Genomic DNA, 72,089 nt, shown 5'->3' on the forward strand with positions numbered 1-72,089 from the left:
CCATTCCATAAGGGAGGTAATTTGGCCCTTTGATTTGGCTTAAGAATTAAGGGATAGAAATCTGAAAATCTTTGACAACTTTTTATTTGTTGGCAGTGAGTGGATGGCCTGTCACATTCACGGGAGTCAACTCTCCACCAGAGGTATATTCAGTTTGGGAGAGATTTTAGTGTACATAGCTAGAGAGGTTGGAGGTGGCCTCTTTAAAAATATGAAGTAAAGTAGATACTTCGTGTCTTACAATTGTTCAATTTACAGTTTTTTTGATACTACAATACAACAAAGCCAACATGTACTGCATGAAACATCTTCTCTGGCTTCTAAGTTGTCTTTTTTTCACCCTAGAGCTGTCTATTGGTGCTCTGGCTGGCTAGGACTAAGCAGTGTGCATCAGCTGCCAGCCATTCTCCTGAATACAGGGTAGATAACTGACCTGTAGCAGTGAGCTGTGCTGCTGTGATGCCTGGGAGACTAGGTATAGTAAACTGTAACTTACTGTGTTTTCAGTTTGTGATGAATTTATCAGTCTATTCTTTCCGTATATTTTGTTCCTAAAGGGTTTAGAGAAATATTTTGGGGTCTTATACCTATTCTTCAAAATTTCTACACCTCTTGTGTCTTTAAGTTGTTTGTGCAAATAAGAAGAAGAAGCAGAAGAAGAAGAAGGAAAACTAAATCTTTGTGGAGGTTTTAGTAAGATAGTTGCCCAGCACTGGAGTATACCCTAAGTTAGTAGAGACTAACTCTATGACTAAGTATATGAAGTCTCTTAAGTTCTTTTAAATTTATTATTATTATTATTATTATTATTATTGTTGTTGTTGTTGTTGTTGTTGTTGTTGTTGTTATGTGTTCATATGGGTGTGTGTGTGTGTGTGTGTGTGTGTGTGTAGATGCACACAATTGCCAAGATGTATGTGGGGAGGTCAGAGGACATCTTTTAGTAGTTAGTTCTCTTCTTCCAGTTCTGCATGGGTCCTGGGTATGGAGCTCAGGCACATGGCCACTCAGTACATGCATTACCTGTTAAGCCACCTCACTAGCCTCCTCTTAAATATTTAATCCATTGACAATGACAAGACATGGGGCTAAGGCTAACATGAACTGGGAGTGCTTGTCTCATAAAGGAAGGAAATAAGGAGAGAGAGAGAGAGAGAGAGAGAGAGAGAGAAAAGAAGAAGAAGAAAAAGAAGAAGAAGAAGAAGGAGGAGGAGGAGGAGGAGAGAGGAGAGATGAAAAGAAATAAAGAAAAAAAAAGGAAGAGACAAAGAAAAAGCTTACTCTTACCTAACCTTCATAGTACCACCCACTATGCACCTCATCTTGCCTGCTCATCAGAACATCTGAACAGGCAACCCAAAGTATTGCTTGTCTCTGCAGGTATCAACCTTCTAAATCACACTGGCTTGTATGTGCCTTGGTATCACTCCCTCTCCATTTTCTAAGCTATTTAAGAAGCAAAGGCAGAGCTTGTACACTCTGTGATCCCAAACAATGCTTCATAGTTTACTATTTCTCCTCTAGCCAAACAATCTAGTCAGCCTAAACAGTTTTGAGCTACTCATCATGTTATCTGCATCTTATTTCATGCTGAGTGTGTTATATCTTAGTCTTGAGCTAAAAGTCTGACATGTACTTGACATATATTACCTTCACTTTAATCCTTACAATTGCCTTAGGCAGCAGGTACTGTTAATTCTTCATGTTGTTTGATGGAAAAAATTAAGATTAGAGATAATATATTCCTTAAAGCCATAGTAATAATTTGTGGGAGAGAGCCAATCAGGTTTGTTTGATTCGAGAATTCTCTGTGCTTGAAATTTGTGTCCTATGTTGCTTTTCTTGTTGCCTTTTATTTTTTCTTTTTGTACACAGAATAAGTGGCTGTTAAGAGATACACTTGATAATAATAAGTGCATTTACCAGTTGGTTGGTCAAACTTTTTGCTTTAATATGGTTGAAGAACTACTAGTGTAACCACTTTTTCTTTGTAATAATTTAGATAGTGTTTTATATTAAATAGTCCATATCAAAAATTTGTGACAAGAGTTTTTCTAAAAAGTAAATTTGCTTGAGGATGATCAACAGTTCATTCATATGTACTAACCATATGTAGTAAAGTTTTTCACTCTTTCATGCTGGCATTAGAAAAAATACATACGATTAAATTAATACTGAGTAATTTAATTTTTTTTTTTTTTACTGAAATCTGCTTTGACTGTTTTAGTTTTCCAATAAAAGATAGCTGGGAAAACGGTGGATAAAATGCTATACAGATCACAGAAGGAAAGGAGCCTTATTTTGGTTTCAATTCTTTATTTCAAGTGAGTACAAAGACACTCTTTACAGGGAGAATAGTCCCTTGGTGAACGTTTGTAAGAGCACAGAGAGAATTATTAAATGCTTTCTGATTTTCCTCAGACTTAAATTACTAGCTAAATTCATTAGGGAATACAATGATTCAAAATGTAATTTTGATCTCCATGATAGAGGGCAGCCACAGGATAGTCTGGAGGAGTCCCAGTCAGGATTCAGTGTTGATGGTTTAACAGAAGCCAGAGACCTCAAACCAGACAAATGACCGGAGCAATGAACATTTGCAAGTAAAGATGTTTGGACAAAAGGATAGACTGTGGGACACACGGTCACACCACAGCTTCCACAATGAGAGTTTTGTTTGTTTGTTATTTGCTTGTGATGGGGGAGGTTGCAAGGGCAGAATGCAGATGAGAAGGGAAGTTGAAATGAATGGGATAGGGATGCATGGTGGGAAATTCACAAAGAATCAATGAAAAGTTTAGAAACATGATTTTGTATCTGCACTGTGTATTTAGCTTAGTGTGGGTCTATAAGGTGTTACTAAATTTACAGCACTTTGAAAAACTGATGCCTATAGCTCACTTGTCTACTAGCCAGCCTGGATGTTTAATGATTTGTCCTAGCTCAAATATTTTCTAGCCTACCTATCTAATATTAAATCTGTTTAAAAATGGGGTGTCACTGTGCTGGGGCAGGATTACATGTCACTGCTATCAGTAAGTCATCCACTTCATATGGATCATATCCTTCTGTATAAATGATGTCTCAGCGGAAAACTTCTTCAGTGGGCTGCTGTTCCCCAAATGTAACATGACAGCTGAAGCACCCAAGTGTTTATCATGTCAAGTCATAAGGTCACTGTTTGAACATACTTTTAGGGTTTTTTTTTTTTTTGAAGTTGAATTTGTTGTTACAATTCATCATGATTAGTATTTATTCTGGCAACTAAATGTCTTAATAGCAGAATAGTTTTAATTCCTCAAGTACCTTCAAGTTGAGTACAAGTATCCCAGATTAAAGATATAGGATTAAATTGTGTTTTGTTTAGTTTAAGGAGGGGTGTTAATGTGTAGTCCAGGATTGTTTTAAATTTCTGATGATCCTCCTACCTTGGCCTTCTGAGTGTTGGGGTAAAATCCTTTGGAAGTAACAGGTGATAAGCTTGATGTGGACACATGCATGTAATGTAATGCGCAGGGAATTCTAGACCAACTTGGGCTATGGAGGGAGACCATGTCTCAAAAGAGAAAAGAAAAGAAAAAGAAAGAAGGAAAGAGAAAATGAAAGTAAAAAAGAAAGAAAAAAGAGGTGTAGGGAATAAAAGAGAAAAACTTACTGGGTTTTTATTAACCTCAACGTTAGCTAAAAGGTAAAGAACTTGTGCTTACTTCACAGTGGGAGTAAAGACAAGCAGTATGACCAAGTCATATGTGGAATCCAAGGAACGTCTTCCTGAGAGGGTTGATTGGTGGTGATGTGTTTTGTTTTTTACTGCAGTGTCAGGGATCAACAGAATTTACCAGAAGGGGTGGGTAGACTAGAAGGTTAAATTTCTCTGTAGGTACAGACAAAAGAGCCTGGCAATGATGCAGCACTAAGGAGAACATGGGAGGTGATGCCTATGGCATACCTGTACCCTTGGAGAGTGAAGTGTCACAGTGGAGCATGTGCTCTGGCCTCACCTCCCTCCTCTTTTGCTGCTCCTTCACCTAACTTCTCTGGTACTCACCATCTTCAGGAGACTTAACTGCTCCCACCGCTTACTCAGACCTACTTTACATTCATGTGCTGGCTGTGGATGTATTTTCTGTTAAAATCGATCATGAGTTCTACACAGTAAATTCTGGCATCACCTCCCTCTATGCTGACTTCTTCCCATAGCAGCAGGCCTAATCACATACCCTAATTTAGTCTCATCCAAGTGGAGACAAGAACTTCTGTTTACTGGAGAAATTTACACTTTATCCCTCTAGGTTGGAGTGAGGAAACATAGAGCACTGTGGATGCTAGCTATGGGAACCACAGTCAGAAAACAAAGGCAAACTGGGGAGGTGGGCAGGGCTGAAGTGAAGAGCCTGGAAACACTGAAGTTGGATTGGTCCATGCCTAAACCCTCACCAATTCAAGATCTTGACAGTTAGTTGAGCCAACACCATCCCTTTTGGATGAACCATTCTGAGCGTTACTGTCTGCCCCATGCATAAAAAGCACCTCAGCAGATACATGGTTCTATGTGTGGTTATATGTAATTAATTAATAAACAAATTACAACCAAGGTCCAATACAATATTTTGTCATAAATTTGTTTTTTTCTTTAAGTAAGAAGTGAATAGTGTTTGACCCTTTAGGTTGGGATTTACAGACATGGATATCATGTCCATGTCTCCTATCCAGCTTTAAGATGTCTAGTAGGATGTGCCTTCTTTTGTACAATTGTTTCTGCTAGCTTTTTACTTTTCTTTTTTTAAATTAATTTATTCATATTACATCTCGATTGTTAGCCCTTCCCCTGTTTCCTCCCATTCTTCCCTCCCTCCCATTTCTCCCCTTCTCCCCTCCCCTATGTCTGTGACTGAGGGAGATCTTTTCCCCCCTATATATGCTCTCAGAATATCAAGTCTCTTCTTGGTAACTGGCTATCTTTCCTCTGAGTGCCACCAGGTCTCCCCATCCAGGGGACATGGTCAGAAAAGGGGCACCAGAGTTCGTGTGAGAGTCAGATCTCACTCTCCACTCAACGGTGGAGAGTATCATGTTCGTCGGCTAGGTCTTGGTAGGGGTTCGAAGCTTACTGCCTATATTCTCCTTGGCTGGTGCCTTAGTTTGAGGAAGACCCCAGGATCCAGATCTGCCTGTCATAAAGCTCTTCTTGTAGGTTTCCAGGACCCTGTGCGTCCTACTATTTCCTCTTTCTTCCATGCTACTCTTGCCTAAAGTCTCAATCGGATATCCTCTCCTCTGACCCACTTTCTTGGTAAGTAAAGATTTTCATGGTACGTATCCCTTGGACTAGTGTTTTGATATAAGTGAGTATATACTGTTTGTCTCTTTTTGCTTCTGGGTGAACTCACTCTTCTTACTTTTCTAGTCAACCTTAATTACCCTGTTGGTTGCAACTTTCCTTCCACGTATTGCATTTACCTCATTAATCCTCACCCCCACCCTTTCTCTGAGGACTCAATCAATAACTTAAGCTTATCCTTTAGATCGAGAGGGTCTTCAATGTCACGTTCTTAAAACCTCAAATACTTATTAAACTGATGCAAGTGAGTAATCTAATATTAGGCTATGTGCTTACACAGTTACCACATTAATTTTTAATAATGATTAATATCTTTCTGGCTTAAAGATTACCCTTGGGGCATGATTCATTTGGACAAAAGACTAAGTGACTTGGGGGCAGTTTTTAACAAGACACACAAATCACCTTGTAGAAGCCAACGTGACCAGGCTGGGATATAAAATGCAGAATGGAAATGAAAGCCCTCCATTTTGAAGGGAATTTGTACATCAGTGTTTGGAGGTTGGAGAACGCACAGAGACTCTATTTGTAAACTGAGCAGGGGAAGGCAAAAGAACGCTTACAAGCGAAGAGCACAAACCACAGGAGAAAGCACAAGTATGAAGAAGTGAAGAATCAGTAGCCGTGACCTTGGAAAATAGGCAAACTTACCCCCACAGTTAAAACAGTTACTCCTAAACACATATAGTCATGTATATAAGCATGGCACAGAGAGCCAGAATGAACGACCTATAAGCAGTGCACATAAACCCATCAGCGGGTAGGTCAGACCAAATGCAAGCATTGAGAGGAAGGGTGACAAAACAATCTAGGGCAGAGATTCTCAGTCTTCCTAATGCTGCAAGCCTTTAACACATTTCCTCATGTTGTGGTGACCCCAACCATAAAACTCTTTGATTGCTACTTCACAACTCTGATATGCATTGTATATCTGATGTGTGACCCCCAAAGGGGTCAGAACCTACAAGTTAAGAACCATCCGTCTAGCGCAAGTATGTCAGGAAAAATTTTGCACTTGAATTTCTTCATCCTTTGCTCTTTCTTTGCAGAGTTACATCTAGAGTGGGGCAGTTTTATCTTTACATTTTTTTTTACAATGATTTTAAAAACTGTTTAGATCTCATGCCATAGAAAGGCTCCATCCTTGAGAACACCTGCCCTTGCTGTTAACCGATTATTATTAAGCAAGAGCAAATGTCATGAAGTCAGTTACAATAAAGTGTAAATAAAAAAGTTTATGGCAGGGTGTGTAAAGAAAAAAAAAAAAAAAGAAAGAAAGAAAATTGAAATTAATCACCCAGGCAAAGCAATGGCAGATCCAAAGGTCGCTGTTTTATTCACTCAAATACTCTATTAGATGCCTTGATCAAAAGCTGTTTTCATGTTTCAAGATCTTTAGCTTCTTGGTATCACCTTTCACTGGGTTTTGTGAAGTGAGTACACATTACCTAGAATGTGTTTGCTAATATAATGGACTTTTCTCCATGAAGAATCTGAGCAGCAACTGGCACTATACTAAGGTGTTGGACCTCTTTGGCAGTTGGACATTATTCAGTTCATTCAGGGACATGAAGTTTTCTACACGCACCTCAAATGATACACTTATTTAACTGAGAATCTAGGTTACTCTGAACATTTACTGAAAAGGGGCATTTGTCCCCTTTCTTTCCATGTCTGTACTCTGTCTTACATGGCATTATTTTCTCTGAGAACTGGAAAGACGTTACAGTAGAAGGAAGGCTAGAATTCAGTGAACTTGAAACAACTGTTTATAAGGCATTCACTACAAGCCAGTGTGCTAAGGACTGAATGACAGCAAACATGCATTTCTTGTCGTCGGCCATGTCCACGGGTGGCTCTGGAGAAGGCAACTAGACCCTCCATCACCTATCCTATTCACTACTATCCACACCAAATAGGCATATAAGTTAAGTGAAAGCGTTGTACCTAATTTTGACAAGCACCTATCAGGAACACTCTACCCCTACCTACCTCATGCCTTTAATTGTATAGTTATGTCTTAGCTTTCTGTTCTTCAGGTTTGTATTGGAAAAATACAGTCTAATGAAAGAGGAAAATGCAGCGCGCACACACACACACACACACACACACACACACACACATATATACACACACTTCACCAACACATACACACACCACACAATACACACCATATGCATACACCACACATATACACATATGCAAAGCCACCCGTGCCATATATACACTTTCATTACTTTTAAATAAAGGACTATGCAACCATAAAGAAAGGTCTTTTTCATTTTTTCAATGGTTTTTATTTCACTATCCGGTGTCTTTCTTTAGAATCTCCTCTTTGTTCATCATATCCTTTAATCATGAGCTTCTGGACAAAAATCTATTTCCTTGGAACGTGGATGTTAAAAGGCATGAGTTCTGCATGGTTTGTTAAAACTAAGGCTCTTTAGTTATATGCTAAAATTGCCAAATCTCATTTCAAGATGGAAAGGCATGCTTTCCCACACTCTTAATGGCAGCATGGGTTTGCCTGGGATCCAGTGCAGGAGAGAAGATAAAAATGATATGCACGTAATATGAATAAATTAATAAAATATTAAAAACATGATATGCACAAAGCAAGCGGTTTCTTCTCTTTCTGACCTATGAGACTCTGCTTTCTCATAAGTCCTTTAGAAAGGAGGGCTCCTCCTGGCATGTTTTGGACTTGTACGTCAGGAATTAGAGTCCTGTTGATTCTCTGCTAGATGATACAGGAGAGAGGAAAATTCACCATTATTTTTGGCACAATGTACAATAATGGCTTCTTCAGCATTTCGGCTTAAAGTTATAGTCAGCATCTTTCTATAGATGTTTCAGTATTTATACTTTTATTCACCAAGGAGACATTATTTAAGGTGCTTGCTTCACCTGTAAAACGCCAAACTTCTTCAACCACTGTCTTTAAAATTTTTGCATTCTATATATTCAGTGTACATGACGCTGCATTGTATAAGAACACTTATCTACATGTAAATATTGCATGTTAAACTCAATTCCTCTATGCTTCCATATCCTCCTCTTTCTTAATCCTCCCTCTCAAAATATACCTCTTTTGTACTGGGCAATTTAACCTCTACTTTTAGGTCATATATACATGTATACATATGTACTGTGTTTTCTTATGGAACCCTGGTTGGCTCAATAGTGTAACTATGTAAACAGTGTTGCAATAAACATTGATGTGTAAGTATATTTGCTATGCTTATGTGTAGCATTTTGCATAAATACTCAACAATGGTATATCCAGGTCATATTATAGAGGTATTTTTCAGTTTTTATTGTTTTGCATGCATACACACACACACACACACACACACACACACACACACACACGACACACACACAGATGAAGGTTAGAAGACAACTTGCTGTAGTCAGGTTTCTCCTTGTAAATCCTGGAGATTGACTCAAGTCACCAGGCTTGTAACAAGCATCCATGCACGTGCATGCATGTGTGTGTGCACATGTGTGTGTGTGTGTGAGTGTGTGTGTGTTCTCACCACAAGTGTTATACGTTTTCATTTTTCTCACCAGAATTTATTTTTTCTTTTTTCCATTTTTTCTGTTTTATTAATTAATTCATATTACATCTCAATTGTTATCTCATTCCCTTGTGTCCTCTCATTTTTCCCTCTCTCCAACTTTCCCCCTACTCCCCTACTCTATTACAGTGAATGAGTGGGACCTCCTCCCTTGTATATACTCAGAGGGTATCAAGTCTCTTCTTGGTAGCTTGCTTTCCTTCCTCTGAGTGCCAGCAGGTCTCCCCATCAAGGGGACATGGTCAAACATGGGGCACCAGAGTTCTTGTGAAAGTCAGTCCCCACTTTCCACTCAACGGTGGTAATGTCCTGTCCATTGGCTAGATCTGGGCTGGGGTTCGATGTTTACTGCATGTAGAATCCTTGGCTGGTGTAATAGTTTGAGCTGGACCCCTGGGCCCAAATCTGCCTGTCAGATTGTTCTTCTTATAGGTTTCTATGATCCTCTGGATCCTTCTATTTCCCCATTCTCCCATGATTCTCTCACCTAAAGTCCCAATAGGATGTCCTCCTCTCTGTCTGATTTTCCTGATAAATGAAGACTTTCATGGGACATGCCTCTTGGGCTAGTGCCCATGTATAAGTGAGTATATACAATTTGAGTCTTTCTGCTTCTGGGTTAATTCACTCATTATAATCATTTCTAGTTCAATCCATTTGTCCACAAATTTCAGAAATTCCTTGTTTTTAATAGCTGAGTAGTATTCCATAGTGTAAATGTACTACAGTTTATTTATCCATTCTTCTACTGAGGGACACTTAGGCTGTTTCCATGATCTGGCTATTATGAATAAGGCTGCTATGAACACAAGCTGTACTATAGAGCAATAGTAGTTAAAACAGCATGGTCCTGGCACAGCAATAGGCTGGTTGATCAATGGAATCGAATCGAAGACTCTGACATGAATCCACACACATATAGTCATTGATTTTTGACAAAGAAGCCAAATCTATTCAATGGAAAAATGATAGCATCTTCAACAAATGGTGCTGGTCCAACTGAATATCTACAAGTAGAAAAATGCAATTAGACCCCTATTTGTCACTATGCACAAAACTCAAGTCCAAGTGGATTATAGACCTCAACATAAAACCAGAAACACTAAATCTGTTAGAAGAAAAAGTGGGGGTTAGATCCTGGAACACATAGGCACAGGAGACAGCTTCCTGAATAGAACACCAACAGCCCAGGCCTTAAGGTCAACAATTAATAAATGGGACCTCATGAGGCTGAGAAGCTTCTGTAAGGCAAGAGACACTGTCAACAGAACAAAGCGACAGCCTACAGACTGGGAAAAGATCTTCACCAACCCTACATCTGACAAAGGTCTAATATCCAAAATATATAAAGAACTCAAGAAATTAAACACCACCAAACCAAATAACCCAATTGAGAAATGGGGCTCAGAACTAAACAGACAATTCTCAACAGAGGAATATCAAATGGCAGAGAAACACTTAAAGAAATGCTCAATGTCTTTAGTCATCAGAGAAATGCAAATCAAAACGACACTGAGATTCCATCTTACACCCATCAGAATGGCTAAGATAAAAAATTCAAGTGACACCAGATGCTGGCGAGGATGTGGAGAAAGAGGAACACTCCTTCATTGCTGGTGGGAATGCAAACTGGTACAACCACTTTGGAAATCTATCTGGCGCTATCTCAGAAAACGGAGAATAGGGCTTCCTCAAGACCCAGCTATTCCATTCCTTGGAATATACCCAAGGATACCCAAAGATGCTCCAGCACACAACAAGGACATATGCTCAACCATGTTCATAGCGGCCTTATTCATGTTTTTTCTTAATGACTAGAGTGAGATATAGTTTGAATGGGCTTTAAAATTGCATTCCTGTGATGAATATTGAGGTTGAACACATTGTCACATATTTATTAGATACTTGTATTTAATTTTTAAAAGAATTTGTTCATGTTGTTGCCCCATTTACTGATTGGATTGTTTGGTGTTTCCAGCACCATATCTTAAGGATAAGATAGTGTGGCATAAAAATCAAATGGCTGTAGCTTTTCAAGTTTATGTCTGAGGTGTCTGTTTTATTCTCTTGATCTGGGTGTCAGTCCCATGATGGTTTTGTTACTTTGACCTACAATATAATTTGAAAGCAGATATGTCAATACATTAGCATCCTTTATGCAATTTGGCCCATAATTTTCTTTTTGTGTTATATTTTTACTTAGTTTTAGCATTAGGTCACCTTCACAAAGGTGTTTGGCAATGGTCTATCCCTTTGTGTGTTAAGGAAAAGTTTGAGAAGCATTTGGTGTCAGACCTTCTTTAAAGGCCCGAAACACACTGTACTTGAACATTTACATGTTTAACTTATTTATATCATCTCTTGGGCTATTGTAAGGTTTTTTTTTTGTCTAGAAATTTATCCAATCTTTTAGACTTTACAATTTAATGAATCTTTAAACTGTGTTCTGATGATATTCTGTCTACACCAGCATCTTTCCTAATGTCTCCCTTTCTTATTTCTATATTAACTTTTTATTTAATACAGTATTTAATTTGTTGGTAAAGGGACTTGCCTGTGGCATGGTGCACTTCTGGGGGACAGAGGAAGAATTTATGAGAGTCACTTCTCTCCTTCTACTCTGTAGACCTCAAGAATCAAACTCAGGTCATCAGGTTTAGCAGCAAGCACCTTGACCTGACGAGCTATCTCTCTGGCCCTTCTGATTAATTTGGATAGCCTCTCTCTCTTTGTTTTACTTAGCTTGACTGTAAGTTTTAAACTTCTATTCATCTTTTCAAAGGACCAACTCAGTGTGTGTGTGTGTGTGTGTGTGTGTGTGTGTGTGTGTATGTGCTACCATTTGCTTTATCAATGCCCTAATCTTAATTATTTTTTTGTCTGTCAATTTGGGCTTTGATTTATTCTTTATACCCTAAGCTCCATTGCTTTGTTATTTTTTAGTGTAGGCACTTGTAGCTACAAACTTCATTTTTATGACTACCTTTTATCCAACTGTATAGCTTTCAAAAGATTCTTGGATTTTAAAATCATTTTTTTTTTTTTGCAAAGACTCACTCATCATTTAGTAGTCTTTTGTTTAGTCCCCATGAATTTCTGTGTGCTTTATAGTTCATCTTGCTGTATTTGTCAGATGTATTCTACTATAATCAGCTAGAACACAAGAAATTATCTTATCTTCATATATTTAAGATTTGTGTTCTAAGTGAGCTAGAAACCTAGGACAATGGAAACTTTCATGAATATATGAGGATGACCCTAGCTAAGATTCTTAGCAATGGGAGATATGGTTCCTGAACTGGCCATCTCCTGTAACCACGCAAGATTTCCGGTGGAGGGATTGGGACACCAATGCACCCAGCAATTGATGAAAACAAAATGCAGAGACCCACTGCCAAACATTAGGCTGAGCTTGGAGAATCCTGCAGAAGATGGGGAAGGGGATTGTAGGAGCCAATAGGGTCAAGGACCACACAAGAAAACCTGCAGAATCAACTGACGTGGGCCCATAGGGGCTCAGAGAGCTGAACTACCAACCTGGACCCTGGCACAGGCCCTCTGTACATGTGTTACTTGGTCTTGGTCTTCATGTGAGATTCCTAGTGGGGGAAACAGGGTCTGTCTCTGACTGTTGCCTGCCTTTGGGACTCTTTCCTCTTAGTGGGCTGCCTCTTCTAGGCTCAATAGGAGAAGATGTGCCTACACATCTAACAGTAACTTGAAATGCCTGGAGGCTTGATGTGTGTAAGAGGCCTTGCCCTCTCTGAAGAGAAGCAGAGAAGCAGGGGATTGGTGAGGGGAGGCTGAATAGAGAGAAGAGAGATGGTCAGATAGAAAAGTAAGTAAGTAAGTAAGTAAGTACATTAATTCACTAATTACAAAGGAAGATTTGTGTCCTAATAGTGATCTATTTTAAAGAAGGTTTCATAGGCTACTGGAAAGAATGCATATTTTTCAGTGTTTGGATAAAATGCCTTGCAGGTGTCTATTAAACTATGTGATCTGCAATGTCACTTAATTCAGATATTTTTGCTTGTCTGTTCATTGGTTGATTGATTGATTGATTGATTGATTGATTGGACAGAATAACCTGCCATTTGGTGATAATCAGGTGCTGAAACTTTTACTGTTTTAATGTTAATCTGTGAAAATATATATCATAGCATTTGTTTTATGAAATTTGATGTACTTGGGCTTGGTGAATATGTTTAGAATTATAATGCCATCTTATGCACTATTACCTGTCCCTGTTTATTTGATTGAGGATGAGTCTTAACTATGAAGAACACAGTGCCCATTCATGATCTCCCTGCTTTCCACACATCTCCTTCACCCACAAATCTTGCAGCACCCAAAGGGACAAAATCAGCCCTGTTCCAAGAAGCAATTGTTTGAAAAATCGAATTAGCAATGTGGTGGATCTCAAGGCTTTGGTGACTAGTGAACTTTAATTATTGTGTATTTTATGTGTTTATGCTGGCAGTAAAAGTCAAGCACTCATTATAGAAATGGCAGACGTGATCTTTCCTAAAATGAGTGCTGGGTAGAGAATGAATAAATAATCAGGATAATGAAAACTAAAGAGCTGAGAAGCAGAGACTGTCCTTGGATCCATGGGGCCCACACCAGCAGAAAAGGCCTTCAATGAGAGGAAAGCATCAAAAGCTCAGTCTTCCTTTCTCTCTCTCTCTCTCTCTCTCTCTCTCTCTCTCTCTCTCTCTCTCTCTCCTCTCTCTCTCTCTCTCTCTCTCTCTCTCTCTCTCTCTCTCTCTCTCTCTCTCATGCTAGTCATTGTGAACAGAGTAAGGTGGAACTTCCATGATGGGTATGGGTGTAAAACAGTCTCTCAAATATTTATTGGTCATTTGTATTTACTCTTTTGAGAACTGTCTATTCAATTTATTAGTCCATTTATTGATTGTATGATTTGAGGTAGCATTTAATTAGGGTTTCTTTATAGACTAGATATTCCACCCGACAGATTCCCAGTTTGCATCAGGTTTTCTCTCATTTGTAGGCTGTCTGTTCACTATGAGGATTGTTTCTTTTACCATAGACAATGTTTGTAATTTCATGTTCCCATTTGTCAATTCTTGGTGTTATTTCCTTCAGTACTAGGGTCCTTTTCATTAATTCTTCATCTTTTGCCTATAACATTTTTCTAACAGTTTCAGGGTTTTAGGCTTTAAATTTGGGGTTCTTGTCTCTTTTTGAAGTGATGTTTATGCATGATGAGCGCTATGGATCTAATTTATTTTTACAAATGTGGCCATTTGTGTTCTCAGCACCCTTTGTTCAAGAGGCTGTCTTTTCTACAATGTATCTTTTGTTTGCTTGCTTTGTGTGAGCAGAAACGAACATTGCTGAATTCCCAAGCAAGGCCAGAGGTTGGTGTTGAGTGTCTCTATCAATCAGTTCCTTCGCCTTAATGTTTTGAGACAGTGTTTCTCACTAAACTTGGAATTTACTAATTGGCTGCAGCGGCTTTCAATCTTTCTATCTTCACTTTATCAGCTCTGGGATTACCTTTGCATGCCACTCTGCCTGGCTTTTTACATGAGTGTTTGGGATTTAAGTCCATATCTTCGTGTTTTCATGGAAAAGGCTTTACAACGTAAGCCGTATTTTCAGTAACCAATTTATCTTGGTTGAAAGTTACATGGCTGTAGGTGTGTGGCCCTGATTCTAAATCCTCTGTATCTTTCATACCAATACAATACAATTTTTGCTACTATGGTTACAGCATAATTTGAGGTTCTTCAGAATTGCTTTCTCTTAGGTTACTTTGAGTCACCAGGCTTTCTGTGTGGATTTGAAGTTGCTTAGAATTTTTTTTATAGTGCACTGGAGAATTTAGTCAAAAATTTTAATGTGGATTATATTGAATTTGTAGGTGACTTTGGATAATATAGCAAATTCCACCCCCTCATTGTCTGTGTGAGGAGCATATATCATGAACTTGCTTGCCACTTCTCCATGGATAGGGAGCCCAGATGCCCCTTGTTAACTTTACACACCCCCACTACCTACCTGAGGACAATGTGTTCCACACCTACCAGCTTCTCTCTTCTCAGCCCCCCAATCCCATTGCCAATTCTTCCCACTCCTGTTTCCTGTGTGATGACTGTCCTGTGCATGCCTCCATCCTCTTTTGCCATTCCTCTCCAACACTCCTACTCCAGCTCCCCTACTCCCCACTGGCTGCCAAGGATCACATGCTCTACCTGCCTGCCAGTCTCTCCTCTTTAGATAAAACCCCAGAGTCCTTTCATCACCCATCCACTCCTGCTGCCTATGAGTGCATCCTGCCTGCTTCCCCCAGACTTCTGAGTATTGACTACGAGAGTCTTCTTACTCAACTGAAGGTCTGCTTCTGAGATCAACAGCTTCAACCAGCTCTAACTGAATTGGGGCCACTACTGATGTCCCCTTCAAACATCTACAGATCCGATACAATTCACTTTGAGAGGCCAAAGACTGAAATTGAAATCCCACTCATCTGGCCTACAATTTGTCTAGTTAGAGTAACAGAAGACAGAGATCCAAACACCTATTCAACACAAGAGAGATCAGATATCTATACCAAGAAAGGTTATTCACATGCAACTCCACATACCTATTTTCCATTTCAAAAATACATGAATAATTCTTTTCCAAAAATTAATAGTCCTGTGGTAGTGTTCTCTAAAAGAAGCTACTAAGATAATATACAAGGCAATTATTTCAAAGGATCAATAATAAATACATCCAAGAAACTCACAGTGGATATGAATAAATGCCTGCAAGTCATATATATGCAGAATGAAGACTACAAAAATATTTTAAAAACTGAACAAAATAATGAAAACAATGTAGGATATAAAAATAGAATTTTATGAAGAGCTAGAATCTCTGATAAAAAGCCAAATTGCATTAAAAAGGAAAAGAAAAAGGTCAGGAAGCCAAATATAAAGTTCAGACCAAAGCCTTACCAATGGGTCACACCAAGTGCAAGAGAAAACAATAAGTTTTTTTTAATAACTCTTTAAAATTTTTTTATTAATTTATTCTTGTTACATCTCAATGGTTATCTCATCCCTTGTATCCTCCCATTCTTCACTCCCTCCCATTTTCCCCTTATTCCCCTCCCCTATGACTGTTCCTGAGGGGGATTACCTCCCCCTGTATCTGCTCATAGGGTATCAAGTCTTTTCTTGGTAACCTGCTGTCCTTCCTCTGAGTGCCACCAGGTCTCCCCCTCCAGGGGACATGGTCAAATGTGAGGCACCAGAGTATGTGAGAAAGTCATATCCCACTCTCCACTCAACTATGGAGAATGTTCTGACCATTGGCTAGATCTGGGTAGGGGTTTAAAGTTTACCGCCTGTATTGTCCTTGGCTGGTGCCTTAGTTTGAGCGTGACCCCTGGGCCCAAATCTGCCTATCATAATGTTCTACTTGTAGGTTTCTAGGACCCCCTGGATCCTTCTACTTTGCTATTCTCCCATGCTTCTCTCATTTAGAGTCCCAATAGGATGTCCTCACCTTTGTCCCAGTTTCATGGTAAGTGAAGGCTTTTGTGGGACATGCCTCTTGGGCTAGTATGCAGATATAAGTGAGTATATACCATTTGAGTCTTTCTGCTTCTGGGTTAACTCACTCATTATGATCATTTCTAGCTCAACCCATTTATCCACAAATTTCAGGAATTCCTTGTTTTTAATAGCTGAGTAGTATTCAATAGTGTATATGTACCACAGTTTCTTTTATCACTCCTTGGAATATACCCAGAAGATGCTCCAGCACACAACAAGAAAATTTGCTCAACCATGTTCATAGCAGCCTTATTCATAATAGCCAGAACATGGAAACAGCCTAAGTGTCCATCAGGAGGAGAACAATAAGTCTTAAAGACAAAGCAGAGGAATTATGCCATGAACATAACAATAGAAACCCTGGAAAACTATAAAAATACCAAACCACAAATCATACGTATAGAAAAAAGAGAAGCCCTGGTCAAAAGCACAGAAATTTTTTCAACAAAGTCATGGATTTTATTGTGAGAGAGAAAGAGAGAGAGAGAGAAAGAGGGAGAGGGAGAGAGAGAGAGAGAGAGAGAGAGAGAGAGAGAGAGAGAGAGAGAGAGAGAGAGACCTATCAAGGGCCAAAATATGTATATAGCACCAAATAGATAGACAGGACCATGAAAGAAACTCCTTCCCACATCATATAGATCATAAAAACTCCTCTCCATAGTCAAAACTTTAAGTGTATAAAATAAAGAAATGATATTGAAAACTAATAGAAAGAAAAGAACGAGTCACATATCAATGCCGGTCAATGGGAGTAACACCGACTGGTTTTCTTTATTCAACTTTATCTTAAATTTATATGTATGTGTGTGCTTGCTTGTCTGTATATGGGCCACATGTATGAAGTGCTTGAAAAAGCCAGAAGAGGGGATTCACTGTAACTTGAGTTACAGATGGTTGTCAGCCATTATGTGGGTTCTGGGAACTAAATTCAGGTCCTCTGAAAAAAAAAAGCAAGAGTTCTTAACTTCTGAGCCATCGCTTTAGCTACAACAGATGATTTTTCAAGGGAAACTTTGAAGACCAGAAGGGTTTGGACTTAGGTTCTACAAGTTATAAAAACTCTAGATATCAGCCATGGCTACAATACTAAGCAAAGTGTTAGTAACCACCATAGGAGAACTATTGTGTGATAATAGTAGATTTAAGAAATGCTTGTGCAATAAAACATCTCTACAGAGGCTGCCGGAAGAACTATTTAGGCCCGAAGAGAACATTGTTAAACCAACACAAGAGGATACAGAAAAAATAAAAAAATTCAGGAAAATTTGTAAGAAGAGGTCAAGAAATTACCACAAAATAACCCAGACATAGAAAAATATAACATGTTTCCCTTAATTTATAGTTGGTAGCTTTCAATGGTCAGGTCCATTTGTTTTACATGAAATGCAGATAGACATCAGGAATTTGGTTATGTACCAAGGCATGGGTTGGGGGTGTGGATAAGATAGAATACCATGGAATAAAGGGTTAAGAGAAATCTCCCAGCTTTCTTACGAGAACCTTCTTTTTTGCAGTAGATGATTAACAGATTTTTGGGAGGACAAAACCATGCAATTGCAGACATGAACGAATGCACAGTGGATGGAACAGCACGTACAAGACCTGCACAAGCTCAAGGCAGACAACTCAAACATGGGAGGCGTACACATGAAATTCTGCCCCTAGCTGAGGATCTATTGGTGACCATAGCCAGAAATCAGTCTTCCACTGGTCCAACTACACCATTCTTGGGAACACACCCAAAGGACTCTATTCCTATTGTACAAACATTGGACCATCCTTGTTCATTGCTGCTCTATCCTTAATAACTCGACATCAACCAATGAATGGATAATGAAAATATGGCACTTTTTTTGCAGTAAAATATTATTCATCTGTTGGAAAGTCCACACTGTGGTTCACAATTGTAACTTTAATTCCAGGAGATCTGAGACCCTCTTCTGCCCTCTACGAGCATCAGGCATACATGTGGTACATGTAAATACACTAATACACATAAAATAATTCTTTTCTTGAGATATTTCGCAACTGTGTCCATGAGGGAAATTGGCCCATAAGGTTTTTTTTTTTTTTTTAATTTGTTGTGTACTTTTCCAGTGCTGGTATCAGAGTGATGCTGGCTTCATAGCATGAGTTGTGGCAGTGTCTCCCTCCCTTTATTTTTGATGGAACAGTCTGAAGAGCACTGTCTGCCTTCCTTAAAAGGTGTGGTAGGATTTAGCTATGGCCCTTTATGGTCCTGTTTTTTCACTTAGTGGAGGTCTTTTTATTACAGTTTCAGTCCTTTCATAGCTCCTTAATTTAATTTTAGTAGGTCATATATGTCTAAAAATTCTTCCATTTCTTTTAGATTTTTCCAAGTTCTTGGAAAATAAAATTTTAAATATTCCCTAATGATCCTCTGGATTTCACTGTGATACATAGGAGTGTGTCCCATTTCATCTCTAATTTCATTAACTCTCTCTCTCTCTCTCTCTCTCTCTCTCTCTCTCTCTCTCTCTCTCTCTCTCTCTCAGTTTAGCTAAACCTTTGTCAATCTTGTGTGGGTTTTGCTAAAAGCAAATCTTTGGTTGTTTGTCTTTTGTTCTTTTAGTTTTTCATTTCAGGAACTTCTGCTCTGATGGTTATGAATTGTCATCACCTGCTACTTCTGTATTCGTCTTGTTCTTGTCTTCTTGCTAAGCTCCTGACTTGTCATCTCTCTGAGTTTCTAGTGTAAGTGCTGAAAGCCATGCCTTCTTGGAACTGCCTTTTGGAACTCAGAAGAAAATTTTTTCAAGCTAGAAGAGGATCACATACCATACCAGAGCTGGTTGCCTTTGATGGATGCAAGAATCATACAACACATGGAAATTAATAAATGTCCTGTCCCAAGGGTTGTTGTCAGCTGCGCTTTTATTTGAGTCACTCAGAAAACGTTTGCTATTTAGTATTTATGCAGTACTGCTTAATCTGGCTGAGTATTTCTGAGTAGCTGAAAGAAAAGCTGAATGTGGCGATATTTGTCTGGTTTCTCTGAGCTCAGACGCAGAGGCAGGAGGGTTTTTAGGCCAGTGTGGTTATATCCTAGGACTATCTCAATAAATAAACAAAAACTTTGAAAATTTGTTAAATGAATTGAGAAATAATGGAATAAACATCATATATGTTTAAAAATTATTTTTTCTTCATGGAAAAATAGTCTTTCCTAGCAATGTGAAATAAGAGTGCTAGTTATTACATTTGTTTGTTAATACCATTGTCCAAATAGCCACCTTGGTGTAGCATTAACCAAAGCAGGTAAATGTAACAAAACATTCCTTTTACCAAACTGATACAATAATAGAGAAAATCATATAACTCAAACGATATATGTACTAACAAGCTATATATTCTAATTCTGAACTGTATTTTATTCTTAGAACACAATTTGAGATTCTCATACTTTTAGCCATCGATTGAATTATAGTAAATCTCTTCCACTTCTGTGGTGATCAGGACACCATTAAATCTATGTGTTAGAGACTCAGATCAGGATGGCTTACAGACATTGAATGAGACTGGAGATAGGCCTGTAATGGGGTGTTTGGCTAGCTTATGCAGAAGCTTGTTTTCAGTCTACGTCGTCATCAGATAAGGTAATAAACAATATGAAGAACCTCAAATACAGATGCAATTTTATTAGTATAAACAGAAATAGTTACAAAACAAAGTTAAAACTATTTTAGAGATGGAAGTGATGGAAGTCATTCCAGCCCTTGGGTCTATAGCAGGACTGCTACACAGTTGAGCCAAGCCTGGAATATGTATGGATTTGGGACTAGTTAAGGCTTCGGAGTGAGAGCCACTCTGTCTCAAAACAAGCAAATAAGAAACACAAAAATAAGGACAGAAAATAAATGAAAGGTACATAATAACACACACACAAAAAAAATAAGAAGCCGAAGGATGTAACTCATTCTCTGAATGTTGAATACAGAGAGTATAAAATACATGATCTAATGGGAAGAATTGGAATACACACACACACACACACACACACACACACACACACACTTCTCTCTTTTCTGCCTCTTGCTGTGTTCCTTATCTTAGGCAAGTTCTCTGCATGTAGGTGATAGAGACAACCCTCATTTCCAGGCTACTTCTCTCAGCTGATGGGAAGTAATGGCCTTTCCCCTGTATCTTTCATCAAAGTCTTGGATGCCTTGCAACTGACTCATCTTGGAGATGACGGGTTTATCTGTTAGTGGTAAGCACAACACACATCTGCCGCTGGCTTTGCCCCTTAATAGCATAGAAATACAAACTTGCTGTGCATTAAGATCCATTTATTGCTAACTGTTGTTGCTTCAGTCATGTTTTATAGAAAATAGTTCAGCATTTCTTGTGAAAACGAGGACCTGGACTGAACAAGTGAAGTGCTGAGCTTCATCTTAGAAATTTCTGGAAGAATGCTTTTTTGCTTTTCTAAGGAATCATACCCAGAGCCTTTAGTTTAAAAACTGTAAAGCAAGTTTATTTCTTAAAGTTAAATCACAAAGGGAGAGGATGATTTTTGGCTTCAACAGTGTCAACCTAAATTTCCTGTACATTTTTGATGAATTCTACTTTATTCTATTTTGTTGTTAACCCTCCCCCAATTGTTATGGTCATTAATGTTATATATAGTCCTATTTTTAATATTGTTGTTATGGGGGATTGTTCTAGTCCCTTTGTATTGGAATAGGGCCTGGTGAGTAGTTTTTGTCACTATTGTGAGCAAAAGTGATATGCTTTAACTCTAAGAAATTAAGTTTTTTCCTTTCATTTTGCATTGGAAGAGGTAATTTGACTGCTACGTCATTCCAAATCTGTATGTGATTACAGGTAAGTTCCAGTTGAAAAAAGGAACAAACCTTTGTTTCTTGGATTACTGAGATTTTGCTCTTGTTTGTTATTAGAGAAAAAAACTAGTTTAATCTGACTGATACACAAATGCTGACATAATTTTTAAGTGTTACGGTGTACATGACCTTCAGAATAGCCTTATGAGGTAGGAGCTCAGGTTTAAGTATGTCTTTTTCTTTTATAGATAATTAAAGAAGCTCACAGGAGCTAAAAATCTTCACTCTATAAACACAGTGAGAAAACTGGAAATGAAATTCAGAACTGATGTCTTGTTATCTTCTCTTCTAATTGATTGACTGATTCATTGATCAATTCATTGATTGACTATACTTGAGACTTGAACCTAGAGCTCCACACTTGATAGATACCATTCTTTTGTCTCTGTGGTTTTCATAAAAGAATATTACTATCAACTGTTATGGTGGCTTTTCCTCCCGGTTCCAAGCTCCTGGAAGAAAGATTTATGAGTCTCAAAATATATTTACAAGTATCTAGAATATAGAGATAGGCTCTTCTCGGACTACCTCATAAATTAAAATAACCTGTTTATTCTAATCTACATTCTGCCACATGGCTGGTTACCTCTGCTCAGGTACAATGCAGCTGTCCTCCTCACATCTTCCTAGATGAATCTCGACAGTGCTTTGCTCTATCCCAGAATCCTTTCTGCCTGACAGATGCCCTTCCTACCTTCTATTCTACCCTTTCCTACAGGCCATAGGTTTTTTTAATTGACAGGCCATACATCCATACAATACACAAGATATTCTCTCTACAATGAACTCAGAAAATATCTCTAAATCTTGAAAGATGAGCTGTTAATGTAAAAAAATTTCAAGGATGAGTTCTATGCACCATAATTTATGTTTAAAAGCACTTGTTTATAGTACTATGAATTTCCCACTTCTGTGGTTTTCTGTGTCATTTATTTGACCAGAGCAGCCACTAGCTAAAGAGTACCCAGAAGGAAATTGACCTCTTTTCGAAGTGCATCCAGGAGCTGGAGAGATGGCTTAGTTGTAAAGTTCTTGCCATGCAAGTATGAGAAGCCACGTCATCAGACTCAGGTTTTAAAAAGGCTAGCACTTGATAAGGAAGGCAGGCCTATCCCCTCAGCTCATTGGCCGGGCAGCCTAGCCTAACTGTTGATCCCCAGGTTAGTGGGATACCTTATCCCAAAAAGTAAGATGGTTGATGCCTGAGAAATGACACCCAAGGTTGACCTCTGGCCTCTTCAAGCACAGACACACACATGCACACTCACCTGTGGGTGCATGAACAAATACACACAAAGAACATAATACTTTGATTTGATTACTATGCTTTGTTTATGTAAACTGTAAAAAGTGAATTCACCAATAGTATCTGACAGTTTTATGCCTTAAGTACCAATTCTCTTGAATGCTAAGACTACATTCCAATTCTTTCATGTTTTTCAGGCAAATTTCCTTCAGAGATTTCTAATACTGAGGATTTTCAGGTGTCCTAGTTTCATCCAGTCTACACCCTGTGAAACTATTCTAGAGAAATTATTAACCACACAATGAGTCTGAAAGACAGCAGATGCTAGGCTGTGCTTCCCTCCCTTCTTACCTCCTCCACCAAATATATTTGTACAGTACATATTTATCTACTTAAAATAAAAAAGAGAGGGAAAAAAAACCCTGTCACCTCCCTTGTAAGAGGAAGTATGCAGGGCTTTGCCTTAGGCTATAAAAATATTGACAGTAGATAATGGGTCTCCATGAGATACTAGTGGGAAGTGAGTTAATCATCACAGGATCAAACTGCATGCATCGTCAGATGCTGCCTAAGATCAGAGCCAGCATGAATGCAGTTTTTGTTAATAACTGGCTGGTGGCAGAAAACTCTTTCAATTCTGCTTCCGTGTATCTGGAAAAGGCAATGCTAGACCCATACAGTCTTAGGACACGTGCATCCTTATGTATGCCCATGGATTATTTTTCTACAAATATAAGGAAAAAATAAGCACCCCATGGGTTATTAATAGCTCAACAAAGTGAGTAGTAGTAAGTAGAAATACTGGGAAAGAAAACCCTTGTTTGAAAAACATTGCAAGGAAGAAGGCACTCATTTATCCAAATGTTACCTAATTTAGTAAGAAACTGCCCCTTTAAAAAAATATTACTATACTCTAATATTCTTATAAGCCTAGGATGTTACGACTTTTGTTTTACTTCTTTGAGACATCTTGCTATGTAGCTAAGGCTGCCTGAAACTGGAGATCTCCTGTCTCAGTCTCCCTCATGTTGAGATTATAGATGGTGGATGCCACACTTGGCTTGATATTAGTCTATTTTAGAAGCCTAAGAAGTTTCCATGTAGGTCTTCATGATGAAAACAAAATTCCCAAAGTCAGCTCTTCTGGAGCAGGAGGTAAGGATGCTTTATGCTGTATCTACCCTGCCACAGAAATTTATCAATGGAGCCAGCCACACTCTGAAAAATAACTGTCCTAGCCCCTCCTGAAGCATAAATCTTTATTGTCTTTCAGTATAAACCAAACTGAAAAGATAGGACACACTATTTTCTGTAATGATTAACCCCCTACTTGCCAGCTGTCCTGGTGAATACCTCTAGACTTGAACATACATTGGGAGGCCAGGAGATTGCTCAGGGGCAGCTTCTCTCCTCTGCAAATGTTCCAGTAGCAATTGTTCCCTTCTCCAGACTTTAGCTGAATTCTTTACTCAACCATGGTCTAACTTTCAGAGCAAGGGATGAGACCAATGGGAGCCTCTACTGTGTGAGAGGCAGAAAACAGCGATGACCCTGGCAGGTAGGGATAGACTATTGACTGCTGAAAAATTCAGGAGAGCCCCAGCCTAGGGATCAGTTTCCTGGGCAGACTCCAGGGCACAGCTCCTTTATTTCATTTTCACTATTGTTCTTTGTAAATCCCCGTCCCCGGAAAATCTTGTTTACAAGTATGTTGGGCCAACATTTTTATTGGTATAGCATCTTTGGGGGCAACCTACTTGTTCTTTAAATGAGGAAGGAAAGGGGGCTGTTGAAAGAGTATGTGAAGAAAGAGACAGGAAACACGGAGGACTGACTCAGAGGGACATCCTGGGGAACCTTCGTGGCCAGCGGCGGAGCAGCAGCATGTTCTTTGGGCTGCAGTCAAGGTGAACACGGAAGAGGTATTCCGACGGGCTGGCTCTGGAATTCGAGGAAGGATGCATTGGTGAGCTCTGATGCCAGCAAAAGATAAATGGACATTGAATGAAGGTTACAATAACAGCTGCCTATCCCGAGAGGAATTCTAACTGCAAAGAAATAGAGACCTCTAAGGCTTGATCAAACAGATGGGCCGATGCTGACCTGGTGATCCCCAGCTAATTAGCTGAGATTAAGCAGAGAGAGCTAAAGTGTACAGCAAGGTTCAGGGTATCTTTGTCAGAGGAGTAGGGGAAGAGAAGAAAAGAATAGAGGAGAAAAAGCCTTCTTCTAGTCACAATGATGGGAGACCGGTTTCCACCTCAGGCTGGCCACCTCACCTCTCCAGTCCTGCGGTGCTGCTCCAAGATGCCCTGCAGTATTCCACATCTCAGCCAGACAGTAATGTGTCCTTGCCAGGATCAATTGCTAGCTGGCCTAGCAGTGAAGAAGCCATTCAGCTCTTGCCTGGAATGTGGGGGCCAAGAGGGAAGGCAAGACCTGAGGAATGGAGACTGAAGAGCTGAGGACAAGGCATGGAAGTGAGCAGACAGAAAATCAAGCCCCTGTCAAGGAAAACCAACAGGAAGATATTAAGGTGTAGAGCAGTGGTTCTCAACCTTTCTAATGCTGCGGCCCGTTAATATAGTTCTTTGTGCTGTGGTAGCCCCCCAACCATAAAATCAATTTTGTTCCTACTTTGTAACTAATTTTGCTACTGTTATGAATCATAATATAACTATCTGTGACTGTAGAGGGCTGGATGAACAGGTTGAGAACCTCTGATCTAGTCTGTGGGGGTAAGGCCAAAGGGAGACTGGAGACCAGTGCAAAATGATGAGGAGATGAAAATTCTAGAAGAGGGTGAATGACAACTGGCTAAGGTGAAAGCAGGAGGGGAGAAAGCACTAACAAACATGGTCAGGTGACAGAGGTGGTGAGAAAACTCTGAGGAAGACAAGCTAGAACTGCCTGGTGTGGCAGGCACCGTCCTAAGTGCAGGTCCAATGCAGAGAGTGCACACTGCTTAGGGCTGGGTGGGCTATGTACACACATATATTTCTGTCAGGAGGATGCCGTTACCATCTAAGCATCTTCATAGATTTTGTTTTCTATCTTGGTTAAAGAACTAAAGGGCAGGGGAAAACATCCCAGACACAGTGGGCAACAACAGGTAACAAAATGACTCAAAGTGAGGGGTGGTGGAAGGAGAGGAAGAGGAGGGGGTTCAGAGGCAAAGATGCTTCACAAAGTGAGAGAGGTCTGTAAAACAACATGTACTTCTCTCCCCTGGGGGCCTAGGAGTTTTAAATGATCTGGGTCCCTCTCTCTTTATTTTAGATTGGACAACTTAAATGAAGAAAGAAGAGCTGATAGGAGCATCACTTGTAATAAACATGTTGAAGTCAGGTCTTGAATATATCTGACCAGCCTAGACCGGTCATCTGGAAGGGAGTCTCAAGTTAGGAGAGAGAGGAAGAAACTTGAAGGTGCCTATATTTCTTGTTTATCTGTGGTCCCTTTCATGAGCTGTCTGCCTGTTGAGGATCTGTCCCTCAATCCCAAAATGGTGGCAACTTGAGCCTGGACCACATAGTAGTACTTTATGTACATTGGTATTTGCTGTCATAAATTTTATTTTTATTTTTATTTTTTGTTTTGTTTTGTTTTTCAAGACAGGGTTTCTCAGTGTAGCCTTGGCTGTCCGAGACTCACTTTGTAGACCAGGCTGGCCTCGAACTCACAGCAAACTCCCAAGTGCTGGGATTAAAGGTGTGCACCACCACACCCGGCCCTGTTATCAATTTAAAAAAGCTATTTAATCAAGACAAGGACTCTTATGGTCCAACAGCTTCAGTGACATTGACTGTCATTTATACATCTGTCACAGACACCATCTACCTGCTGTTATGCCAGAGGCAAAGACAAGTAAGGTGGGGGTTCTCATCTCAAGGAGCTGGCCCTTTGTGAGCAAATCACAAATCAAAGTATGATCATGAAAAGTTTGCATCATGAGATACTTAGAGAAAAGGGAAGAGAGAGGATAAGGAAGAGCGGGATGGATGGAGAGGTAGGCTATGATTCCTTCTTAGACTGGAGGCTGTCCTGGGGCAGCATCTGGAAGAAAATGAGCTCCATATGAACTATTTTCTTTTTTATTTTAGAGTATCAGGGAAGGTAGGCTCCTTGTGTACATATTCCATCCGTAGCCCCTGGGAGAGTCTCCCAAATGGTCCCTGCTGTGCACCTGCTCCTTGTCTAGTCTAGAAAGATACCACCACCACTACCACCACCACCACCAGCACCATGGCCGCCACCACCACCACCACCACCACGGCCACCACATCCCCCAGCCTACCCCTATCCCCACCAACCCCACCCTTCCACGCCCCACTGCCACCACCATCATCACCACCACCACTACCACCACCACCACCACCATCCCCAGCACCACCCCTGCCCCCACACCCCCACTCCCTCACCCCTCATCCGGCCAAGAAGCACCTCAGGCTGAGTAGTCATGCCTTCCCCTCCCCACTTCTCTAGTTCTCAGACCATGTGGATAACACAGAGTGCACAACTCTGGTATAGGTAAATCCACATTTTTTCGATTGAACAGTAGCTGTGATAGAGGGTAAGAAGAGGTAGACTTCAGAAACGATTGGAAAAGTCATGTTCTGGATTTATAGCAAACCCTCTGGGAAGTTTGCTTTCAAATTAAAGATGAATTAGAAAGAGCTTACATCACAGCTTCACCATTTTCCCTCCTAGAATCAGAAGCCATCAAGAGGTCATAAAAGAGTATGCGCAGTGTTTAGGCAAAGCACTGGTGTGGTACCATGGTACTGGACAGGTCAGGGAGCCCTGTGAATTCTGAAAGGTTTCAAATTACATCCTGGGGAGCTGTCCACTGTGCAGGAAAGAAGAAAGAGCTGGGTGTGGGGCAACTATCCCATAAGTGGACACCTAGATCTCATACTCTGATCCTGAAATGTGTCTTAGGCTGCTGCCTGCAGCTTGATGAGAAGTACAATTCCCTTTTTAAATGATTTCAGCTCAGCACTGTCCTCCCTCATTGAACATATCTAAATCATGAGCAAAACTAGAATTGTCCTAACCCAACCACTAGAGGTAATATAAAATGGAGAATTGACTCAAGGCAGGAAAAGGAGAGAGAGAGAGAGAGAGAGAGAGAGAGAGAGAGAGAGAGAGAGAGAGAGAAAGAGAGAGAGAGAGAGAGAGAGAGAGAGAGAGAGAGAGAGAGAGAGAGAGAGAGAGAGAGAGAGAGAGAACATTTGGAACAAAGAAATACCAGGACAATGGTGACTGTTCATTTGCAGGATGGGTGAAAGGAAAAAGCCAATAGCTCAGATAACCAAGCCAATTAAAAATGCATGTTATCTCTGAATAAATCCACAGCTACAAATGTAGCAGGTAAATTTACTTCTTCTTCCAAGAGAAACATCAAGCTTTACAATTCTGTTTTCTTATTCTCTCTCCCATGCATAGATGGGCAACAGTTTTGGAAATGATTTGCTTTGGGGTCATTACCTCCACGATATTTGACCCAATCATGTTCCTTTTTAATATTAAATTTGTTTTAAAATTTTATGTATATATACTGTATTTGCATCATTTCTCCCTCCCCTTCATCCAATCTTTCCATGTCCTCACTCATTTCAAATTTATGGTTTCTTTTTCTTTAATTATTATTGTTATGTAGATATATAAATGAATAAACACATAAAGTATCCTGCTGAGTCCATTTAATGTTGCTTGTATGTATATGTTTTTAGGGCTGATCACTTGGAGTCTAAAAGCCAATTGTGGGGCTAATCTCTAGGAAAGATTAGTTCTTCTTCACCCAACAGTTATTAAATGCCTGTAGCTTTTCATCCTGGGGTGATGCCCCATGAGATCTCCCCTGTCTACAGAGGCATATCAATGTTCAGGTCTTGTTTAAGCATCCAGGTTGTTGTGAATGTATGGGTGTAGCTTCCTCATTGCATAAAGAAGAGATACAATCTTGAAACCAGTTTCCTGGTCATTGGGCTCTTACAATCTTTTTAGAAATGTCCCTGAGTGGAAAGCGTTGTGTATAGATATATCAGTTGGGGCTGGATACCTCATCTTGAGTTGTTCTCTGCATTGACCCCATTTGCTAATTTTATGTGCTGTTTGTTTAGATTTGGAAATGGTTTTCTAGAAGTCATCCATGGATTTCAATATAGCATAAGAGTCAATAAGATAAAAAATATCCAGTATCAGCCAAATGAAAGGAGCAAAGGTATACATTTAAAACAAAATTACCCTAGCCCGTGTACCCTTAAGTTTATCAAATGGCAGAGGATGATTCCATTGCTAGCTCTAAAGAGTGCATTATATCTCTCTGGAGCAAAGGGGTAATGGAAGAGTTCAGGGATCTGCATTCATCTACATGTTTGAGTCAGACTGGGAAGTGTAGATATATAAAGGGTCTGGTTTAAAACAGTTCCTTGAGGCAGGAGGATATGATGAAAAGAACACTAATGTTAGACCAAGAACAGACCTATGGCACCTGCCCATGCCATGTGGTCTCTCCTAGAACCTGGTTTTTCATCTCATATGAATCTTATACTACACTACACTAATGAATTCATAGAGAGCAAAGTATAATTATTCCTCAGCTCCAATGTAAGTAATTGGGTGTTTGGCTGATTTCTGAAGGCCAGCTCTACTGGTTTCAAGCCACTCAAACTCTCACCTATCTTGGAAGAAGGCATTGAAGCATACATGTTGGGTCAGTATGGAACAGCAAATGAAACAGTCTGATCGTTGACAGACAATGTGTACTTATACCAGCCTGACCCAAGGGCTGAAACTTTTCATTGTTTGTTCTGGAATTCTTATTAAATTCTAAAGTATCCCAAAACTAAATGAGTCTCTCTCTCTCTCTCTCTCTCTCTCTCTCTCTCTCTCTCTCTCTCTCTCTCTCTCTCTCTCTCTGTGTGTGTGTGTGTGTGTGTGTGTGTGTGTGTGTGTGTCTGCGCGCACATGCCCGCATGCATCTCTCACAGTGCCTCCTTCCCTTGCTGTATTGCTATCTTCTGAATTCCACTCACTGAGGAGAAGAGGAGGAAGTAGAGGAGCCAAGAAACAGTTGCTCAAGTTTGAGAAGTAGGCGATCTAGTCACCGAAGCAAATTGCAGTTTCCTTAGATGCTCACCTGTTATTAAAACTGGAGCTCTGTGTATTTTCTGATTACCATTATCAACACAAAGGCCTCTTTTCTCAGTTATCATGGTAGCTAATCCCTCCATCAACACTGATGACTGTGTGTTCTGACTGTAATTATTACAGAGCAATGAGATCTTAGCCTACTCATTTAAGCCAGGGACTTCCTGGTAGCCCTATGTCACGTATCTGCCCATCTCAGTTTGTTTAGCCTGAGTGAATTCTTATTCCTTGCTTTTTACAGCTATCATGATCATAATTTTAGCTCCCCGCACCGCACCTAGCTTTCTCATGTTGGTCAAGAAGTGAGTGCTTTGCATCTTCTGTATCAAGGTTCCTACCCTCTAGAAGCAGCTGCCTTCCTCTTAAAGAAGCTTGCCCACACCACATAGCCTGAAAACGACAAAGCTAGGCCAGGCCAAGAGATCTAAGAAGCCCCATTGTTTGTTTCTCACTTTGGTGGGGGGCCGCGGGGGGGGGAACACCATCAAGTATACAAGAGGTAAAGGGGAACTTTTAGGCGCAGGTCATAAAATAAGCAATGACAAACTGCACTACATTTGTGCTGTAGAGGCTGTTTGCTTCGCTTGTGTCTGGCTCACCTCAGAAACCAGGAAATGCAGATTCAAGTTCTTTCTCCCACCTACTGAATCAATGTGTCTTGAGTTACAAAAACATTTCAGGGGGAAAAAATCTTGTCTGCTAGTGGTTTTCCGAAACAGCTGTCATTATAGAAAAAGAAAGGACCTGCCATGAGACTTAGGGCCCCAGCTTTCAGGTCAGAGCTCTCCTAAAATACAAAAAGTGATGCCTGCTCCTTAATTGCTGTGTCAGGTGGGGCTTGGGGAACCCGGGAGCCCTCCTAATCCTAGCTTCTTCCTCAGCAACACAGAGTTCCAAGATTTGATAAGGGGCAGGAAGTTGAGCTAGCTCTGAGGACTATTTGTACTTGACCCAAATAAACAGCCAGCCCCCAGCTCCCAAGCCCCAAGAAGAAAGGCACTTAGCTTCCTTCGTCAGCTCTCTTGACTGAAGTAAGAATTAGTGGCTTTAAAAGCAAAGCGACCTCATGCTTCCCCTTTGTAGTATATATATAGGTCTGCCTTCTGGTGGTGGAACCTCTAGGCGTGGGGGTAACATGTAAACTTGTAGAGATTTGGCACAGAAATCCAATTTATTCGCAACCAAAATGAAAAGAAAGAAAGAAAGAAAGAAAGAAAGAAAGAAAGAAAGAAAGAAAGAAAGAGCTGACCTTGGATGTTGTAGAGGGACCTAAAGTCCATGTGCCCTCCAATCTTCTTTAAAAGCAAAGGAAAGATGAGTGAGGGACCTGTGATTGACAAGTGGAAGACAGCATCCATAAACTTAGGTCTTTTCTATTCTTGTTTAAACTCAGGATGGTAACATTATTTAATAACAGTTAAGTGTAGCACACACTGAGGAAATGATATCTTGGGCTGGAAAAGAGATTGGATCTTCAGCCTAGCGGAGCTCTATGCCAGGCGGCTGGCGGGAAGCGCTCTGGTCCCCACCCGGGCGGGATGCGGTAGCTTCCTGGTTCACTGCTTCAGGTGCCACAGCCCCCGCGCTCTCCCGCTGCTGTCGCCGTCCCCATCCCCTCCCCTAGGCTTTGCACCGCACTGGCTTTAGCAAGCTTCTTTTCTAGGCGGTTGGTTGCGGGGAGGTGCAGTGGCGGCTCCCGCTGCGCAGCTGGGGACCAGAAGGGCCCGGGCGAGTGCAGGGGGCGGGGGCGGGGGTGGGGGGAACGGCAGCGAGAGGCTCTGGCTTCTGTAAACTCTGCCAGTGGGGTGCCGAGCAAGGCTGTCTCCGAGAAGGAGGCCGAGGTTGTGGAGGCCGGGGAGGGTGACGACGGTGTTAAATGTGGCCGCGCAGCTCCCCGGGGAGCGGCCTGAAAGCAAGTGCGCTCACCAGCTGACAGCGCGTGCTCCGCTCCAGACGCTCCGCACCGGGGCCAGGAGTCTCTGCCAGCCTCTCTATTGTCAGCCGCTCTCTAATTAAGAAACACTCACATTACGGCAAACTACCCCCACGCTTCTTGGTTCCTGTCCTTTCCTTTATCTCCCTCCGACTTCTCTCCACCCCTGCCACTCCACTGCATCCTAGGATTTAACCCATTCTCCGCTCCCTTTTCCGTTTCTACTGAGGAGCCTAGAATCAAATGGGTGACTCCTTGTCTGGGATGTCGCTAGACGTGGGGTTCAGACTAGACTAAAAGTTCCCAAGGCTTTATTTTAGCTCCACCGTACCCTCTTCCCTACTCCTTCTCAAGAAAAGAACTGCAAACGTTTCAGCTGCCACCTGTCCTTGGCCCGTGTTCTTCATCCTTCATCAGCAAGCCCTGTTTTCCCTATACTAAAATTGACAAGTCTAGATTGTAGCTGGCAAGTGGCTCTGTTCCTTTCCTTTCCTAGGTCTCACTGGACTTTGCAGCAGACCAAATGAAGTAGATCGTCTTTTTTTTTTTTCCCCCTTAAACTTTTAAGCTAGCAGAGGAGATTTATGTCCCAAGATAGATTTCAGTAAAATTACAACTTTTCAGTTCAGTTTTACATCTTTAAAATCAGTAGAAAGACTTTATGAAAGGCCTGGTCTCCTGCTGGTTGATAATGAGGAAGTCACTCCCCCTCCCTTTCTGGTAGATCTGTCGTTCGCAACATCCCATGAAGAACGTGTTAAACTTGCCTGTTGCCAAAAAAACCAGTCTTCCTTCAGCTCTCCGTGAAATCAAATAAGTTTCCAAAAGTGTGGTGAGCCAAAACCCTCTACAAATAAAAATGCTGGTTGGCTGCGGGTAAAGACAGAATATAAAGCAAGCTGCTTAAAGTATAGAAAACTCTGGAAAACACCAGCAGCGTCCCAAAGAACTAACGCGATTTATCTATCTTCATTACTTTAAGAAGTGGTGACTCTTTGTTTGTTTGGGTGATATTAAGCATGTCTAACTTGCATACATAGTTGATGCCTTCGCTAGTATCTTGGATACTTGGATCTGACTTTGGAAGGTAGAAGCTAATTGCTAATAATGGAGAGAAAGGAACCAGTCAGCATGGCAGGAGTGGTCTGGCATATGGGGAATGAGCGCTCAGAAATACTCAATATTCAAGTTTCCAAAATATTAATGAGATTATAGCAACCTGCAGCTATATGTTACAGCTTGTTAATGGAGTGTAAGAGAGGGAGCTGCCAAACGTTTGTTATGCAAACTTCATTGCCGGACCTTGGAGTGAATCGCTTTCAAAGAAATGCCAGAGATAATCAAAGAAAAAAGAAAGAAACGGAAAGATAGAGATAGGATGAAGGAAAAAAAAAAGGTTAAAGTTCTAATTTGAAGTTTGAGCACTCAATTGTCACAAAATAATCTGTCTTTGTTCTCATCTGGATGAAGTAGTAGAATAATTTCTTGTTGCTTTTCAATAAATATGATATAGGATTGGAGTTTGAAATTCTGGTCTGATGATTTCCCTCCTGTGACGAAGCAAACAGGACTTCCTTACTCCGAAGACTTAGGTGCAAGTTCTGCTCACTGTGGCAACCATAAGCCCATCTGGACCTTTAGACAGATGAACTCCCAAGCATTTATCTGGGGGCTCCCTGATTTGGCGACCAGGAACACTGATCTGTAGCCATGGCTATTGGTATTTTTTGATATGTGATTATCTGCCATTTTATTCTCTATAAAAATGGTGAAATAAGATGCTTCCTGTGCCATTTCTATTTTCTCAGAGTCAACAAAAATGACATTGGTGAAATCTTTTTCCTCTTTGGCTGACACAAAATATACATGGGTTGTTTTTAATTTTTAAAAAAATTATGGTTGGTTTTTTTTTGGGGGGGAGGAAAGGTAACTCCCCCCTTTTTCTTTCTCATATTTCTAGCATGTAAAAGAATATGAGCCACCATCCCTACCCTGACACATAGGAAAGACCACACCAAGCCAAATACTATGAGGAAAAAAAAAAAGAGTTTTTGCTCTTATCCTGCAGCATGTAGGATGTCTTTATCTGGTCTGCTTATTAAGAGAGAGATGAAAATGTGTCAGAAGCAGTTGCTTGTGTTGAGTTTTGTTGTGTTGTTCTGAAGCAGGTACAAAGATTCCTGGTGCTTATCTTAGGTGCAAAAGGTTATCTAAGGGCAGGTGCCTCAAATTCCTGTCCCTGGAAAGTGTCTCTAGCTACCACCCTGCACTTCTCCCAGAAAACTGGCTGGCAGAAGCGATCAACTTCTTTGGCCAGACTTCAGCTGAAAGTCATGAAATCTTAAGTGGTCAGCAGAGAAGTCTGCAATTCTTTCACAGTGGAGGAGAACCTGCGCTTCCTGGGTACAGTGCTTTTCCTATAGCTGCAGGCTGTGAAGCTCTCCTTGTACCAAGTCGATGAGGAGTAGGATACAGGAACCAGCAAGCTAACCTCCCCTATTTTGTGGGGTCCCCTCAGTTTGTTATGCCAAGAAGGACAATAAATTTGCTTATAGCCCATCTCTCAAATTCAGAGATGTTTATCTGGCAGAGTATTCTGGATGATGCTGCATTGAACTTAGCCAAACAAATTCATTGTAAAAAAAAAAAAAAAAAAAAAAGTTCCCAATTCTACTTTCTACATACTCTGCATTAGTTTTCCTAAGATCTGTGATCTGAAAACCCCTTCCCCTCCCCCCTAGAATTAGACTCTTACTCCATATGGGCACCTGGGATGAGTGTCATAGCTCAGTTAAGTTTTGTCAGCTGACTTTAGAATGTAGTTGATTGGCTTATTCCAGGGAAAAATAAAGGCAAAAAAAAAAAAAAAAAAAAAAAAAAAATCAGCTCTGTGTTAGAAAAAGTGAATTTGAAGAAGAAAAACTTCGTTAGAGGTCAGCAATTCTAAAGCAACTGTCATGCTTCTAGCTTCTAATTGCTGAGTCAATGATTGCCAACCTATCTTCCCACTCAAGTTCTTTTTCATTGTCTCCCAATCGCCCCCCCCGCCCCAGAAATCGTGAGTTGTCTGTGTACCTGAAAAGTTTTCAGCTTATTTTTGTGTGTGTAAATAAGTAATCTCAATGATACTAACCAGCACAGACCAGAGCCTTGGAGACCAAAGGCAATGGCTTCTCCTGGAGACTGTTGACTCCAGGAGTAAGGATGCTGAAAGATCCTGGTTACCCAGAGGCAAACTATGCTACAAATCTGGTGGTACAATTGACCTCACAATTCATTGCTATATCCAAGGCTACTTGAAGGTCTGGAGTTTGCAACTTTTTTCAAAAACAACAAATCTCATAATTTCTACAAGATCACTTACAAATTATATTTAATGTGTTACTGGAATAAAATGCGTAACAACTCAAAGGTATTTTTTCTAGTTTATTTTATCATTTGGAAAAGAGCATACATAAAACAATGGCATCTGGATTTGCTAAATCAAAATAAAACGATATCGGGTAGAAAATGTAAAAAAAAAATGAAAGAAAAAACCAAAAAAGTAGAAATGGATTCAAATACTCAATAATAAATACGTTTTCTAATGTTAACAAAGCAAAATTAAATTGACCAAACGCCTTTGACACTACATATATATTTAAATTTTTTCATTTGTAAAAACAAACATTTGCAAAGAGTTTAAGGATTATGAGTGGCTGTGTGTAAAATCAAAAGTTGGTTCGCAATTGGCAGTTGAGTTTCTTCGAGGCGGTGCAGCGGCCAGTGATGAAGTGCGCGTGTTCTGCGTCCAATAGACGCACTGGGCATTTTTGCTCTACGGAGACCATTATCTGCCCCCGTATTAAACAACTCGGTAGTCCATGTTCTGGAAAGCACCGAATGCGGCTCTTAAAGTGTTTGGGGAAACAACTTCGAACACTAACTCCCCTGTGAGTGAGCACAACATAGGCGGGTGGATGCCCAGGGTATAAAATAATGGAAACCCAGACTAGAGACAGATAAGACATTTTAGCAGCGTATTGGCAGCATGGACTAAAACAGATGCCACGAAAGGGTACATATAACGTTACTGTACAGAGGAAACACAAGGTAGGAGGAAAGGGGTTTGGAAGAGCCGCAGCCATCTGAAGTCACGTCCTTGTTAACAAGGGTCACCACAGAGCAAAAATTAAAGGGTGCAGGAGTGTGCCTCAGGGCATTCCGCGAACTGGGAAGGGCATTTGGTTGCATAGTTTTTAGAGAGCCCTTGCCTTCCTAACTGGCCTCATCAGAATCACTGTAATGAGAGTGGGGGGAAAACTCTCCATCGCTTCTGTGGGACCTGGGAGACGTTTTGCTACTGTCCTCCTGTACTGGCTGCAGAATGCCCCCGGGCAGCGAAGGCGACAGGTCCTTCTGTGCCATCATCGCTGTTAGGGCCCGGCCCTCGAAAGCTGGGAAGTGCAAAGCGTCCAGCTGCACCGAGTAACTCCCGGCGGAAGCTGGGGTGGAGTAGCGAGTCCGGCAAACCCCGGGCGGGGTAGGTCTTGGGCCCCCTCCCGGAGCTGGCTGAGCCCCAGCTGCCGAGGTGGCTCCCGCACCCCCTTCATAGGAGGCGGCGGCGCGAAGGTGATGGTGGTCATTTTTGCAGGAGGCCGCTGGCGGCGGTGGCTGCTCTCCGACACTGGGAGTCTGCAGCAACTCTGATAGGGCGTTGATGTAGATCTGGGCCATCTGCAGGGTCTCATACTTGGACAGCTTCTTGTCGTTGTTGAAGGACGGGATAACGTTGCGCAGCTGGTCGAAGGCGTGGTTCAGCCCGTGCATCCTGCGCCTCTCTCTGGCGTTTGCTGCCAGCCGCCTCTGCTTCTGCACCCCATTCACCTGTTTGCTGGAAGGGGCTCGCTGGCGGCTGCAGCCTAGTTCGTCCACAACAACCCCGCCTTTCAGCTTGCACAGCTGTTCCCTTACTTTCACTGGCCCCGGGCTCTTGCTGAGGCTGCCGCAGCCGCTCCTCCTTACCAGCTCACCCTGGCCGTCAACCTCGTCCCGGGGCGCTGCGGCCTCGGAGGCACCCAGCTCTGGAGAATGCAGCAGACACTGGGCGGCGCGTGCCGTGCAGAGGCCCTGCAAAGTGGGAGTCAGCCAGGCGCGTGGGTCGGTGCTGTCTAGGAGGGACAGCTCCGCCGGGTAGACAGGATGGTCTCTTGTCTGCAGGGTAGCAGGTGGCTGTGGCGGCAGCTGCGAGAGGTGGTGCGAATGGGGATGGCGATGGTGGTCCCCCAACTCTTTCACCTCAGCCCACTCTTCTGCTTGCAGCAGGCGGGACATCGCAATGCGAGGGCTTGGAGTTGCAATGTTAGAGGAGGTGCTGGCAACCCAGTTCAACGAAAGGGGAAAAAGCCCCAAACAGCAACAATAAAAACCTTCCAGGTCTCTTCTGCAACGTCTGTTTTTTTTTTTTTTTTCTCCTCCTCCACCCTCCCCCTCTCACTCGGAGATCACACACCAGGTCGCGTGCAACGAAGCTTCTCCGGTTGCTGAAGGCGCTGCGCCCCTTTAAAAAGCGGCACGCGCCAGTGTATCTCCCCCGGCTCCCCTCCCAGCCCCCTCCTTGCGCCAGTCGCGTGTCTGCTCAGTCAAAGAAGGAGGCGGGCAGGCGCGTGCGAGGAGCCAATCAAAGAATTTTTACACCCAGAGAAAAGTTACTGTGTGCAGAAGACTCACGCTCCAGCTCTGAAAAAAAAAATTTCCCTCCACCCCATTAGTAAGTTCGGGGATATTCATATGTTAATTGCGGGGCTGTAATTTGACTCCTGAGGGTGTCACCCCGGAGCCTAGTGGAGCGGGACCTGGAGGAGGGGGAAGGCTCTCCGTAGGTGTCCCAGCCGCCCTGGCTTAGAAGTGCTTCGGGTTTGGAGGCTGCGAGCCAAGCTCGATGTGCCTAGAGCCTTCAGCGCAACAGTCTGCTCTGAGATTGTCTCCAAGCCTGGATTACAGTTCTAAATGCAATGTGATAGAAATACAGACAGGATAGGTGTGCTTAAGGCTCTTACCCAGTATACATTTATTTAATCTGGGAGGTGTTAAGTGGCCTTTCACTGAAAATCGGAACAATGTGAAACCCATTCGCATCTGGAAACATATTTACTAATATTACAACGTTTGTGTCTCTTGGTCCAGCCCGTACTTGGACTTTTAAGATAGTCTTTTATTATTATTATTATTTTAATGGAAAGTAGAACTGCAGTCTAGTTATGACATACCAAAGTTGGGATTGCCCCAGGCCCTCTGGAGCGAGTTCCTCAGCACCAGTTAGGGTCGCAGCCTGCAAAAAAGCTTTACCTAGAGGATACCATGCTAGGGCTGAGATTATCTCAAAGGATCATGCAAACAGTTTTAACACTCACAGCGCAGGGCTCACAAACGCAGAGCCACAGGCGGCTGCCAGAATTAGTGCTAAAGGTCCTTGAGTTCTCTGTGATTCTAGGCACTTTGAAACTGCAGCTTCTGGAGGCCCGGGTTTAGCAGGGCGCGTGGATTCTTGCGCAAACGCCCAGAAACCACAGTCTAACCCATTCCCGCCCTGTTTAGTTAGGGTGTGTGCACTCCCTCTATTAAACCGCTCCTCTCCCACCGTTTTAGCCCTCAGCCTTGTGTTTCACTACAAAGAGCCAATCAGAAACTCCTTGGCTCGGGACACGCCCCAGCTTGCGCCAAGTGCCACCAAGCTCCCGGCTCTCTTTTGCCTCGCCTGGGGTTGGCGGGGCTGGATGTGTGTGTGTGGGTGAGGGGTGGGGGGGGGGGTGGGCGCAACAGTGGCTGGTGCTTTCGATTTTCAAGGTGGCTGCTATCTTGGGAGGACTTTTCGTCTTCTGGCAGATGGCACAGCAGAAAGCTCCCCGGAACCTGTCTTTGCAGGGTCCAGTGCGGTTGAAACGCTCCGCTAGCAGGGACTTGATCCAACCTGCCAACTGGAGCTCTTTGTGCGAAGGATTTCAGCGGCTGGAGTAAACTAGTGTGTGTGTTTCAACAAGATAGAGGACCGAAGAGAGTTCAAAATTAAGAGTGATAATTCACCCTTCACCTGTTTCTCTCCTTCAAGCGTGCCCATTTGCTAGTGTGTAAGGAACAGTTCTGGGCCTTCAGAGACTGACAGAAAGATCAGAGGAGCATTTTTCTTAGAGTTTAAGCTCTGCTGAAATAAGTACGCTAACTATAGACAGGCAACTCCAGAAACACCCAAACCTAAACCAAACCGATCCATGACAATAAAGGAAAGTGTAATGTCGTTTGCTTTGGAGGGTACAACATTCTCCAGTATTTTTGGAGACTGGCCTGGGTACTGTTGAAGTCAACCAATGATGCTCTTACTGTTCCTAACTTTACTAATTGTCATGAGCAATCTCGAAAGCAACACTTTGTTCTTCATTTTGATGACTTCTGAACTCTGTCAGCTGAAAGGTAGTTTTTCACAGGATGTCACTGCACAGTGAATGTGTGGGGTGCTCAATCTTCCTTGGACCTCTATCCAGACATTTTATTGGCATTTAAAATTTGACCACAAAACTTCAAAAAAATGCATTGTCCTTTATGCTGAAACAGATTTAAGGACTGTAGATAAATATTTGTACAACACGTTTTACACCATTATTCTTAACTTATCAGGGTTACATAACACTCACTAGTAGAATTTTTTGAAAGCAAATCTCAATTTTCGTGTGAAGAAACAAATTATTTTAGTATTTCTAGAGACTGTATGCATGCTTCTGTTAATTGGTGGGATATTTCTTTGGCCCTTTACTATGGACTGTTTCTCTTCCCTTTTCCTTCTCTTCTTCCATTAGGTGAGGAAGCTAGGCAAGGTAGTGTACATGGGAGGGATTGGGGCCTGCTTAATGTGCACAGAGTGTCCTTGGGGAAGGCTGTGGAGTAGGATGTCAAAATATGGGGTGGGTGAATGTTCATGGGCCCTGGATGGTGCAATAGCAACTCAGCTCTGGAAGCCGCCCCTGTGTGTGGAGAGCAGATTAGTTACAAAAAGTGGATGAAAAAATATTTGAGAAAATGTCAGAGGTTTATTGCTATCAGAGATCAAGTTAAAAATATGGAAATCAATGAGGGATTGTGTTGGGTTAAATTTGTGATTTTTATTCAAAAATTTCAAGTTTTAAATACACATAAATAAATGACATATAAATAGATAAAAGTGTGATAAGTACACCTAGCTGTGCTTCTATGCATAGTCTTTTCACTCTCAGAGCATGACATCAGCCAAGAACATGTCCAATCAGACTTGAAGTTTCCAAACAGCAGCCAGGATTCTTTAAGTAAGAGAACACACACACACACACACACAGTGCTCAGAAAATGATGGAGACATGACAAAACATCACAGAAGCCTGCTTGAATTAGCTTTTAAAGACAACATATAGGGGAGCAATTTCAGTATCAAGATAAGTAAGAATGAAGACAAATTACCTAAACATTTGCAAAATGGGATCTATAAATTATTAAGATAAATAGAGTAAATGAGTTCACCGAATGTTTGGTAAATACTATTTGTGATGTCTTCCTTTTTTTTTTTTTCAAGAGACAAAAGGTTGACCCTATCACTGAGGACTTTAATATCACCTTAGTTGCATGATCAAAGCTCACATTGCCAGCAACGATAGAAATGAACTTATATGGCATTTGCTAGGACGCAGAGACTGCATCACTTCTAAGATGATGCTACCAAAAATGCCTATCTCTTAAATCCAACTCAAAGGAAACATTAATCTAACCCTAATTGAGAAGGATTGTAGAAAATAGCCAGCTTATCGCCATTGAAAGTGTCAAGATTACGAAATCAAATTTCAGCAACCACCGGTGGCTAGAGGAGGATGAAGGACCATGATAACATAGCCGAGGCCTGATTCCAAGGTGGACCTTTTCTATATTGGGTCACACTGTCGGAAAATTGCAGAACTTACCAGAGAAATACATAGTGTTCCATTTCCTAGTTTTGATGGCTGCATAAGAGAAAACCTCCTTTTAAAGGAATATTTGGGGGCACACTGATTTGCTCATCTGCCTCAAATTCCTTCCTCACCTAGGATTATCACATATGCACTCTTTCTTCCTTGCCAAACTATCACCTACTCAGCTTTCAAAGAAACAGTCCCTGATGCCTGAACCAACATCCGCTTGTGGTGAACTCTTGCAGTTCCTTATATTCATTTTCTTTAGTATTAGCACTCATTATCAAGTAATTATTAGCGCAGCTGTTTAGTATTCGTCTCTTCTGTCTCACTGCATCCTGGCTTGGGAGGTACTCTGTTATGGGGTCTACTGCACAAGCATCGTCTGGGAAGCTGGCTGCCTTTCCCCAGGTGAGTAATCTTCATTGCTTATTTAATCAGTACTTGGACCGGCACTCTGGAAGATATTCATGAGAGACACAAAGCCACACACTTTATGCTGATATGTACAGGCCCTTCCCTATAACTTCCTCACACCTCCTTGTCCCAACTCTCAGTGTTGCTTTGTACAGGTCCCTGACCAGTCAGGTACTCCCAACACATCTTGATGCAGTCTTACCTTAGGCTACTTCCATTTTCCCATGCGGCTCATAACAAAGTGAACAGTGCAGGATATCTTGGAAACCTTCCCTTGAGCCAGAGTGTAGTTCACCAGAGGCCCCTTGTCACCTTGCAGACGTACCAAGTCGCCTCATCCCCAAACTATGCCCAAGTGCTTCCTTTTGCTTTTCCTCTCTTATCCAGGTGAAGTTGAGGCACAGATGAAGCTAGGTAATGTAAGGGTCTGAGCAGCTGCTTCTGTAACTTGACGATGCTTCTGGATTTACTCATTTTGATCCAGAATGTACTATTCCCACAATGTGCCGAATTGTTATTATGCGCTCTTCCTCAAACTTATGACTTGATATGTGATCCAGATCAAAGTAATAGTCCCTGGTGCAAATTGACATGCACTCAGCTGTAAGCTCAGATCCTGGTAGGCCCACTAGCACACCAGGATCCACTCCAGGATCAAACTGTTTGATGTAGGCGGTGCGGATTTGCTGCAAGAGCTTATAGGTCTTTTCTGTGACAAGAGTGTGCAAAATAACATATATTTTCAAGCTATAAACATCCTTTAGTGACATAGGGTCAGCTTGATATATGCTCTGTGTGATAGAGATGTCTTTAAGTATGATTAAAATTTGATGCAAACTTTTACTCAAAACCAATTTCCACCTGAGTCAACTGATAAGTGACTTAGTGCTCTTATCTCCTGAATGTGGCATGTATTTTCAGCATCTAGCCAGGGCTAATAAACATGCTTCACTTAGTAGCAAAGTGATCAAGGAATAAGGACCTCCCTATTTCTTTGACAGTGTCATCACCAGCTTGTCAAGATCTTGAATTTTTGTAGGGGTAATCACCCACTCTGTCCAGCACGTGAATACTAATTATTTTTACACGTGTTCTTCCTCCTCCTTGGGTGCAATTAAACTGACAATTGAAGAATGGACCATTAACCTTTGATAGGAGGCACTGAGTGTTAAAAAACTCTATATTGAGACATTAATTTCAACATTATTGCCAAGATCTTGAGTACATGTAAATGCTTATGCCAAGCCAACGTGAATCTCCGATCGTCCTTCCTGATGGGTTCGCTGGATGATTAGCAGCATGAGGAGGGTCACCTTCTATGATCCATCTGACACTTTCAGGTGTATGACTAGCAAGTTACTCAGGTACATAGTGAAGACTATTCTTCCTATATCCACTAGTAGTCTACACCTTTGAGAATGACACAAAATCTTTGTCGTTCCTTCTAGGACGTGGGCATTTTTCTGATTTTTTTGGAGAAGGGATGTTTTCAGAAACTTTAACTTACTGTCTACTGCTATTCTGAAATTTAATGAAAAGGTTTATGGAGCAATCACAAGGATTCTGAAATTTCCTAAACACATCCACTCATGTTATTTAGTTTTCTAATACTGTAACGAAATAGCCAAGGGTAGGTTCTTTATAAAGAAAAAAGTTTTAACCGATTCACGTTTTGTTCATGCTGTTACAGTGTCCATGAGTTCGTATCAGTCCTGTTGTGTCTGGAAGATGCTGCTTCCTTGGAGTTTTCCACTACCTCTGGCTTTGAGAATCTTTCTGCCTTCTTCTTCTTGTAGATCCTAAAGCCTTTAGGGGAGAGGTTTGTTAAAGACATCCTATTTAGGTCTGAGTTCTCCAAAGTCTTTTACATTCTACATGTTGTCCATCTGTGAGTCTTCAACCTAAGTACCATCTAATGCAAGAAGAAGCTTCTCCAAGGAAGGCTGAGGCACTGATCTGCTGAAATATCAGACTGTCCTTAGATAGCATTTTATTGCTATATTCTTTTTAGCAGAATAATAGTAGTAGGTTTCCCCCTAGACCCATGACTTATCTAGTCTCGGGTTCTTTGGCAGAGTTCTTTAGCCATTTTATCAGAGCCAGAGATGGGTTCTATCCCATGGCCATAAATCCAATTAAAAAGTAATTATTTACTACCATGATGTCTGTGCTACTGTTGTACCAGTTTTTCTTGCAGGCAGATTGTAGGGCAAAGGTTTGTGGCTGAGTGAAATTAGCAGGTAGAGTATCTTCCAGCACAATGAATGATTGTCACTAGAGTTGAAGCTTCGGCGTGGGCTCCAGGTTCATTTCATTTCTCCATGTGTGGTCACGTAGCCAGTGCTGTCTTCTGCAATAGGGCCTTACAATAAGATTATGGAAAGTAACCAATACCTTTGGCAATAATCTGTGGTGTTTGCAGTTGGTGGTGCTCTGTGGGATCTCTTTGGCTCAACAAGATGCAACCAACCCCCTTCTGGCACAGGAGGTTTTACTTGTTGGTATCAAATGTCTAGTTGGAGCATTGTATCTCCTATTATATGGTGACTCCAATTAAATTCTTTTGATATATGCGTATATTTTTGGATTTAAATTCCTTTCATAATGTATATTTAGGATGTAGTGGGTTTCCATTGGCTTTTCAAAAGGCCTTCAATGTTAGTTGCCCCATCCTCGTGTTACCCCCTTTACTTTGCCGTTCCATCTACACCTCATTAATCTTCCTTTTCCAGTTTCCCCATTTATCTCTGTTTTAAAGTTCTCTCCTAGAGATTATAATATAATTATATCATTTCTCCCTTCCATTTCCTCCTCCCAAATGCAATCTCTCCTACACCCATTTTTTCTCTCTTTAAAATTAATTGTTGTTGCACACACCCCACACACACATGCACGCATACACGTACACACACACACGCACATGCATGTACACACACGCACACACACACACACCCCTTCATAAATATTATCTGCTCAGTTTGTATAGTGTTACTTGTAAGTATCCATTGGTATTGGATAACCAATGGCTGTGTTTCTCCCTGAGGAAGATTATTTCTTCTGCTCTCAGCACTCTTTAGTTGCCTATAGTTGTTTTTGCAGGGTCTACCCGTCGTGGACTTTCCTCAGTCCTCATGTCCATTGGGTCATCCTTATTCAGCTCATGTTGGTGAGACTTTATGACGGCAGCTTCTGACATTACTAGGAGACACAATCTCACAGCAAAACCCCTAATTCTCCAGCTCATACAACCTTTCTGCCCTCTCTTCCAAAATGTTACCCGAGCCTTAGATGAATGAGTTCTCTTGTAGATGTACCTCCTGGGACTAGGCTCCACAACTCTGGATTTTGATTGGCTGTGATTCTCTGTGACTGAAGTTTCTTTGATGAAAGGTGAGGACTACGCTTCTCTATGGGAGTAAGGACACGTATTTAAATGAAGGTAGTGACTATTTTGGTTTAGTAAAGTTGTGGTTGTAGATTCTTCTCCAAGTTCCATGACTTCACTAGCCCTGGGTAGTGAAATTTCCAGGACCAGACATGGTTTCCATCTTGTTGAGCAGATCTTAAGTCCCAGACGAGTGCTGTTGGTTACTGCCAATGTATGCATGCTACTACTGAACTCTTAGGGTTAGTGTGCCATGCTGTTCTTCTATCTCTTTACAACACTACACCCTATTTCCCCATAATTGAAAGATCTTCTGCTCCCCTAGTCCCTTACAATCTACTAATTTCTGTGGTTATTTGTACTGAAACACACATAACTAAAGCTTAAAAGCTACCATCCACATATAAAAGAAAATATTCAGCATTTGTCTTTGGGGATCTGGGTTATCCCACTCAGGCTTGTTTTCTTTCTTTTTTCAATATATTTTTTTATTAATTCCTTCATATTACATCTCAACTGTTATCCCATCCCTTGTATCCTCCCTCCCTCCCGTTTACCCCCTACTCCCCTCCCCTATGACTGTGATTGAAGGGGACCTCCTTCCCCTGCATATGCTCATAGGGTATCAAGTCTCTTCTTGGCAGCCTGCTATCCTTCCTCTGAGGGCCACCAGGTCTCCCCATTAAGGGGCCATGGTCAAATATGGTGCACCTGAGTTCATATGAAAGTCAATTTCCACTCTCCACTCTCCACTCAACTGTGGAGAATGTCCTGTCCATTGGCTAGATCTGGTTTGGGGTTCAAAGTTAATTGCACATATTGTCCTTGGCTGGTGCCATAGTTTGAGCAGAACCCCTGGGCCCAAATCCACCCATCATAATGTTCTTCTTGTAGGTTTCTAGGACCTCTGGACCTTCTATTTTCCCATTCTCCCATAGTTCTCTCACCAAAAGTTCCAATAGGATGTCCTCCCCTCTATCCCACTTTCATGATAAGTGAAGACTTTCATGGGACGTGCCCCATTGGGCTAGTGTCCAGATATAAGTGAGTATACACCATTTGAGTCTTTCTTCTTCTGGGTTAACTCACTCATTATGATCATTTCTAGTTCCATCCATTTGTCCACAAATTTCAGAAATTTCTTGATTTTTATAGCTGAGTAGTATTCCATAGCATAAATGTACCACAGTTTCTTTATCCATTCTTTGACCGAGGGACACTTAGGCTGTTTCCAGGTTCTGGCTATTATAAATAAGGCTGCAATGAACATGGTTGAACATATGTCCTTGGTGTGTGCTGGAACATCTTTTGGGTATATTCCAAGGAGTGGAATAGCTGGGTCTGGAGGAAGCCCTATTCCCAATTTTCTGAGATAGCACCAGATAGATTTCCAAAGTGGTTGTACTACTTCGCATTCCCACCAGCAATGAAGGAGTGTTCCTCTCTCTCCACATCCTCGCCAGCATCTGGTGTCACTTGAATTTTTGATCTTAGCCATTTTGATGGGTGTAATATGGAATCTTAGAGTCCTTTTGATTTGCATTTCTCTGATGACTAAATACGTTGAGCATTTCTTTGTTTCTCAGCCATTTGATATTCTTCTGTTAAGAATTCTGTTTAGTTTTGAGCCCCATAATTGGTTTTTTGGTTTTGTAATGTTTAATATCTTGAGTTCTCTATATATTTTGGATATCAGACCTTTGTCAGATGAAGGGTTGGTGAAGATCTTTTCCCATTCTGTAGTCTGTGGCTTTGTTCTCTTAAAAGTGTCTCCTGCCTTACAGAAGCTTCTCAGCCTTATGAGGGCCCATTTATTAATTGTTGACCTTAAGGCCTAGGCTGTTGGTGTTCTGTTTCAGGAAGTTGTCTCTTGTGCCTATGTGTTCCAGGCTCTTCCCCACTTTTTCTTCTAGCTGATTTAGTGTCTCTGTTTTTATGTTGAGGTCTTTAATCCACTTGGACTTGAGTTTTGTGCATGGTGACAAATATGGGTCTAATTGCATTTTTTTACATGTAGACATCCAGTTGGACCAGCACCATTTGTTGAAGATGCTATCCTTTTTCCATTGAATAGATTTGGCTTCTTTGTCAAAAATCAAGTGACTCTATGTGTGTGGATTCATTTCTGGGTCTTTGATTCGATTCCATTGATCAACTAGCCTATTGCTGTGCCAGTGGCATGCTGTTTCAATTACTATTGCTCTATAGTACAGTCAGGCTTGTTTTCTAACTTCATCCATTTCTTTGTAAGTTTCATAATTACATTGTAATTTGTTGTCCATTCATCTGTTGATGGCCTTGATGCTTCCAATTTCTGGCTGTTAGAAATGGATCAGCAATGTAGTAAGATGCAGAATCCTTTGGGTATATGTCCAAGAATGATATAGCTGGATCTTCTGGTAGATCAAGTTTCAACTCTTTGAGAAACCTCCACACTGATTTATATAGTGGCTGAACCAGTTTGTACTCTCCCCAGCCATGAATGGATGAGTGTTTCTCTTTTCCTGCATCCTCACCAGCATTTGTTGTCAGTTGTTTTATTGAACTTGGCCATTCTGACTGGCATAAGGTGAAATCTCAAAGTAGCTTTAACTTGTAGCTTCCAGATGATTAAAGATGCTGAACATTAAAAAAAAAAGTGGTTTTTGGGCATTTGCATTTCATCTTTTTAGAAATCTTTGTTTAGTTCAAATCAGACAAAATCTTAACCCATTGTTGGATTAGCTGGACTGTAGCCTATAAATCATTCCAATAAATCCTGTGTGTGTGTGTGTGTGTGTGTATGTGTGTGTGTATGTGTGTGTGTGTGTGTGTGTGTGTGTGTATTCTTTCTACAAATTCTGTTACTCTAGAGAACCCTGACTAATACAACACTCTTCCTTTGCTTGGAAGCAGCCGCACACACTTTCAGACCACTCCCCTGCTGCCCTGTTGTTATAGCCTTAACTGTCTCTGTCTCTAATGTCTGTCTCCTTCATTCTCTTATTATTATAGGGGGTATACCACAGAATCCAGAATAATCTCCACGTACCAAGATTCCTATGGACTCACAACATCAAAGCCCCTCCTCTTTCTATGGAATATCAGATGTTTATAAGATTAGGGAATCAAGGAACATCTTTGTGGATGTTGGCTATTTGTCCTCACACACAGTCAGTATCTTATGACTTTGGAAACTCTTGCCATAGGTCTTGACAGGTAGGGTTTCTAGTTTTTTATCTAAGTCACATTACTTGGCTTCTACTCTTCTACCAGCCTGTGTTTGTAGTGCCACCGTGTAAGTACCTCAGTCAGTAGTAGCCCTCCTGAAGATGCTTGGACTAGAAAGATCGCTGTCTCTTAGCAGTGCTAATGTTTCTGGGCATGGAGAACCAATCCTGTAAGCCCAGCACTCAGGAGACCGAAGTAGGGCAATTATGAGTTTAAGACAAACTTAGGCTACATAGCAAAATCCTGCCCCCACCCCAATGACAACAAAGACAGAAAGAGGAGACTTAGCACCGTCTCCTTGATTTCTTTAGTTAATTGTTTTCTGAGATTTCCTTGGAGGCTTTGGTCTTTAGCATGAAATATAGTGAGGGATGTCTCCTTCCAATGCCTTCCTTGCCCCCTTTTCTCAATCATGTCACATTTCTACCTTATTTCTTGTTTCCAGATGCTTCCATTGAGCTTAAGAAATCTACTCTAGCACAACATTAGGACTTCCATCACATTACACTCAAGTGATAAGGTTCCCCTGTACTGCTAAACCACCTTTCTCATTCTTAGCTGTTGTGTCTCCCAAGTCTACCCCCAAAGATTCCTTGTAGGTCATGCACTCTGAGTTTCTATCTTTAGCTATCTGAAGGTACTACAGGATTTTGACAAAGTTTTTTTTTTTTTTCTTCCAAAAGAGGAACAATACTTCTCCGGGACACAGTGCTTAGAATTGACCCCAATTCAACATCTGTAAATTATAAAGTAGATCAGTTGCATTTCCTTGACAGAAACTGCTGTTTTGTGTGGCATCTTATGTGAGGTTTCCATATGGTGTCAAGGGAGTTGGTTCCCATTAGCCACGGAGAGCAGGAGAGCAGGTCTTTCTGGCAGCTGAGGTGTTTCAGCCAAATATGAGGGTCTAGAAAATCAAATAATGTTTTCTTTGAGTTTTGGGGTTCCCATGTCCTCTGTCAGGATCTTGAGTTTTGTATGGTTAATTTGTGTGGTGAGCTTCCTCTGCAGTTCTCATGGATGCCTTAATAATTGGGCCTTTCCAGCCTGTACTGCCCTCTGGCTGCCATAGATGCAGGTGTCAAGGTGGTTTTCTTTTTTCTTTTTCTTTTTTTAAATTTTATTTTATTAATTTATTCATATTACATCTCAATGGTTATCCCCTCCCTTGTATCCTCCCATTCCTCCCTCCCTCCCATTTTCCCCTTACTCCCCTCCCCTATGACTGTGACTGAGGGGACTTCCTCCCCCTGTATATGCTCATAGGGTATCAAGTCTCTTCTTGGTAGCCTGCTATCCTTCCTCTGAGTGCCACCAGGTCTTCCCATTCAGGGGACGTGGTCAAATATGAGGCACCAGAATACATGTGAAAGTCAGACCCCACTCTCCGCTCAACTGTGGAGAATGTCCTGTCCATTGGCTAGATCTGGGTAGGGGTTTGAAGTTTACGGCCTGTATTGTCCTTGGCTGGTCCCATAGTTTGAGCGAGACCCCTGGGCCCAAATCTGCCTATCATAATTTTCTTCTTGTAGGTTTCTAGGATCCTCTGGATCCTTCAACTGTGCCATTCTCCCATGCTTCTCTCATCTAGAGTCCATGGTGGTGTTCTTAATTCTACATTATGACCACATTGATGCCTTGTTACTTTGGGTCCATCATCTTCTTTAGAGAAGTAGTACTTAAAATAACCTACTACATCTGCCTTTTATGACAGCCATTGTCACCATTTCGCTCCAATGGTAAAGATGTTAGCAAGTCAGTACTCTCTTAGCTTATATCCTACATCAACACAGATCACTTTTTTGAAAAATCCAAAGTGTTTATTGGGGTGGTTCCCCTCATCTTGAATCAGAAGCTCTCAGTGTTGCTTCCTCCTGAAGGAACATCTTTCTGTCAATCTTGCTTTGCCGCCCATAGGCTGACAGAGAACTGTGGAGCAGCCAACATATACGACTACCATTTGTGCATGGCTAAAGACCGTGGTGACTTTATAACATCCTGGGCATTTAACATCCATAAAGTAGGAATCAGCCTCTGCACCAGATGTTTTTTCTTGTGTTTCCTCTTCTCTTCTGGAGAGGGATAAAGGAGGTCCTTTGTGAGAGGCATGTTCTCGTAGGGAGGTCATCACCATGCAAAAGGCCACAGATGACTTTTAATAGTTACCTTTCAAAGGAAATCGCATCTCTCTAAGCTCTAACAGAGCAGTCTTGTGTTGTGTGACCAGTAAGTGGTTCATAGAAGCAGTTCATCTCCAGACCATTTCCAGTACAAAATAATTTAGTCTCTCAAAAGTGGATCCTTAGACATTCCTATAAAATTACTTGTTAAACTGTACATAATTATGTTTCTATTTAAATATTTTGATAGTGTACATGCTTCATTTTACTTTTAATTTAATTTCCTCACTCTGATAATTATATTTTGCTTTGCTTTTGAAAACCTTTTTTTCACTAAAACTTGCCATTTCTTTTAAAGTTATTAACATATATTAATTATACATATTATACAAACAATAGATATCATTATGTCTATATATATAATGTATTTTAATTCATATACCCTTCTCTGTTTACTCTTCCCACTTCATCTGACCACTTTATTCTTCCTAGTGGGGTCCCCTTTTACTTGTGTGTCTCTGTACTTGTGTGTCTCTGTGTGTACATGGGATCCAGTAAACTTTGTTCGAGTTACTAACAGAAGCATAGGTGAGGGCTTATCTCCTATGAGCACAGGCACCTCACTAATCACTATGCTATTGACGAAAATGCCTCCTCCTCCACCATCAACCTTTAGCTGCCTGCAGTTCTTCAGGAAGTGTTGCGATCTCAGAGTCCCTCACATTTTCATGATAGGATGTTAACAGTCCTAGCATTGTACAGGCCTTACACAGGAAACCACAGCTGCTGCTCTCAGCTAAGGAGTGCAATGGCCATGTAATGTCCCCCCTCCCCAAACTAGCATTTCCTACCACGGCATTCCTTCCCCATGCTCTTATGTTCTTTGTGCCTCCTGTCACACAATGTTTCCTGGGCCTTCTGGGAGTGGGTGTTGATGTCTATTTGAATTGGGAGCGAGCATTCAACAGTCACTTATTTCAGCACCTAGTTCTGTTGTATGTCTGCAGTCTCTACTGCCCGGCCCCCCGCAAAAAACAAGCTTCTTTGGTGAAAGCTGACAGCCACACTACTGCATGGATATAAACACAGCTATTTACAAGAGAATTTGGTAGTCATATCCTGTCCTCTTAACAAAGCGATAGCACCCGCTTCCCTACTATGGCTTTCACCATGCTAGATGTGAATTTGCTCCTATAGAGAAGCCTCAACTCAAATCCAACAAGAAACTGGTTAATTATGTTCAAAACATAGGGGTCACAGCTCCACCGGTGGGCACGTCTTACTTGTCTGCTTGGCAGTAGAGTGCCAGGGATCACAGCTGAGTATGACTCTGATGATCACGAGTCTACTGCAGCTGCAGACACAGCATCTTGCATGCTAAGGATCTGGTAACAGAGAGGATCTTCCAGCTCAATTTAGGTCTTCTGCCTAGAGCATGTGGTATCATCAGCAGTAGAGTCTTACCTCCTGGTTCTGGAAATCAGCAGCATCATTGCTGCTGCTTGGCAGCACAATTTTTAGTTTAGCTCTTGAAAGAGAGTGTCATGTAGCCCAAACTATCCTCACCTTCACTCTGTAGGCAAGGATGCCCCCGATTTTCTGACCCTCCTGTGTCCACCTCCCTGGTGACACCACACTAAGCTTTATGCAGTGGCTGAGGACTTAACCAAGGCTTCATGAATGCATGGCAGCATGCAGGCAGAGGCAGGGCTGGAGAAATAGCTGAGAGTTCGATATCTAGATCCACAGACGAGAGAGAGAGAGAGAGAGAGAGAGAGAGAGAGAGAGGAGAGGAGGAGAGAGAGGAGAGAGGGAGGAGGGAGAGAGAAGAGAGAAGAGAGAGAGAGAGAGAGGAGAGGAGGGAAGAGAGAGAGAGAGCGAGAGAGAGCGAGAGAGAGAGAGAGAGAGAGAGGAGGGAGAGAGAGAGAGAGAGAAGGGAGAGAGAGAGAGAGAGAGAGAAAGAGAGAGAGAGAGAGAGAGAGAAAGAGAGAGAGAGAGAGAGAGAGAGAGAGAGAGAGAGGGAGGGAGAGAGAGGATATCTCACACCCCCAGGTGACACATTTCCTCAAACAAGGCCACACCTTCTAATCTTTTCAAATAGTGCCATTCTATAGTGACCAGGCTTTCAAACATACCAACCTATGGGGGCCGATCACATTCACACCACCACACATACTTTATAGCACTAGACCCACTCCATAGCTGATATGTCATGAAAAAAGAACTGAGAGGGAATAAAAATTGATATAAAAGCCGTGACATTAGAACACGAAAATATGAAATCTGACCATCTCTAGAAGGTAAAGTAAGCCTTTGACTGAAATCAGATTAAGTAAGGACAGCCTATACATAATCACTGGAAAAGTTCATAATCCAGTAACTATTGTAGTTATTTTCCTATGGCTGTGACAAAACACCATGACCAAGGCAACTTACAAAACAAAACCATCCAATCAGCCGACCAACCAACCAGCCAACCAAAAAAAGCCATTTAATTGTCTTGTGGTTCTAGAAGGTTAGAGTCTGTGCTGGTTGAGCAACAGCATGCTGGCTAGAACAGCTGAGGGCTTACATCATTCCCCCGTATCCTGGATATATGTTAAATATATTTTTAAGATTTATTTATTTATTATGTATAGAGCGTTTTGCTTGCATGTACATGTGCAGACCAGAAGAGGGTATCTGATCACATTACAGATGGTTGTGAGCCACCATGTGGTTGCTGGGAATTGAACTCAGGGACCTCTAGAAGAGCAGTCAGCACACTTTACCGCTGAACCATCCCTCCAACCCCTATTTTAAATATTTTAAAACACATTTTAAGTATGTATGTGCATGTGGGCACCATTGGAGTACAGATGTGTCATCTCCCTCTGGAACTAGAGGTAAAAGCAGTTGTAAGCTGTCAGACATAGATGCTGGGAATTGAACTCAGATGTTCTCTAAGGACAGAGTGAGCTCTTGACTGCTGAACCGTCTCTCCAGCCCAATAGCTCACGTCTTGATCCCCAAACAGGAGGCAGACAAAGGTACCCTGAGAATAGTATGATTCTTTTGGCACTCAAAGCCTGTTCCTAGTGATACCCATCCTCTGAAAGGGCCAAACCTCCTAATCCTTCTCAAACAGTTCTACAAACTGAGCATCAAGTATCCAAGGAAGTGAGCCTATGGGGCCCATCCTTATCCAAAGTATCACACTAACTAATTTAGATTGTAATTTTCTTAAGATTTTTTTTGCTTGTTTCTTTGTTTATCTGAGACAATATCTCACTCTTTGGGAAGACTGCAGCTCACACTTACTTCTACTGTTAACAATAGAAATTCTAATGCACAAAGTTCATAAAAGTTAAAAGTAAATGACAAACTGGGAAAATATTTATAACAAATTTTATCCGGGCATACAAGTAATCTCAGTATTTGGGAGGCAGAGACCCAAAGATCAAGAGCTCTGACCAGCCTGGCACATATGGGTCCCTGTCTCAAAATGAGCAAAGAATTTTACACATTGTGAGTTTAATATAAATGCTATAAAAGTGAGGTCCTGGATTCTACAAGAAGGGAAGTAATTCCTGAGAGAAAATATAGATATGTATAAGCACAGGTAATTCATTTAATACCAATAAAAGTGGTCCAAGAAGATGGAGGGAAATCCAGCCTGGAAATGCAAATAGGAAAGTTTTAGTGAAGTAATTGAGAGCCAGCACTCAGATGCCTTCCTCAAACATTTTAAAGATGGACAATGACACAGAAGGCGAAAACACACAGGACAGAGAGAATGGCTGCAAAGGCAATAATTAAAGGACCAGATAACATGGAAACTTTCTCTTCCATTCACGGAACAGCATGTGGTCACCGATGGACCTACTGCCCTTCAGATATGCAGCTGCTGGCGGTGCTGAGAACCAGAAGGCAAGGGTGCACCATGGAGGCTGAAGAAGGATAAATCCTACTGAGCTGGATGCTGGCTGGTGCCAAGTTATGGGTGTTGTGTTTCCTTTATTAGCTTTCTCTATTCTAAACTGAACCTGTGTCATCGTAGAGTACTAAAAAGGAATGGCATTTTCATTTCCTCTCAACAAAATTTTCAAAATATCTATCTTTTCCTGCTGTTACTTGGAGGATGTTTAAAGTCTGTTTAAAGGCTGGAAGCTTTATACATAGTGTGGCCATGACAGCACTACAAGAGTGAAATCCTTGGTACCATGAAAAGGAATACCTCTGTTCTTCAGCCAATGATAACATTTAAATCTTGGCCCTCCTGCTTCCTGAAGAGCTAGGAATATAATGTCTGTTCCATTGCCTAGACAGAGTGTCTAGGATTGGATCCATGCCTTCATTCAATACAAGTATATTGAAAACTACAAAAAAATTTTAGCTACATCAATGGCTTTTCTCATTATCGTGATCAAATACCTGACAAGAGGCAACTTAAGAGAGGAAAGGCTTATTTTGTTCAACAGCTTGAGGAAACGCAGTTCCTCTTGGTGGGGAAGGTGTGGCAGCAGGCACCCGAGGCAGCTGCTCACTCTGCAGCCAGGAAGCAGATACAGGGACGCCTGTCAAAGCTACTTTCCCCTTTATTTAGCTCAGGGCCTGAGCCATTGGCGGTGGTACTACCCATGCTCAGTGTGGCCCTCCTTCTTCCATTAAACCTCCCTAGAAATTTCCTATGGAACATCCAGAGGTTTCTCTCCTGGAGACTGCAAATCCCATTAGGTTCACAGTCAAAATTAACTCAAAAGCACCAAAGAGGACCGCCAGATGGTAGCATGCAAGGGACCACAGTCAAGCAAGATGGTTCATGCCAATTCTCTCCTGGCAGTTTCGCTGAGGTGCAGACCAGGACCAAGCTTTTTGGCAGGGTCTCTAAGACAGCGGATTGGTTCCCACCCAGTTCCACTACTCACCGGCTGCCGTCCTTACCTTGTTTTCAGGTGAGCCTTGCTGGCTCAGTGTCTGACTTGTTCTCTGTTCCCCCTACTCTATCCCCCAAACTTCTATCCCTACTTCCTCCCATTAATCCACAGACTAGGTCCAGCTTCTTTGTCAAACACTGCCATTGTAGCTTCTTCCTTTTCTCGGGGACTTGTCTCAGCTGATAAATGCATACTTGGGGCCCTGGGACAAGGTCCTTCTCTGACTCCAGAGCATGGCTATTATGACTTTGCCACTGTTTCGTCCATTTGTATCTGGAATGAATTTGACGTAAACGGAAACAGACATGTTCAGGATCTTGTTTTCGTTCTTTCAAAGAAGGTTCTACTTGCTGCCAAAGCTTGTTCATCTAGTTAAAAAGAGAAAGAAATCTACCAACTTTCAGTATTAAAAATGTTTATTTATGGAGAAAAAGGTTGCTTATGGAAAAGTTGGTATTATATTTACACTAGAGACCCTTGAAATGGAGATGAAATTATATTTTGTTGCTATAATTTTTTTTTTTTTTTTTTTTTTTTTTTTACCAAAAGTGTTTTACATGGCCATTCACTCTAAAAATGAATTGTATTCAGGAAACAGTGGCCGACATTTTGGCTTGATATTTAAGAATATTTTTATTAATGTCGGTTAGAATTTCTCTAACTATTATACTTACAGGTACTCTGCTCATTAGAAGTGTCTGCCTACATGCTAGACTTTATGAAGAATGAGCGTGGGTTCAGGACAGAAGCGTGAACATGCGCACACCGTGGCCATTTCTTCAGCCATCAGTGTAAGCATGGCTGTCTGCACACTGGACAGGACACAGAACAGTTTTCTTCTGCTGCTGACTTGCAGGTCTCACACTACAGAGGCTGTTGCTGTGGCTCTGTAGATTGTTTCTTTATTCTTAACCCAACGTCTGCAATCCAGTCACACTGATTCAAGCTTTATCAGGCTCGTTTAGAACAATCAGTGTAAAACCCATGAAGCCTTTTACTAAAAGTGGTGAGCTCTCGTAACTTTGAAGCATATAGAATTCAGACATGAGTTGCAGAGAAGCCCCCCCTTCCCACCATTGTGGCTACTGGCTGTGTTCCATCTACTGCTGGAACTTCTAACATGAATTCTCTGAAAAGTGTGGCACTCTTGCCAGCTATGGTCTCTGCTTAGCTACTCCTTCCTGCAAAATGCTGCCTTCACTCTTTTTTTTTTTTTTTTTTTCTGTCCCATATGTCTATCTCTCACCAGGCGATTTCTGCATCCTGTTGGGGCAGAGGAAGGGTTGATTGCCTCTGACTTTTGGAAGTGAGGTACAGTTTTCAGATGAAGGTTCATCCGGAATGCTCACAGTCAGTCGCCTCAGAGTTTCCTAGCATTTCCCTGTAATTGTTTCCGGCTCACTTGCATGTAAGCTATGTTAGGACATCTTCTCCCTCCCATAGCCTGGAAAAGACAAGTGCAGATAAATGATAAACCAACAATTCTGGGTTTTGTCACTGAGTTTTAAAAACTTAATAAAGGAATTGGAGTTCAAACAGGGAAGTATTTATGGACAAAATTTTATTGATAAAATAACATTAAGGATTTATGAACAAATTAAAAATCTCTGGAAAGGAAAAGCATCCCAGATAGATGTAAATAAGTATGTCCATGTGTGCGATGAGGAAGGGTTTTCTAGTTTGGACCACTTATGTTAAGCAACATCAGTAATAGTGAGGGTTTTATTTCTTAGAAAGGAACCATGACACACTTCTGGAAGTCACAAGAATGGCTACTGTGAGACAAACGTTGTGTGGCATGGATGATCCATCTGCTGAGTCTTCATCACTCTGATACCTATTTCAACATCCTAATTTGCCTCCCTGCTTGGCTCTGTTTGCTGGTCCTCAGCCCCGCTGACCTGTAGAATGTCTTATTTCATAAGCATGGCCTGCCATTTCAGTGACAGCTTTCCCTCTTGGCTTGGGTCTGCTCTTTGCTGGGTCCTTTGGCCCAATGCCTCTGACCTTGGGTGGCTGCTGCTTTGAGTCTGCCTGGCTGTCTTCCCAAAGCAAGTGGTGATTATGAACTATAATAGAAGACATTGTTTTAATTTTTAACGTTGCTTTCAGTATGGAAACTGCAATATCAATGTCTTAAGGTTTTTTTCAAGTCACTGAATGCTGTATTTGGTTAGCCAATCTCACACACAGCAAGGAAAAGGCTGTTGATTATTTCCTACGCTATATTTTTTTAAAAATTAAAAACTGAGATCAATACTAAATGAAAACATTTTTTATCCATTTCTTTCCTTCCTTCATCTAGGATCTTGAGGAATGATTACACTGGAAAGTTTTCTGTTTGAGGTTTGTTACTCTTCTGCATATCAATTCTATCTCTCTTTTCTGCATAACCGTTGCTCTATTGACTCAAGATAATGTTCATAGAAATTTAAGCTACTTGTGGGGGACATGGGACTATAGTCTAAACCAGAAGAAGCTCGTGGATTTTGAGAGGAAGCTTCTCCCTTTGACAAAGTGTTGTTGGGTACCAGTGGCTTCATCCTATTGCAATTTCAACTTCCAAGTAAAATTGAAATAGAGTTTTATCCTGGGGTGGATTAGAGCACACTCACCCATACTACACATACTGAACTCAGATTAGATCAGCTGTTCAGAGTCCACATTAAATCACCAGAGGAAAACTCTAGTCAGGTTCAGCCATGAAGACAGACAAGAAAATGGGTGGCTTTCCTCCCTGTTCTACAACTTTATGGTGTGATATGATATGTGTGTGTGTATGTGCCTATGTTTCTGTGTGTACATGTGTCTGTGCCTGTATATGTGTATGTTCATGCATATGTGCTTGGGCTTGTGGGTTTGTCCATGTGCCTGTGCCTGTGTGTGTGCGTGCGTGCGTGCGTGCGTGCGTGCATGCGTGCGTGTGTGTGTGTGTGTGTGTGTGTGTGTGTGTGTGTGTGTGTGTGATATCTGAGACTTATAATCAGGAGCAAATTTTGTCCTCCAAATGTTAGATAGGGAGTAGACAAATAAAAATTGTAATGCCAAAAGCTATGTTTATGTGAGGCATAAAATGATAAAAGAAGAAACATGTCACCACATTCTTGCTTTAATTAATATCTAGGAATTTCCCCTGATAGACCACTTGTAATTGTTCAGGCAGTCATGGATGGCTGAATTTTATGTATCTAGGCTAATGACTAACCCCTCACTTTATTTTGGGAGGCCTGGGCTCCATCAGAGCGGTTCCTGATTCCTTGAGCAGCGGTAGCCAAGGTGATACCATGAACTCCCACAGTGTGACTGGTTTTCTGGAACCAAGGATAAGTCCTCTACCATGAGCCTTAGGGATAGTACTTCAGGAAGGAGGCTGACAGGCCCATGTGTATCTGTATGTTAATGGTGGAATGTATATGTGGCTGTAGGGTCCTGCCTTTGCCCCTTTACTTTACCTTTGCCATTATGAAAAGCATTAGCATTTCTATGTTGAAACCAGATATGCAAGATATCATTCCTTGAACCCTGATCTTCATTGTACCATTCCGTTTGTGCAGGGTAAAGGCTGGGTAAGAGCATGTCCTTGTGACAAATGCTGGTATTGTATTTGGTGGCAAGGATGAAGAACCTATGGTGATTAAAACTGACAGCCAACAGGTGCTTTCACATACAGATTTGCTTCTCACAACGGCCTTGTGAGGTAGGAACAGTAGATAATGCTTTTATTTTTTACTTTTCAAAGACAGACACCAAAGACCATAGAATGTAAGTGATTTGCCCTCAGTCATAGCAAATAGCTGGACTCAAGCTTGGTAACACGTCTTCACAATCTGATTTTCACCTGTAAGATACTGCAGGAGAGTTTCTGGCTTGATTGCAGATTGGGGAAAGTGCTCTGCGAGTACACATATCATTTGCTTACAAGTCAGCTGACTTAGAGCCAACGCTTCAGTGGCTAGAGACCACTGGGTCACTACTTGCAGAGGTTCTGAGGGAAGAGGATGTCTATATGCTGGCTTTTTAACTTTGTATATTAGATGCTCTAGGAGTTATTCTGGGCTCCCTGGATGCAGTTCTCATGGCTATAGTCCAACTACTACCAACTCTCTAGGTTGACATAGCTGATATTTTCATTGGAATGTAAAGTTCTTGGGGCAAGCACATGACTTACTGTATTTCCAGAATTCAGTACAGTGCTAGATCCTTACAAAAGCTGAGTTCACAAGGACTTCATATTCTTCATAAGATGCTTTGGAATTTTATTGGTAACAGATTATTTTTTGCATGGAATAGACCTGGAAAAACTCAGTTGTCTTGGTGGAAGTGTGATGCACATGGGCACTGCAACCTTAGGTGGTGAACAGTATCTAAGTGACCCTTGGTTACAGTGAAATTTGACTTTTTATGGATTCAAGTTTAGATGCTCTCCATTAGCCAAGAATCCATGTAAAATGTGTACATTTTGGTCTCTGAATAAAGGCAATGTTTTTTAGCATGGAGAAAACTAGGTCTGTGGTAAATATGAAGATGGCATTATTTTAGTTATATGGAGAGAAATCTATGACAAAACAGGATTAATCAGAGTCACAACTAATTAGGCGAGGGCTGGAAGAGAGCTCTTGTTTCCTCCAGTTAAGTTTGCCAAGGCACAGTCTCCTTGGTCCATCTCATCTCCTTGTATGCTGTCTGTCAAAGTCTGAGGATCCAGGTAAATCCTGAACAGGTAAAAGTTGGGGATAACACTGCTGTGACTCAGACTTGGACCTCAGTGTGAGTGCTCTTGACCAGGACACACAGACATATAGTCCACAAACAGTCCACAATGAACAAGGATCATCGCTGCCAGGCTAATGGGCTGGCCCAGGCCAGACTCAGGACCTGCGGCAGAAAGCAGCAGTCAGTTGCTACCTCTTCAGTGGGGCAAATGTAGCAGGTGTCACAGCCTGGTGAAGAACAGCTTCCTGAATGGAAGAAGAATTTCAAATCTAGGAGACAGTGTATCAGCTCACCAGTTTGTGGTACTCAGGATCAAATGAGGCCTGAGATCAAGAGGTGGGTAAGGTCTCAGCATCTCCAGGGATGGTAGAGGCTATGGGTCATCAAGAGGCCTTCCTACTTGTGCTGAGTGGTGCAGGCCATGGCTGGATGCCTGGTTTTTCCAGTTATTACTGCCAAGCTTCAAGCATGGCCTTATTGGCCAAGCATTGCTTCTTTCAGACATTGCAGTTTCATTTGGCAAGGCTGGAGCCTGTGAGGAAACAGAGCAGAGGGTCACATCAAGGTTGAGGAGTAGCTTTGAGTATCTTGCCACAGCTTATAAGACACCGGCTCCGCTTTGAATGGCCACTGAGAAAAGGAGGAACATGATGCCAGCTATTTGAAACTTCTCAGTCATGGCTTCATGGGTTTCTTGGACCCCAGGCAGCCACCAGGAAGCAGAGCATATCAGCTGCTGGTTCTATAGAACCTGTTACAGGGAGGACACTGGCATTTGGCCAAGTTGGGATTAGCATAGTTTTTGAGTAGCATAAGGTTTGGGATATCATCGACCAGAAAATGAAAACAGCACTGTTTTTACAAGGAGAATGGGCACTATGCTTCCCTAGTGCTGGTCCTGATGCCCAGTCACACATGAAATCCCGGTGCCTGATGCCTCAGATTCTGATTCTCAAATGTTAACTGTTAGTGATTTGTTTTAGACTATACATAAGCTTTAGAGAATATGCTGATTATTGTAGTTTTAGGATTTTTTTGTTTTTTGTTTGTTTGTTTGTTTTTGTTAACACAACACAAGCAACCATCTGGAAGGAAAATGCCTCCACTAGTTTGGTCTGTGGGCATGCCTGTGGGACACTTTCTTGATTAGTGATTGGTGAGGGAAGGCCAATTCTACTGTAGAAGATGCCACCCCTGTGTAGTTGGTCTTGAGTTATGTAAGAAAGCAAGCTGAGTGAGCCACGAGGTCCAGAACAATTTCCTCCATGGCATCTGCTTCACTTTTGGTATGCAGGTTCCTGCTTTGAGTTCTTGCCCTGACTTCTCTTCCCAATGAACTGCAAGATGTAAGAGGAAATAAACCTTCACCTCCCCAAGTTGTTTTTGGTCATGGTATTTATCATAGTAATAGAAAGCAAAATACGGCAGAACTAATAATTAACAATAAATACACAAATCTTACCACAGTTGTAAACAATTAAAAGTTGTATTGTTCAGTTTTTAACCTACTCATTTATATGTATGGTTTAGGGACTTTCCTCTTTCCTGAAAGCCAAGATACGTGTCTTACATTCCAGTCATTAAATATCATAAGCACAAAGCTTTAAACTCATGGTGGCAATCTTAGACATGGGTAAAAATCATAAATCTTGACTTCAGCCAGCAATGGATGCATCAGTTACTCCTGATGTCTGTATCTTTGTTGGGAGCGCTTGTGCCCAAGTTTCAGGCTTAGCACATTCTTGGCTTTCTTCTGTGGCTCTGGAAGTGGAACTCTGGTCTTATGCATGCTGGGCGAGAGCCTTTCCGCTGAGCTAGTCGCCTAGATCGGAAGCAAGTCTTTAGTATTACTCTTCGACAACTTGTAGAATGCTGATACACATAGTTTGGAAAATTCTGGGGGAGCAACTAATGAGAAATGCTTGTTTTATTTTTTAAATGTACTTTCTATGTAAGTTTAACAAGTTAAGGAATTATTAGTAATTTACTTGTACATTGTATCCACATTAAACTGAAACTTTGGAAAATAGGAAATGTGTACAAGGCATAAAGTTTGCCCTTTATAGGCTTCTGACCTAGTTAGGGGATGGTTCTATTCTACATAATGTAATATTAAACATTAAGGTGTTTAATTCAATTCTTGCTGATTTCTTCTAAGTATTGGGGTAAATGGTTCACATTAATGGACACAAATATTGCATAGCAGAAGATAAAATATTGGAAAACAGAAGAGGAAATCAAAGAGGTGGTAGGGTGTACTTTATGGTTTTGTTAAAATATTGAAAGAGTTCACTAACGTTGTTGGGCCCTTAAGCTCCTAGAAACAAGAAGTAGAGTGAAGACAATACTTTGGTACATTGTAGAATGCCGAATATATTACTATTACAGCATATATCACATATTTTAAGGCCTTTCTATACAAGATCAGTGTTACAGGGTAGTTCTACCTCTTTTGTCCTGTACATCAACTAGTCTTCTTCTTACCTAGTGTGCTGTTGTGAGCTGCCTCACTAGTATCTGTAATTGTTGATGGCAGAGACAGTGCTTCATTTACGTACATATTCTTGGAAACTAGTGTTTGCACCTATAACATCTGATGCATGGTAGGTCTTGGTAAAATTTTGCTGACCATGTAAATATTAAGAAAAGAATTGCAAGGCATAAACTTGTGTATGCATACTTAGTCCTAACTACTGAGCCATATCTCGAGCCTATCACTTATTTTTGTTTTGTTTTGCTTTTTTTTTTTTTTTTTCTTGTTTGATTTTTGTTTTTCAAGACATGTTTTCTCTGAGTAGCCTTGGCTGTCCTGGACTCACTTTGTAAACCAGCCTAGCCTCAAACTACTTGTCTCTGCCTCCCAGAGTGCTGGGATTAAGGGCATGCTCACTAAAGAGTTTTTTCAAAGATTTGTTTATTGATACATATGAGTACTCTATTTGCATGTATGTCTGCATGCCAGAAGATGGCATCAGATCCCATTATATATGGTCATGAGCCACCATGTGGTTGCTGGGAATTGAACTCAGGACTTCTGGCAGAGCAGCCAGTGCTCTTAACCACTGAGCCATCTCTCCAGCTCCTCACTGCAGACTTTTAGTGGAAGTGAACAGAAATGTACAAGTTCTAATTGTGAAAAAAATAAAAAAATGACTGTAATATATTGTCTGTGGTAAAATAAAGATGAATCAGGGGTCATTTGATATTATTTAAGCAATCTCATTTTGAGGGAATGAGGGCCTAGAACACAATACAAGGTCTTAAGACAGAAGGACAAAAGATATAAATGCTAAGTGAATTGATACCTGTACATGGCTAGAGAATTATGAGGTGAAAATAGCTATGGGAATATTTATCCATGACTGTACCCAGCTTAGAACTCAGTCTTGTTTATTTACCTCAATCTAGGAGACAGTTATGATTATCACCCTCATTTCAGTGTTGAGAAGATGTTAGTGGCTTATAAATTTACCCCAAGACCACACCACTATGAAGGGGCAGCCAGGGTAGGAGCCAGTCCTATCCACCTGCAGATGCTATGATCTTAGCCTCAGTTAATATATTTATTCTGAGAGACAGAAACATAATGAGATGAGATTCTTTGAGGATAATAATGCTTTTTCATCTCTGTGAAAGGCGAAGTTTGATGTAGGAAATGATTAGCTTTCCAAATGGACTAATAGTATATAACTTAGCACATAGCCATTCTGGTCAAGCAGAGGATGCCCTGCCTCTGTGAAGACAGAACACCATAGGAATATGACACATCTATGACAAGCACACCTGAACCAAGACCTAGATGCACGATGGCATGTTCTACTTGCTAAGAGCACATGTTCGAGGCCAGCACGCCTTTAATCCCAACACATGGGAGGCAGAGGCAGGTGGAACTCTGTGAGGTTGAGGCCAGCCTGGTTTACAAAGGGAGTCCAGGACAGCCAAGGGTACACAGAGAAACCCTGTCTTGAAAAACCTAAATAAATAAATACATAAATACATACATACATAGAGCACAGTGCTGTTCAGAGCAGAGCAGCGTAGGTGTCTGAACACCTCCAAAGAGATCCGTATGCCTCTCTGATTTGGGTGTCACACAAAGGCTGGCATTTGGTTTTCTTCTCAGCAAGCCTGGAGTTCCTGTACAGCCAGGGGTAATACAGGCAACTCATGGAGTGGACTTCTAATGCTGTTTTTGTGTTTATCTTTGGGGCAAGTCTTCTATTTCCTTTTCCACTGTTGGTTTTATTTTAAATTACAATATTGCAGTATTTAAATGCTAATCAGAATGAGTATGTAATACAATTATAACCACATAACATTATACGGTGAATGTTCACAGTATGTGTTTGATAAGAACTAGTTTTAAAGAGGGAAACAATTAGACTTGACTGTCAGCCTGCAGATGCACAGAGCATCACCTTGTTTTTGTTTGTTGTTTTTAAATCTCAGGATTGGCTTTTAAACACATTAGTGACATGGGAGAGTTTTATTCTTAGGTTATCGATGTGCTACCATATCAGATTTGCATGTGGTGAGCTCTGGAGTGTAAACTATCTGAAATTATTTTGTGTTTAAGAAAACTGAAGGAGAAAAATCCAGAGGACAAGCTTCCAAAGATTGTAGCAATGATTTAAGGCTGCAATGTTGAACTCTGGCTCAACGGGACTTTGGTTTTGCTTTCTCTGGAGCCTCCTGGCTGACTGAAGCACTGTGTTAAGCAAGCCTATTGGACAGTGCTTGCTACACACTATGCAGAAGCCTGATACACTCAACTACATGTGCCTGTGACCTTCCAAAGTGAAAAGTTTAGTCTTAGTATTGAATTCTGATAAAGAAAAACAGTATTTGAGAACTGCAATATTATAACATAGGTATACCTCTAGTGGGGAGATAACAAGATAAAAGCAGAAGTAATACAATCTCAGTAATGTAGAAAGACACAATCAAGGTAAATAAAAACTAAAACAAATATGACAGATTACTGCGCACACATTATATATACTGTGTAAGTTGCTCATTGGTATATTGGATTATAACTTCTTGGATCTCGGACACAATTTGAACATGCTAACATATTAATTATAACAACCATTCTTGGCAAAACAGCTGAACTAAGGTTCTAAATGCGTTCCTTCTGTGGCTTCCTTCTGCAAGCTTATCTCTTTCCATTCACTACTGACTGACTTACCTCCAAAGCACATTTTAATGGCCACACAGTTCACTGCAGATTTGCAGCAAAGTCAGGCTCGGTCTTGTGCTTTCTGTCTCTGGAAAACGTGTTCACACACTCAGACAACAAGTAGTGGGAAAGTGTGACCTCAGAGGAGACTTACCATTCTGATACGATTCTACAGTGTCTGCCCTGAACGAACATGGGGGCATTCCTTCCAAAAAGTGAAATTAGCATAAAGAAGCATTGCCCTGGGCTCTTTAGTTTTTAGGCCATTTGTGATAGACACTCAGGTTTTGTATTTATTCTATAAAATATAACTTTTTATAGAGAGGTAATCATCAATTTTTCCTTGAAATATAATAATCACACATAAAATAGGACAAGCATAAGCTGCAAATTTCACACGCTTGGTAAGTGAAAGGGCAAATGTAATACGCTGTAGCAAAGATGTTAAAGCAATGCACAATTAGATGTAAACACTGAGGTTTACACTTGGGGCCCTCTGCTGTTAAAAGTTTCCTTCTCAACTCTTGCGAGGTCATGGCGATCACTCGGGAAGTGTTTTTGTTGTTGTTGTTGAGTGTTCAGTTCTCTGTCTCTCTCTCTTTTCCACACACATGTACAAACAGACACACAGGCACTCACACACCGAGCCAAAGTCAATGGCAGTGGGTGGTTTATGTCAGGACTGCTTTGGGCGGCCCCTCTCCCAGAATAAGATAAATGTAAGTGATGAGCTCCTGGGGTTGCCTGAACTCATTTTGTATTCAACACTCTGCCTGGCCCCTCTCTCATCTCTTTCGCTCTGTCTTTGTACGTTCAAGCCTACTTGAGTTTCTTTTTTCTTTTGTAGAACTTGGCTCTTTTGATGTGCTGCAGGGCACGCCCTTCAGCAAAGAGTACTTCCCAGGAATCGGAAGCCTCAGCGCACTGGTCTGAGAGGCCACTGTACAGTAGCTAGCCTGCAGCCCCAAGCAGAAACTTTTTTCTTTCCCGAAACAGCAATGTTTCGTATATCCCACAACTGTGATTTTAAAGGGATTAAAAGCTCCACAGTGTAAATGCTAAGTACAGATCTGTTGAGTGTTTGACCTTCTTGACCCCATGGGGAGTAATCTAACATGAGATGTGCCTGTATGGATTATAGATTTCTCTTGTAATTATAAATGACTTAGTTCTGCTTTACTGCTGCTGTAGTGTCAACATGTGTGAGAACTGTGGTGTCTGTATGTGGAGGTGCTGGGTCATCTACTTCTTTTTGTTATTTGCCACCAAAAAAAAATCATGTAAGAGAGTGCAGTGCTTTAACTCTTTATCTGCTGTGTAGAAAGGCGAGAGGGATGAGGCAGAAGTATTGCAGGTTTACTGTTAGGAGCACTGTCTACATTATACAGAAAAACTAGCGAAGAGGAGGAGGGGGAGGAGGGGAAAAGGAGGGGAAGGGGGAGGAGGCGTTAATTATTTCACACCCACGAGGAGCACTTCTACTGCAGAAGTTAAAGCATTTAATAAAGGCATTACAGTTACTTAAAATGTCTGCGTTTACTCACATATCTTTTACGTGACAAATCTTTCAGGACTATGTCACTGAATTAGAACTTGTAACTGAAAACCAAAAGAACAAAACAAAGCAGAAGATAAGGCATAACAGTGCATTTTAAGTTTATACCCACAAAAATGTATCCACCCTAAAGCTAAGACTAAGGTTTAAATAATAGTTAACTTTAACTTTTCCCAGGTATTTAAAGGAGACCCTTAATTAAAACAACAGCAACAACAAAATAACTAGAAAAGCAAGCTTGACTTGGCAATCCATTGGTACAATGGACGCTTCCTTTAATTTTGGCTGGACACTGAGCTCACGCTCATCAGCAATCAACATTACTGAGGACAAGCAAATTTTAGTAGCAATGCTGTGCTAACTTTGTATTCTCAGCTTATTTCATGCTTACATGATAAATAAACTAGATGATTGTCATATATTTTGAATTATACACATACATACATACATATATATCTACTTACTAATATATATGGATAAAGAAAGAGAAACTGATCCAATTTTTCAAATATAGGCAGAATATGTCTTTTTAGAAAAAAAAAAAGTCTGGAGTAATTCTTGTAAGAAATTGGCAATGACTCCACGTGCTCTTCTTGACTACTGGGCATCATAAGACCTTCACTGCACTGCTGAGTCATCTCTAGTGGATTGATCCTAGCATGGGACATCCTTCACAGCATGCAAACAACTTCTAACAGTAGTAGACTCCTGAAATTCACTGTCACCTGAAGAATTCTATAGGGGTCATTTTGCTTAAACAAAACCCACATCTTTAACAACGCAGACGCAGAGAGGGGCGCCACAGAAACACACATCTCTGTCTCAGCTGCATCATGAATTCATCCCATTTCATTCCCCGTGGTCACACATTGCTGAAACTAGAAGTTTCTGAAGTGTTTGAGCTTAAATTAATCAGATGCACAGGTACGTGTCCGACACCGCAGTGCTCCTCGGTGTTGTGGCAATGGCTTACTGCGTCAGCACAGGTTTCTCATCCTGGCTCATAAACACCAGTGAAAGCTCGGGTTGTGGGAAAGCAGTTTCAGTGTCTCCCGGGTGAGGGAGGATCATGGCTTTCTGTACCATGCTGATCCAAAGCAGATTGTACATTTGTACTAGAAACCCATCTTGCTGTGAGTGGTTGGTTCCTGTCTCTCTTTCCTGTGGGGATGCTATCTTTAGCCTTCAAGATCTCATCATGAGTTGGCATATATAGAAACAACACCTGATCTCTATTCGAACACAAACCTGTTGTTCCTATTTTTTTTTAGTTAATAATTTTGTTTTTAAAATATATTTTATTAACTTATTCATATTACATCTGAATTGTGATCTCATCCTTTGTATCCTCCCATTCCTCCCTCCCTCCCATTTTCCCCTTACTCCCCTACCCCTACTTTTAAAACAGGGAAAATTCAAGAGACAGCAGGCTTTCAAAATGGACTGGTCACTTCCATGTCTAGAAGGTTTGACTTTACCAATAGCTAAAATCAGATTTCCTTATTGTTCTACTAAAAATTATTAGAGCTTTTGCAGGGTGTGGTGCTGCATTCCTTTAATCCCAGAATTTGGGAGGCAGAAGAACACAAATATCTATGAGTTCAAAGCCAGTTTGGTCTGCACAGAGTTCCAGGTCAGCCAGAACCACACAGTGAAAGCTAATTGAATAACAACTAAGCATTATAGACATAGCTATGCCAACATGAATTGCTTAGAGGAAAAAGACAGCTATGAATATATCCAGATACTTTTCTCTTAAAAACAGTAACCAGATTAGGAATAAAATTTCAGAATTTAATATTTTATGTTAAACATTTAATTACAAAACAAGTCAGAGGATACACTTGAGATAAGACATCCAGCTAACTAGTACAGACGGTTACTCTGTTGATTAAGGTTTACCAAAAAAAAACCAAACCAAACCAAAACAACAACAGTAACAACAACAAAACAAAAACAAAACCCAGCAGATTTTAGGAATTAGAATCATGCAATAGTTGAATTATGTAACATTTTAGTTATTAGGTATCTTCCAAGGCTTTGTTTCTGTCTATTCTTTAAAGCTACTTACTCAATTGAATATTTTTTATTCTTTGGTTTTAGTTCCATTCTCTGAGCCCTAGTAAATCTGACTGAGTATTATCTAGAGATTTTCTAAAATGGAGACAATGGGTTAGTTTGACTTTTGAGGTCGTGACCTCCTTTTTGGGACTCCGGGGGCCAACAAGTCCAATCTTTCTTTTATAAGGAAGACAGTCCTGGGGAGTTTGTGGCTGGAATAATCAGCATAAAGCTGTACAGGCAACACCCTTGCTGTCTCGCTTCTACCACCACATTGCAATGTCTTATTTAAGGTGAACGTTTATAACCATCTGCGCAGCCACAACATCATTGCATGGTGGGAATTAATAGAGCTAGCAAAGTAGAAAACAGGTGACATTTGAGAGATGTAGGACTGGTCTCTAAGACTGTGTGTGCGCTCAAGGCCACCCATTTCTCAGGAGTAGGATGCACATATGCCGCTCAGTTTCCTGGTGTAGCCGACCTCCACTGGAACAGCATGAAACACATGCTGGCTGTGTGATCAAACCCAGGTCTTCTGCCTTGGTCTAGGTCAGTGGTTCTCAGCTGTCCTAATGCTGAGACCCTTTTAATACATGTTTTAGTGACCCCCTAGCCACAAGATTATATTCAACTCTACTTCATAACTGTAACTTTGCTACCGTTATAAATAATAATATAAAATCCCTGTTTGCTGATGGTCTTAGGTGACTCCTGTGAGAGAATCACTCTATCACCAAGAGTTTCTACCACTGGTCTCACTCACAGGCCCACTCACATACTCTGACGTTCAATTGACTGTATTAACATGTCTCATTTCAATTTTTAAAAATTTACCTACATGTATTCAATGTGTGTGTGTGTGTGTGTGTGTGTTTAGAAGATATTTATTAGGTGTCTCTAGAATTCAATATTGTGCATAGGAGAGCTGGAGAGGCATATGACAACTGAACAGATAACTAGAGACTGAAATCTCTGAGATGTAGAAAAGCTTTGCTACATTTATATTAAAGAAACAGATACAGGCATTGGCACACTCTTTTGATCCCAGCACTCAGGGAGGCAGAGGCAGGTGGATCTTTGTGAGTTTGAGGCCAGCCTGGTCTACAAAGTGAGTCCAGGACAGCCTAGGCTACACAGAAAAACACTGTCTTGAAAAACAAACAAAACAAAAATCTAGAAATAGATACTTGTGTTGTTGACAATTTATACCATAGTAATCCCGCTAGGATGAGGGTTCATGAAGGGAGACCATGGTGATAGTACAGTGGGTGCCCTAGCACACAGTGGGTGCCCTAGCACACAGTGGGTGCGCACATGCTCCATACTATGCTGTTCTTGCCTGTCTTCAATGTGGACTGAGATGTATATGTGGCGCTCACTCTTGGCCACTACTACAGTTGCTATCACCTTGCACACCTACTGAATTTGTGCCAAGGTACTGAGGCTTACACCCAGCTGCTGATGTAGGACTTGCTTCTGCATGGGCATCCACTCTAGCACTCCACTGAACTCATTGTCCCAGGATGAGGCAGTGTTGCTTTCAACTCTAATGGTTTTGCCACTTCTGATCATTTAGTGGAAATAGGATCAATTTGGAAAGTCTGGGATCCCCAGATCATCCCTCTGAAATTCTGCCACCTTCTCTCTGTCTCCTTTCACCAAGTGCCATCTGTCCAAAACCAATAACCACTCCCACCATTTTGTGTTATTTTTTTAAGGAAAAAGTTTTTCACTTTTCCTTCCAATGCTCTCAGTTTCTCTCTGGCATTTCTGCCTCTCCAGCTCTCCTATACACAATATTGAATTCTAGTAAATATCTTCTAAACACACACACACACACACACACACACACACACACACACACACACACATTGAATACACATAGGTAAATTTTTAAAAATTGAAATGAGACATGTTAATGCAGTCAGTCAAACGTCAGAGTATATGAGTGGGCCTGACCTGATTGGGAGCATCCAGAGGCACCTTAGCCCTTTCAGAAGCCTGGCCAGGGAGGCGGGGAAGGGGAGGAAGGTACTATGGGAATTGATTTAGGAAGGAGCTGTAGGAAAGCAGCTCCGCAAACAGACAGACACCTGTCACACCACTGTGTGCAACTGCGTTCCAACAACCATGTGAACTTAGAGAATGAATTCTGGGCTCCAGAACTAAACGCAGTTCTCTGGCCCTTGCAACAGTTCTGTGAGCCCTGGAGTGGAGGACACACTTGGGTTCTTTCTCTTGCTCTCTGAGCTCTTTCTGATACCAGCTGAACTCAGGGATAGGCTCATGCTGACCTTGCCCCACCTGTTGTCAGCTTACCTCTACCGGCAGCTCTTAACAACAAGCATCACGTGCTTATTCCCGACTTAATGACATCACTTTCACATCAAAGTAAATTATATGTATAAAATAATCAGCCTATACTTACCGAATAATAGGAGCGGTGATAAAAATGAAAGTATTGTGTCTAATGAAACGTACTATGGGAAACCTAATGAAAAGTTTCTCTTTTTTTAATTTACTGAGCAGTCAAGTAAACGTGGGGCGTTGCATCATGATGAATACATTGGTCTTATTTACGTCAGTTCCAAGCTTGAGTGTTAAGTTGCAGGTGTGTGCCCTTTAGCAAAATGGGTACCGTTATGTTTTTTGTCTCTTATTCATATATTGTGAACTTATCATTAAGAACAATTAAGGGCCAGGAAGATGGCTCAGTGGGAAAATGTGCTTGCCATAAAACCTGAGAACTTGAGTTCAGTCCCAGGAACCTCTATGATAGGAGAGAACTAATTTCCGGAAGTAGTCCTCTGACCCTCACATGCAGGTTGTGTACGCGCGCACACACACATGTAAACACATATTTAAAAAGTGAAAGTGATTTGTATTGCTTCCTTTTGTAAGTAGAATATACAAACAGTTATAACATGGCGAATCAAAGAAACATAAAAATTACAGAAGATGCTCCTCTAAGCATTTTCCAGGCTTATCTTATTCTTTCCATCTGGGTTTTGGGTGCTCCCACCTCTTACAATCTAGCTATTATCTACTGTGACAGTAATGTTTTATGAAATGACACAAGTTATGTTTATGATACCATCACATATATCTAAAATTAAATGATGACAGCTGTGGTTCTCCAACTATTTTTTCTGTTTATGATAAAAAAAAAAATACCTTTCCCATGAATAGCAGCTTAACGCCCTCCTGAGCCTCAGCGTGGGGCTGCTTTCCTTCTGACCTGCCTGGCTGTCAGGGGTTGGGGAAGGTAAGTAGGGTGTTGATCTTGAGTGCTGTATGCAAGGACTTGAAGATGATGGATTAGAGCCTAGCAACTGTGAGTTCCTCTCATCTGGCGCTCAGTCCCCTGATCCTGTTTCTCTCTCCAGAGAGCCTCCCACTCGTGAGGAATATCATAGACCAGCAGATGCGAGCACGCTAAGGGAAGGGAGGAGGGATTGGGGAGCGCAGTCCAAGAGACAGTGGCTCGCTTTACTCGCAGAGGACCGGAATTACTTCGTCTGAGCTGTTTTATGCAAAACGAAGCACAAATCACCTGCAGTTGGGAAACCCTACCGCCGCCTGAGTGCCGCTCAAGTGAGAGAGCGAGTGGGCAAGCTGCACATTCAAGCGCCTATTCTAGGGAGACTTTGAAGAAAGCAGGCGGCGACCCCCACCCTCAGGCATAAATGAACTCTGAACAGATTCATTTGCCATGAACGATGGGATGGGGAGATGCTGGCGCCTGGGGCTCTGCCTTTCCGCGCCTCCTTCCCTGAGTTGTTCTGGTGGGTTTTTGTGTCCCAAAGTTGTCCCTGTGCAAACAACAGGTTGAATATTGTAGGTGTGGGTTATTAAAGTGTCCCTGGGACAATGGCAGTCTGTGTCCCATT

The 72,089-nt window shown here is 41.4% G+C and overlaps 2 protein-coding genes and 1 pseudogene across 2 annotated transcripts in view; all 3 read right to left on the reverse strand.

Moving 5' to 3' along the window:
* Positions 1–35,952: 35,952 nt before the first annotated feature.
* Positions 35,953–37,008, reverse strand: Atoh1 (atonal bHLH transcription factor 1). The gene has a single exon (XM_051151596.1). It carries the CDS (start codon positions 37,006–37,008, stop codon positions 35,953–35,955), a length of 1,056 nt encoding a protein of 351 aa, XP_051007553.1.
* A 12,502-nt stretch (positions 37,009–49,510) lies between these two features.
* LOC127194290 (40S ribosomal protein S27-like) lies at positions 49,511–49,761 on the reverse strand (annotated as a pseudogene).
* A 9,409-nt stretch (positions 49,762–59,170) lies between these two features.
* The window catches only part of Grid2 (glutamate ionotropic receptor delta type subunit 2), a 1,403,143-nt gene continuing 1,390,224 nt past the window's right edge, over positions 59,171–72,089 (reverse strand). The window contains exon 16 of the mRNA XM_051152254.1: positions 59,171–59,933. Within this exon, the coding sequence (XP_051008211.1) occupies positions 59,775–59,933 (159 nt within the window). The 3' untranslated portion in view covers positions 59,171–59,774. The remainder of the gene's footprint in view (positions 59,934–72,089) is intronic.

This window comes from Acomys russatus, chromosome 10 (assembly GCF_903995435.1).
Source record: "Acomys russatus chromosome 10, mAcoRus1.1, whole genome shotgun sequence".
NCBI lineage: Eukaryota > Metazoa > Chordata > Mammalia > Rodentia > Muridae > Acomys > Acomys russatus.

Excerpts from the sequence above, each read along its gene's own strand:
- Atoh1 (XM_051151596.1), bottom strand. The coding sequence starts at position 37,008 with ATGTCCCGCCTGCTGCAAGCAGAAGAGTGGGCTGAGGTGAAAGAGTTG.